Consider the following 72,089-nt stretch of genomic DNA (forward strand, 5'->3'; position numbering starts at 1 on the left):
GCTCTATCTATTCAAGTACCAAGAGGAAGGGAGTAGAGGAAGCTGTGATGCAGATTCTGTGATGTATTCATAAATCAGGAGTTTTAGAGCCTGCCATGGGCTCCATAATGAGGGTCATTATTCAGGCAGAGTGTCAAAACTACTATCAAAGGACCTTCTCAGAATCACAATCATTCTGTTTCTTGTTAAATAAGCAATGTAGTACACAAAAATGGCAAACAAGGAGCAGGTCAATTTGATACAGTATGAGGGCACCACGACTCTAGAGTAATTTACCCTCTGAGAATTGTGATGGCTGGTGAGATAAATTATATACATCCTCTGAAAAGATTAATGGTAATAAAAATCCCTGAAATAGCTTCAGGAAAAAAATACACCTGTACATAAGTAACTTCAGCAACCAAGTAGATATATTCTTAATACAATGTGATTAATTAGGAGGAGAACAAAACACATGTCACTATTTCAGCAGATACGATTACAGATAAAGGCATGTTTCACTTTTCAGAAAAATTGCTTCAATTAGCATATAGTAACTATGTTAAAGACCAATCTGTCAATCAAAGATCTTCAAATAGATTTTCTGAGAGTTTTTGTTACTGATTAATAATATTAGTCATTACCTGCCTACTTTACTACAGCCATAACTACAGTAATATTTAAAAATATTCCAAATATTCTCTGAGATATATTTTTGTATTCATCTGGGGGACAAAATGATATAATGAAATGAATGAGATTTATTCCTGCATGTTCTGGAGTTCATCATTTTATGTCAGTTTTCAAAAAATTAAGCACAATGGCCAAATTAAGAAAAAAAATAACTCAGGGCATCTACTTCTTGAATAAGAGGGAGAAGAAATTTTAGAAAGTGAAATTTTTATGTCAGAACTCTTATGCAATCAGAATGCTACCCTTCTTTTAAGATGATCATGCTTGAAAGAATGCTTAAGAACCAATATTTGTAAATAATATAATAAATAATGTTAAGGCCTAAATTATATTTCCCTGCACTGGCAGGGCACTGTCGTTTTCCTTTCCTTTCGTTACTAGTGTGAATTTATAAGGCTTTTAAGTCAATCATCCAAGACCAAAACAATTTTACAGCACAATTCTGTGTATGTGTAATAGAAATATGGCTTATTAAAATTTGCTGCCTGATAAATACAACAACCAACAATTACATGCTCAATAATACCTGGAATTGGCTCACAGAAAAGATAGAACGTTGTTATTTAATTATTCAATCTTTAAATAGTGTTTTCAGTCTATCCTGGATGGAAATGTACTTAAAATAACAGCTTTGTGACTTGGCAGTTAAATTTATCTTCATTGTCTGTCAGTTGGTTCAAAGTCAATATCCCTGCTTCCATCCAATTTTTCATTATCACCATCTTTTCCCCAATTTTTAAAGTTGGATGTCCCAGTAAAGTTAATTTAGCATTGGAAAAGGGGTCAAATCTTTTTTTATTAGACATCACATATATTTCATAACTTTCTCATTTACATAACTGTTTTCAGAAATACAAGAGTTCTAATGTATTTTGATCTTAATACTGTCCACCCAACTAAGAGTGATTTATATGTACATTCCAAAGATGCCAAAATTGGAAAATTAACATTAATTGTTAGCTTCTAGTATTTAATACTTGACAATAGGCATAGGAAAATATTGATGATATACTGGTAACTCCAAATCTGGAACACCAAAACTTCCCTCATTAATTGGCAGACGCATTTTCTCAATATTAATGCATATTCTCAGAATTGGAGAACTCTATTAACATTTTCTAAACAAAGAGTTTATTGTCTGAAAATATGTTCCAGATATAAGAAAAGGAATTTCTCTCAGAATATAAATTAATCTGGGAGTAATATTCATTTTGAGAGTGTGCACCTTTCCACAAAGAGTGAGGTTTAATGACTCCCATCTATCGTTATCACCAAACTCTTTTTCCTAAATTGGAGCATGGAATAATGACAGCATAAGCTTTAAACATATGTCAGTAGACAAAAACAATTCACATTTGAAAAATATAACCCAATTATTGTTTAAAAATTGCATATCTTATTTAATTTACTCTGTATGCACTCATAGCACAGAAACGTCCACATAATATACTTCCAAAATACATTAGTTAATAGATGTACTTCTGCTGCTATAATTAATAACTTGAAAATGTGTGTATCTCACATGCCCAATTTTTTGCTGAGAATCAAAATATTATAAAAATTCTACCTTATCCACATTTATTGTTTAAATAAATTTGAATTTGTAATATAATCAAAAGCAAATCAATTATATTATGGCATTTTTTATATCCATCTGTTTGGATATAACCATCTATTAAATTATGTTTGCATTTGAGAAAATGTTCTGTTATATGAATAGGTACTCAATTATTTAGATTATACATAAGAATAAACTGCAGTTGAAGAACTATCCTTGTAATATAGGACAATTACATTTTCTGCCACAGTTTACAAATTATTAAATCAATTTGGCCTATATTGCTAAATACTGCATCTTAACCTTCATCTATAAAAATTTCAACCAGCCATAGTTCACTGTAAATGCTAAAAAATGGTAGAAGAAAATAATTCTAGATTAACAAAAATATAGTTAAGTTACCATAACTGAAGACAATAGATTGAAAGTAATAACACGAAAGAGATACTTTTGATCATGGGTTGATCTTATATTTTCCTAATAATTTTTATTCCTAATAATTCATAATAATTTTTATTTAACAAAATAATGACCCTGGTGTAGAGGATGTCTTATTTGAATTGACTTATCACTGAATAATCAAATGTCCCATATTCTTGCCCAAAATAAGTTACGTGTTCTTCTGACTTATTAAATAATTAGGACAGATTTAAATAAGGAAATGCTCAAAGAAAATGAATAAAAATTATATTCTGTATGTTTGAATATCATATGAGTATGAATATATCATAAAGTGGTTAACTTGCACCAAAATAATAGCAATAGCACTTAGACTTAGTTACCGCTTCACAGTGCTTTTACAGACCTCTCTATGTGGTTACAGAGTCAGCATATTGCCCTCAACAATCTGGGTCCTCATTTTACCAACCTTGGAAGGATGGAAGGCTGAGTCAACCTTGAGCCAGTGAGACCCAAACTGCCAAACTGTTGCATAATACTCATATGTGTAAGTCTGATCAGAATTAGCCCCTGTAACATCTGCATCTTGTGGTTTTCTTTAAAATGGGAATTTATTTGTTGCTATATCTTTTATTTTATTTTCCCATAAAAAAGAGTGTTTTTTCTATAGCTACATTTTTAGTACTATTGGTTTCATGAAAATGAAAATCAGTATATTGTTTACTTTATATAAATTTTAACTTGCTAGTTAAAACCCAGTATTAAATAAGATGAATTCCATAGGAAGAAAACTTTCCAAATGCAAAAAGAATGTACAAGGCAATAGACACATCAGAAAGTACTTCTAGATAACTATGGTTCTAGAGAGCATAGCTAATTTTCAAATAAAAAATGTGCCAGAATTTAAGTACTATTAAGACAGAATGTGCCTGTCTTAATAGTACTTACCAGACATTAGGAATTCAAAGGAAAAATATTTAGGGGAAATACACAGGTCTATAGCACATCTCATGATTTCAGTGCCATACCATTTAGGGCTTTATTGGTAATAACCATCACCTTGAGATGCATCTGGAAACAAATTGGGAGCCAATGCAGCTCACAAAGTATGGATGTAAAATGTGCATAACAAGGCACACCCATAATTATAACCTGCTCTTCAAATAAGAGCTATGAGTCAATTGTGATTGCTTAAAGGTAGTGCATCTCTCCTATACAAATTCTACTCCTATAATATTCTGGCCATAGAAATTGAATTAATATGACTCAGAATCTCCATGTCTGAATCAAATGGCTGTCAGGTTATTTCTGGACTGCTTAAGAAGTTGCTACATTCTAAAACACTATTTAAGAAATAGTATAAAGGAAGATTTGACTTCAATATTATTGCTATTGCATTGTATCTAAACCCTTTGTTAAAATACAAAAATCTACCCTGAATTAATCTGGAATCAGAATCAGATGTGTTTTGATGATTCACTATAACTGGTGATACAACTAGACAACTTTAACTCTGGACTGTGTAATTTTACATATGCACTAACCACTTTGGAACTGATTTTAACAATAAAAATGGGTTAAATTCTAACCAGCTAGCTTTTCTGTTTTCACTCCAAATGGTTTGTGGTAGAGGGATTGTTCCCCTGTGAAATATAGGATAATGAGGCTGCAGCTAGTCCAGAATGCAGCTGCACGAGTAGTAACGGGAGCCACTCGTTGCTCCCATGTAACACCACTACTACGCAGTCTGCACTGGCTTCCTGTGGTCTTTCGGGTGCGCTTTAAGATTTTGGTTACCACCTTTAAAGCGCTCCAAGGCTTAGGGCCCGGGTACTATGGGACCGCCTGCTGTTACCTTATGCCTCCCACCGACCTGTACGCTCACACAGAGAGGGTCTTCTCAGGGTGCCGTCCGCCAAATAATGTCGGCTGGCGGCCCCCAGGGGTAGGGCCTTCTCTGTGGGAGCTCCTACACTTTGGAACGAACTTCCCCCTGGTTTACGCCAAGTGCCTGATCTTCGGACTTTTTGCCGTGAGCTGAAAATGCATTTATTTATCCAAGCAGGACTGGATTAAAAGTTTTACTTAATTTTAACTGGGGTTAGTTGTTAATTTTTAGGTAATGGGGTTTTATCATCTTAATTGTAATTTTAAATTTTGGCCTATTTAAATAAGTTTTTTAATTAATTTTTATTGTGTATGATTTCTGTATTTTTATCTGGCTGTAAACCGCCCTGAGTCCTTCGGGAGATATGGCGGTATAAAAATTTGATTAAATAAAATAAAAAATAAAATTAAATAAATGCACTAAAACTTAGGTAGCCCTAAGATAGTATGTATTTTGATATAATATTCTGAACAAGTTAAGACAATGACTTTTATGCAGTCTGAATATCATGCTTAAATAGGTCTGTTTATATGTGTATGATAAAGCTGTTTTGATTTACTAGGCTGATAATCTGAGTGTTTTCAACTCCAAATCTCCCAGAATACTGAGAATAAATTGATTAATGCTGCAAAATGTAATGCTATTTTCCAAAGACCACTACTGTACAGATGTAATGGTTCATCACACTTCTATGGCAGTCCTACCCATTTCATCTTAAAGCCCTCCCCATACTGATGCATATAAAATAAGACTATGCTCCATTATTTTCTACCCTACACATTTCTCATTCCTATAATAATGTAATGAAGACAAAGTTGAGGTAAGATAACTGATAAGAAACTGTAAAATAAGCCAGAAGTTTTAAGTTAAATCATAAAGAGCATACTTAACATAGCCAGTTCTCAGGTACCATTGTGTATATGGTCCATACAAATAAATTGTCATTTTTTATCAGTTATGTCATTTGAATACGTATTTACATTGATGTTTTACCATATCCTAAATTTAAATTAAAAAGTAGGTGGAATGATAGTGTGTTTCTCTGAAAATAAGCCCTATCTTGAAAATAACCCCTAGCTTGATTTTACACATATGCCCTATATAAGCCCTATCCCCAAAATAAGCCCTAGTTAAGTCCCTGCCCACCCCATTGCATGGGGTAAGGTGAGGCACACAGGTAAAAATCAAGCTAGGGTGGGGATGGGGGTGGGTGGGGATGGGTGGGTGATACCTGCCTCACCTTGCTGGCCCACTTCTGCAGCTGCTTTCCACTGCTTGTGCGCATCGCCCGCAGCCTCCGTTTTGCTGTCAGAGGCCTTCAGGAAAGGCCTCTGCAGCCGAGAAACCGGCTCCAGATCTGTGGTAAAATCCACTTTTTTTTACTACCGGTTCTGTGGGCGTGGCTTGGTGGGCATGGCAGGGGAAGGATACTGCAAAATCTCCATTCCCACCCCACTCCAGGGGAAGGATACTGCAAAATCCCCATTCCCTCCCCACTCTGGGGCTAGCCAGAGGTGGCATTTGCTGGTTCTCTGAACTACTCAAAAAAAAATTTTTTTATTTTATTTATTTTTGTCACAACAATATATGTATCATACAGAAAGGTTATATAGTATATAAAGGTATAAGCATATATATATATATATATATATAGGAAGAAGAAAAGAAAAACAATAGGACAGGAATAGGACAGGACACGTTTGTGCGCTTATGCATGCCCCTTATGGTCCTCTTAGGAATGGGGTGAGGTCAATAGTAGAAAGTTTTTGGTTAAAGCTTTTAGGATTATGAGAAGAGACCACACAGTCAGGTAAAGTATTCCAAGCATTGATGATTCTGTTACAGAAGTCATATTTTCTGCAATCTAGATTAAAGCGGTTGACATTAAGTTTAAATCTATTGGTTGCTCTTGTATTATTGCAATTAAAGCTGAAGTAGTCTTTGACAGGAAGGACATTACAATAGATGATTCTATGAGTTAAACTTAGGTCTTGTCAAAGGTGACAGAGTTCCAAGTTTTCCAAGCCCAGAATTTCAAGTCTAGTGGGATAAGGTATTTTGTTGTTTACAGAGGAATGGAGAACGCTTCTTGTAAAATATTTCTGGACACGTTCAATTGTATTGATGTCAGAGATATGGTGAGGGTTCCAAACAGGTGAGCTGTATTCTAGAATTGGTCTAGCAAATGTTTTATATGCTCTGGTTAGTAGTGTGGTGTTTTTGGAAAAGAAGCTACGCAAGATTAGGTTTACAACTCTTAGAGCCTTTTTTGCTATGTATTTGCAGTGGGCTTTGGCACTTAGATCATTTGACATGAAAACTCCAAGGTCTTTAACGGGATGGGGGTCATCTGTAAGGTAATGTCCATCAAGTGAGTACTTAGTGTTTGGGTTCTTTTTTCCTATGTGTAAGACTGAGCATTTGCTGGTTGAGATTTGGAGTTACCAAGGTGTAGACCAAGCGGTTAGATGATCAAGGTCTTTTTGAATGATAGATGTATTATCAGTGGTGTTAAATAGTTTGACATCATCAGCAAAGAGAACACAATTACTTGAGATATGGTCACAAAAATCATTAATGTATAGTATGAAGAGTGTTGGTCCAAGGACGCTGCCTTGAGGAACGCCAATCTTGACAGGAACAGGATTTGATAGAGCATTGCCAATTTTGACCACTTGTTGTCTGTTAGACAGAAAAGCAGATATCCATTTGTGAAGGGGTCCTGAAATGCCATAGGATTTTAGTTTTAGGAGAAGTTTATCGTGTACTACTGAGTCAAAAGCTTTGCAGAAGTCTATGTAGATTGCATCTATTGTTTGCCTTGATCAAGATTTGTAGTCCATAAGTTTTTACAGTGTAGAAGTTGTAAGTTGCATGATTTCCGCTAACAGTTCTCCGAACTACTCAAAATTTCCGCTACCGGTTCTTCAGAACCTGTCAGAACCTGCTGGATTTCACCCCTGCTTCAGAAAGAGACTTGTGGCGCTTCCAGACCTTCATTTTGCTATCAGAGGCACCGTCAAGATGGTGCCGACGAGGCCTGCCTCGGTGAAATGCTCTCTAATTGTTTTTTTATTTCTAATTGTTCTCTGTGACTCACTACGGATTTCCTACTCAAAAGACCATCTGCTAAAAATTAAGGAACATTTCTTTAAGGAGCAGCTTTCTTTGATCTCACCCCCGCCTGTCTTTACAAACACAGAGGAGATTCTAACACAGGAGGAGGCAATTCCCACGGAGCCATGGACTACTAAAAAAAACCCAAACGACGGAAGAGAAAGAAGAGAGATAAACGATCTGGGATCTTAATCAGGCTAAGAAATCGCATTAAAACTCCTCTGCCTTCAATTTTCCTAACAAATATACGCTCACTTGCAAATAAGATGGATGAAATACTCCTCTTAAACAAATACTATTCTGATTTTCGCAATTCAGCAGTCCTATGCTTCTCTGAAACCTGGTTAAATGAATCAATTGAAAATAGCAGCCTGAACATTCCAGGGTTTCAGAATAAAGAAAAGCTAAAAGAAGGTCAGAAGAAAACAAAACAGTCATAGGCCTTACAGGCCCCATTCTTCCATTGCATTTTTTTTTCTTTGTATTCAATGACAACCCATTAAGCTTCCTAAACAGAGACAATCTGTATATGGTTAAATATCCTGAAGATTCAAGATTCCTAATTTATACTTGAAACATTCCTGAGATACTCCATTTTCTAAGGATGAGCCCAAGTACAATAAAATTTAAAATTAAATATTTTTATTTAAATTTATTTTTATTTTAATTAATTATTTAAAATAAAATAAAAAAATAAAAATAAAATAAAAAATAAAATAAAAAGACTTGAAATCCTGGGTTTAGCAAATTTAGAACTCCACCGCTTTCAACAGGACCTGTGTTTAACTCATAGAATCATCTATTGCAATCTTCTTCCTTTGAAGACTTCTTCAGCTTCAATCACAACAATACAAGAGCAAACAATATATTTAAACTTAATGTTAACTGCTTCAATCTTAATTGCAGAAAATATGACTTCTGTAACAGAGTTTACATTTGGGGAAGTGTGTCTTCTTGAATCAATGCTGTTTTATTATTTGATCTGGTTGCTAAAAGTCACAAACTCAATACTCAAAGCTGACACTTATCAGGTATTATTTTGTGTGTACCAATGTTTTGTATTAGGCCAAATGACAATATTTCTCACTATCAGTAAATACAATTGAAGTGAAGTATTGTTATGAGTCTCATAGTGGTAGCATGCTAAAAGAGTGTACATTTAAACTCAAAAATCATATCAGATATCATTTGAGTACACATGTTTTCTAGTTACTTGCCTCATCAAAAAGAGTATAGAAAATGTAGCAGTAGAAATTTGAGGCAATGTGGTTCACATTGATAATCTGATTTTTATAACATAAAATTCAGACAGACTGTAATTCTAAACAGTTATGCAACAAAGCTACAGAAGATCCAAATCTGAGATCAAGAGAGTTGGAATCACCCTCTTTTCTATTATGGGCAACACTGAATGGTTTCATTGATCTATGTGTAATTATAACAGTATACAATTTTAGATAATAAGTTGACTCAAATTGATTCGCCAGTTGCGCCCCTTCCTTGACCGGGACTCCTTACGCACAGTCACTCACGCCCTCGTTACTTCCTGCCTGGACTATTGCAATGCTCTCTAAATGGGGCTCCCCTTGAAGAGCACCAGGAGGCTCCAGCTAGTCCAGAATGCGGCCGCACAGGTGATAGAGGGAGCACCGCATTGCTCCCATATAACACCCATCCTGCGCGGCCTGCACTGGCTGCCGGTAGCCTTCCGGGTGCAATTCAAGGTGTTGGTTACCACCTTTAAAGCGCTCCATGGCTTAGGATCAGGTTATCTACGAGACCGCCTTCTGCCACCAATAACCTCCCAACGACCTGTGCGCTCCCACAGAGCGGGCCTCCTCAGGGTGACATTAACCAAACAATGTTGGTTGGCAGGCCCCAGAGGGAGGGCCTTCTCTGTGGCAGCACCGGTCGTATGGAACGAGCTGCCTCCGGGGTTACGACAACTCCCCGACCTCAGGGCCTTCAAATGTGAACTGAAGACTCTACTATTTCATCGTGCGGGACTAGCCTAAAAAATATTTTATTGTAATTTTAAATGGGTTTTAAATCGGTCTTAGACCATTTTAATTGATTTGGCCATTAATATATTTGGTTTTAATTTGTTTTTTATTTATTCAAATTTATATACCGCCCTATCTCCCGAAGGACTCAGAAGATTTTTAAATATTGTTATTTATATTTGTATTTTAATACGCCCTGAGTCCTTCGGGAGAAGGGTGGTATAGAAATTAAATTATAAATAAATAAATAAAATAAAATAAATAAATAAAAATTATATCCATACTAAAATATGGAATGTATAGACTGCAGTCTAATAGAATGTGAACATGATATTCTGAAATTGGACTAAATGACTTTAAACATTTTCTTCTTCCTTACCAAATCAATATAACTCTACTGTTTGGCATGTTCCAGTTAAATAGGTTGTTTTTCAAGACTACTGCATTAATGTGCAAGAAAGCATCTTCTGTAATTGATTAATACTGCCTTTCTGTTTCCTAAAGGGAAACACTCACCTCTATAGATCTTTCTTCTGTGGGTCTTCATTTACTACTCTGATATAATCTAGTGCTGTGCTGTGTGGTACTGATGATGTTTTTGTCGATGTGAGGAATGCAGTTCAATTGTTGCGGAAATCATCTAAGAAACAAAGACTTTAATATGTACCATCTGTTTTACAAAAAAGCTCAATGTGGTAATGTATTTGCAGTACCAAAAGCAATATTTCTATGACATGAAGTGAACATATGTTGTCTTAGGGCCTTCAGGCTGACACTGAAAAAAAGAGAAAAGACAATACTTGAAGGCAAATATTGTCCCACTAGAAAGACTGCCAGAACCAATATGGTTCAGTCTATTGACATGTCTCTAGTGACCAACATTATAGAAAGACTTCCACATTTATGGGATGTTCATTTCTATGTGCCATTTTTCCCTGAGAGTTTTTTTTAATCATTGGAGTACAGTCTGCCCTAATCTTTCAGATCAACATATGTTGTCAGCTAAAGAACCATTACCCATTATTCTGTAACTATCCAATTTATAGAGGAATAAATCAACAAAGTTGACAGAAGGTTCTTGTACAATTAAAACCAAAGTTGGAGGAAAAAACCTGATAAAAACAGAAAATGGAAGCAGACCATTTAAGGCATGCTAGTAAAGCACATTAAAACAAATTACGACTGCTTAACATATTTAACGCAGTATTCAAATTAAAATGACACACTAACCTTAGTGCATAATGACATAATTATACCTAGCTTCAAATAAGACTTGAGAACTACATTTTTAAATGTAGGATGTCCTGAAAAGACAGAAGATTTTTTTTTTGTACACAACACCTTAGACATTTCTCCTACATGGATTTAAAAATAATGATATAGTAATGCAGCTTTTAGAGTATCTAGAAACAAAGAAAATGGAATTATGGTGCATATAAGAAGAAATCTCTTTAAAACAAACAGGTAGGAAAGTACCATTTTTAAAACATACTTGATTTCTTATTCGGTTTTCAGTTATACTGGTCAAAAGTAATTGCGGCAACCACTGAGCCACTAACAGGCGAGCACTAACACTGGAATATTTGCTTATTACAGGCAAAACAATCTTACACTAACATGTGTTGCCACTCTAACAGCACATGGTCGGAATACGTAGGTCAGAGTATCCAGCATGGGTTTACCTTAGAAGGTAAAAAAGACATCAATGAGAAAGAAAATACAAAACAAAACATAAATGACAGGGACATTCTATGAAAACAGATGCTCTGTTAAAGTCATACATGACGAACTCAGTTGTCAGTGATATATACATGAAAATGGAGTTAATCACTTTGTGACATTGAATTTATTCTCCCAGCCATGTTGCCTGGGCCTTAGGGTGCCCCACTCTCTCCAGCAAGTCCTTTCTCAAAAGAAATTTGTTAAGGCATTGTTTTAGGAGGGCATGATTCTCTCTGAACTACATATAACCAAACACCACAAAGCAAGAGAATAGCCACTCAGACCACTTTATTTTAAATTTATTAAAGTTTTATCCTGCCTATTTTCCTATACAGTTACTCAGGAAGCTATAAGAATGAATACTTACAAAATGCACAAACTGTCTTCCTGAAACAAGTTGAAGCAGCATTTCAGAAGGGGAAAATCTCTAAGGAAGGATAAGATGTACAAATGAAATAACCCACAGATGCAGAATGGCTGCTGTAGAATCTAATGGTTTATCTTCTGATACACAGAGTTGGAAAACAGAAGTTAGAGCTCCATGTGAGGGCAGTATATCCCTAAGAAGCTTTTGCATAGTTAGAAATAGTGTCATGTCACTGGTAAGAAAGAGTATTTTCCAAGACTTAACTTCTATGGATCGTTCTCAAGAAGCCATTTATTCTATAGCCATCCTGAATTTTCTGGAGTGGGCAACCTTAACAAATAGAATAAATGGAATAGGGTTTTCCAGTGTTTCAGATATTCATATTAACAGCTCCTTAATTCTGTTTCAAAAATCAGAATTACCAGGATTTGAACCTGGAAACTTAGATTTAAAATGTTTGAATGTTCAGATCTGATAAGTTATAGGTAAGGAGCGTCACTTTTTTCTAGTTGGAGGATAGGTAATAAACTATTTTTATCTTTAACCTATTCACAGGTATAGAACAGGTGGTAACTTGTGATTACAACTGTTATAACATATCCATGGCACTAAAAATCTTGCTAAACTTTCCTTGATAAAGATGATCAAGAAATATCATCAAAAACAAATCAAAAACAAACTTATCAATTTGTCAGCTTGTCAAGGCCCAGCGGTGTCTGTGGATCCAGATCCGAAGTGATTTGTATGCAGCATTCTCATTTTACAAAATGTACATATAAGGAAGATAAGTTTCAAATTAAAAACAACGGAGTTACTCACATTGGCTAAACATCTTGCATATAAGAACCAAAAGATGGTTTAAGAACATTTAACACAATTTTTTTTGCCTGTTAAGAGCTTGTTTCAGGAGGGTGAACACAGAACCTATCATGCATTTAAGCAGAAATTCTAATCTTGCAAAGAAGTCTGTAGAACTTACGACTCACTCTTCTAATTATTTATATCTACTGAAACTTCTGAAAGCAACCTGACATAACCATGCTGGCTAGGGTCCTTCCCCTCAACACACAAATAAACTAGCTATATATTAGATATACTCTGTCACACACATGGTATATATACAGTGTATGTATATGTGTGTGTGTGCATAAAGGTTTTCCCTGTGCAGTTGTTTCCAACTCTAGGAGGCAGTGCTCATTTCCGTTTCTTAACTGAGGGAGCCAGCATTGTTCTAAGAAATTTCTGTGATCATGTGGCCAGCATGACTATACACCAAGGCACACAGAACCTAAAATAGATTATGGATATAATTGTGTTGCAATTATAGGTACATGAAAATGAGTGAAAGATGTCAAAATTGTGTTATATAGCTAAAAGATCCCAAGATTTAAGCTGCAAGTATGGTAAGAGTTTTCTGTATCTATTTGCTGCCATTTAGCTCTCATCCAGAATTTTGCAGCTAGACCTGGCAATCCTACATCTAGTCTGTTAGCAAATGGTTATGCTATAGTAGCACAGCAGGGCAGAAGAACAACATAAAGACTTAACCATTCAGCAATGCTTTGAATACATCCACAGTTTATGGGCTGCACTTACTGAAATGAATTTTTATGCCAAGGCCATTATTATATCCACTGCCATTCAATCAGCTTTTGTCTTGATCTGAATCTTTCAACTGAGAAAACAACCAGGAATTCTTAGGAGCTATTTTTCTATTTCACTATATTTTTGTGCTTTATAGGATTACCGGCCCTCCTATTATAGTTCTTCTGTTAAAATCTAACTTTCCTTTGTCTCATGTCACCTCAAGAGAAAATCAGTAATCAGGAGTGTAATTGTGAAGGAAGAAATGACAAGCAAAACATATAGGAAGGTAAATTTAGCTGGAAATTTTTTTTACCTCTTCCCGTTGTCTACTTGGAAGAACCACAAAGCAAATTGGCATTTACATTATAATCATTATTTAAATTATTTTTATATGGCATTATATTTGTTTACCATCATAATTATAACTCAATATAGACAATCTCTATGCTGTTGCTCAGCCTTCTATAAGTAGCCCATACAATAAGCAGCAGTGGGTCAAACAGTGGTGACTAATAAGACTTACTCTGTGTTGGAGCCAACAAATCCTTTATCAGTACTTCAACCATTCTTCTTATGTGGCCTCATTGTTAAGATTATGCCTTTCATCTATGGGAACTAATCCCTTTCATATACAACTTTAGCAAGGAGCTTATAAAATGTGTATTAAAGCAGTATTGACTTGTCTAACAATAAAAAGTACAATTAAGCTTCCAACACTGAGCATTACTAATTTACATAAAAATCTCTCTAAGCCATTCTTTTTACTGCAGAATATAAGCAAAGGTTACATTCCATACCACGCACCAGTAATTTTTCTCTAAAATCAGGAGATAGTTATACCTCCGCAGTACTATTTTCATTGTGCACATTTTTCTCTTTTAATAAAATTCATTGATGAACGTATCAATAGAAAATAATATTAATGATCATTAGACAGAATGGCTAGTACAAAATGTTCTTTTTATAATATCACATAATGAAATAATTCAAGACTGTTTCTTATCGAGTATCACTGCCCCAAAAGAATCACACTAAAGGTCAGAACAGAGCCATAATTTTATTCTACCTTCCAATGGTAGTAGCTCATTTTCATAATGTACTATTTAAGCAAGAAGCTTATAAAAACCATAGAGGAGTGATAATGACCATTCTATGCCTGAAAATGCATAAATAGTTAGGCTTCTACCACTAAGCATTTCCACCTAAGAAGATTACCAAAGATCCTTTCTGCTATATGTCTAATTTCCATAAACCAAATAAGTGCTATTGTCTCTTCACACTCCATATACTATATTTTTTCTGAATATTTTTGCACCTAATGGTAATTGTATGTGTATGCATGTGTTCGCAGTAAAATAGATATAAAAACTATGCAGCTGGTTGTAAAAACATTCTAAATACATGACCCAGTTTCTCTTCAAGCCTTCTCTTTTTTTATTATTTCTTCAAATATCTCCTATCTCTGTAAATAAAAGGCTCTGTTTTAGCACTTATATACAGTTAGGGATATATTTTTTTAAAAATAACCTTAAGATAAAAATGGTTTAAGTGCTGCATAGTGTTTATTGCCCACTATTTTTCTTCTAAAATGGCACAAAATTTTATCCCAAATGATAAAAGAGCAGTATCTCTTTACCAGAGTAACACAAGTTGACATTGCTCTAGGGCATGTCACACAGTGTAACATAGCACAATGTGCTTCACTTTAGCCAATAGCCTTCTATCCCTCTTGAAACATTGCTTTACAGAAGTTAGGATGATACAGATTGTATTGCCAATATCAATAATAACCTCCTGCTTTTAAAAACCATTTGCATTACTGTATTCCCCCATAACACCAGCATCATGTCCATTTTGATTATACTGTGATGGAACAATGGTTTGTACATTTCCTGCCCCAAAAATCTTCTTTCCACATAGTGGTAGGTCATTTTCTCCTTTTGAAAATGGAAAGCCTAACTTTCCATTAATCTTGCTCGAGAAAGATATTTGGGTCTTTGTTATTTTTTAAAGGAAATAATATTACATCTTATTAAACAAATGGTGGGGTGGGGAAAAATTATCTGCTGCAGTTTCAAGAGTGACACATAACAGATGCTTCAGTCACTATCTGGGTGCCAGCTGACGTTCCTACTGGTCAGTGGCACATTCCAGCATGTTTCCTGGAATTTGTAATAGCAAAAGTAACTAACGTGGAAGACTTATGAAATAGACCAAATGATTTCCAAAGAAAAAATGCATAGATCTGAGAAGAGTGTACCATATTGTCTGATACAGTGTGAGGGAAAGTTAGTATACAGGAAGAAGGACAAAGAAAAGCACAAAGACAAAAGAATAGAAAAAAAAGTGAGAGGAATAATTCTGATAGATAAAACAATTAAGGTAAAATCCTAATCAGTGAAACAGAAGGACAGAGACCAATAAAGTATTTATCATAACTTTTGCAATTGGAACATTATTTAAGCAACTTAGAATCAACCTACAGTATGTGTTAATATGTAGCATGAAATGATGTACTTTTGCAAAAGTAATTATAACAATAAGGAATGGTTATGTTGGGTATTACAGTCAGAAGGAAAACTTTTTTTCTCCCTCTTTAGAGATGGTCTTTCTTGGAAATTGTCAGCTACTTGCTTAGTGATAAGGTTTAACAACAATAACAACAACAACAACTGCCAAGGTGTTAATTGCCTTTTTTGGAGGAAATATCACGAAAGAAATTAACACCTAAGCAGCGCCTGTAATATGATACTCAGCTGGAATAATTGATTGGACTCAGCTAGAACTTGATAATTTGGATCAAAAGACAAGAAAACTAATGACAATGCACCATGCTCTGCACCCAAAAAGTGATATTGATCAATTGTACTTGCCCAGATCTCAGGGTGGCAGAGGACTCTTACAGGTGAAACAAACTGTGGGAGAGGAAAAAGACACCTTAAATGATTACATTAAAAAAAGCAAAAGAGCCTCTACTGAAGGTGGTGAATAATGGAAACCTCTTGAAAACAGTGAGATTGAAAGCAGAATATTGAAAGGAAACAACTGAGAATCGAGGTTCTAACTGGAAAAAGAAACCTATGCACAGTCAATACCTGAAGGACGTTGAAGGAAAGCTACGAAGCTAACATGGAGATGGTTGAGACAGAGGTGCTGAAGAAAAAAAATTGAAGGCTTTGTTTTGGCTGCCCAAGAACAAGCCCTGCAGACCATGAAAACAAAAATTTAACATGTCAGTAACAGCAAATGCCACTTATTCCATGAGTAAGGTGAAACAGTGGATCACTTTATCAGTGGCAACAGAAAAATCTCAGAAACTAATTATCTACAATGTCATGGTTGAGTTGCCAAAATCATACCTCAAAAGCATTGGCAGAGGTCTGGGTTCAAATGCAGCAAAAATTACTGGGAACATCAAATTGACAAAGTGCAATACCAGGTGATGCACAAATTGAAGAGAAACAACTAGAAAAAATAACTAAATACCACTGTCTACAAATTGATGTTGAGCAATTGTGGAGGAAGAAATCAATGGTTGTGCCAATAGTAATAGGAGCCCTTGGTGCAATATCCAAAGGGCTGCCTAGACACTTGGACATTTTGAACTTACCAGACCTGAATATTTTGACTTTGTAAAAAGCCACCTTACTTGGAACTGCTATATACTCAGATTTACTTTAACAGTTCTTAGGTCCTTGGTTAGGATTGAACTGTTAAGTTTTTACCAGTCCCATACTATGAATCAAACTGAAGATTAAATTGTAAATAATAATAAAGTTTCCACTAATGTCACGATTCAGTTTTTATTTTCCAGGCAATACTCCACATTTCATGATTCTTGATAGACACTTAATCCTCATTAAATGACTCTTCAAGGGCTTTCTCTCTTGATTTATGTGTCATATTTCACTTTTTCTCTAATTTTTGCAAATTATTTCAGCACACCTAATTCTAACTCTTCAAAATACTCACGTTGGTTTCACTTTGTTTCATCTTGAAGACATTAATAGTAAATGTAATAATTTCCATCCATCAATATATTAATCTCTAAAAAGCCTTCTGAGTCTCATTAAGAAACTGGCCAATATAAAGTACAGTCCAAAATGTGGATTTCATATGTCCAGATAGGTAATCTACCTATATAAATGAAAACATTTGTTTATTTCAAATCATCACAGCATCAAGATGATACCAACTGGAATATTGGTTTTTGAAGACCACAAACTAACCTATAATGGAAGCAAAATGACAAATACAGGCACCACAAATTACTAAAGGATCATTTTATCAACTGCATACTTCTGAGCCCTACCCCATGATAATCACAGATTAATTTTAAAATACCTTGGGAATTAATTGCAAATAGAAATGACAATGATATGGCAAATTTTGAACTTTTAGAATTTCTTCATACTGTTAGAACCCAGTTGTGGAAAGTAATGAGTGCCATACTATCTTAAGCAATATGAAGAATTGTTGGCTCAGGACACTGGCTTGCTTTACACTGCATTGTTTGTCTAGTTCATCAATCTGAGATACAGTGATAAAAGTTTTACTTATTTCTTCTGCTATTGCCAGATATCATTCATTTTTACAGTGGCATCAACGCTTCCTTAGAAGAATAATTGAGTTAAAATAGTTTACATAAAGAAACATAGTTGCCAAGGTGAATTTTTTTTTTATTTACACAGTATAAGTTTACAGGCTATTCACTTTCTTGAAACGAAGTGAAGCAGAATGTTTATAGATAACAGAAACAAATAATTGGTTCTGGTCTGCATGGCTAGAATCCATCATATTTGTATGTAAATGTTACTTGCTGAAAAGTAGATATAAAACATAAATACTTGTGTCTGTGATAATTTTCTTGATCATTAATAACTGTCATTTATTCTGAGATTATACTGTCTCATAAGAAAGACTAATTATTTTATTTGCAAAACATGGACAGCTTCTCCTAACAACTTTCAAAAAATCCTGCTGTTTGCTTGGCACTTCTTCCAGTTTGGAAAGTAGACAAACACAAATGTATTGGGCAGTTTTTCTATTATAGCCAAGACTAATGAAAAATTAGCGTAGCTACAAAAGTCCAAGGTTTTAACCTAGATAAATGTGCAAAAGATATATATTTATTACAAATGTATAAAGGTGGCAAGAGGGTTATACTGTTCAAAATCATTTTTGTTTCAAAAGACTCTACATTGCACATATTTTATCATCTCAAACATCCAGAATCAACTGTGGGATGCTAACAATGATCCTAATAAGAACAAATTAAATTAAATAATTTTAAAATGCAGATTAAGGTTACCCCTATTCTTATATTGAAGAATGTGCTGAGAATTTGCAATTGATATTTTTTCTCTGAATAATTAAAGTTTAGTGGTGGAAATAAAATGGTCCCTATGTTGGTTTCTATATTAAAATGATACAGTTCCATATTTTTGGCATTTCTCCCAGTTGAGGGGCTTTTTTTGTTCATTCAGCAGATAGGCTTCTAGTTCATAAGGTTCGTTTCCTATCTATCCCTCTGCCTTCCTCTGCTTCCACAAATTAAAAGACTTGTTGCTGTCTTTAGATTGTTTTTTTTTAAAGTCAAATCTCCCTTGAATTGATTTTGATTGCTTGTGGATTTGTTTGTTTGTTCATGTGTTTGTTTGGCTGCAATACCAAAGAGTTTTGCGACTGCCTTCTTCCAGAATGTTTTTCAACATCCCAGTCTGGTTTATAACTCTGGGGCTTCTCATGATTTGCCATCCAATACTAACCCTGTTTAACATTTTTTACATAACTAAAATTGATTTGGAATTTGCTCATTTTTTTAGGTAAGGATGTCATGCCTTTCTCTGGTTTGCTCTGGAGAGGCAGGCAAGATCAAGGTAACTTCATTTTTCATTTTTGCCATATTCAAAATTAAGAAAATAATGGTAGTCCAGACACCAAGCACAACAATGAATACTATCTCTATCTTTATCATAATGTTACATTAATAGAACTTTGCAAATTTGAAAATATCTTCCCATCCCCTACCTTTATTCTTTCAAAAACCAGGGAGGGTCCCCTCTGAGATATTTCCCCCACTCCTTCTTTTTCAGACTCAAATTTCATTTATCAGAGAACTGTCTAGGCTGGGGCTCCTCCTCCTGCCTCCCAAAGTAATTCCCAAAACTATTACAGAGAATGAGAGTGGAGGTTCGTTCTCCAAGCTTCTCTCACAGAGAAGGTCTCCTCAGGGTGCTGTCCGCCAAACAGTGTCGGCTGGCGGCCCCCAGGAGTAGGGCCTTCTCTGTAGGGGCAGTGACGCTCTGGAACGAACTTCCCCCTGGCCTGCGTCAAGTGCCTGATCTTCGGACCTTCCGTTGTGAGCTCAAAACATATTTATTCATTAAAGCGGGACTGGCATAATTAGTGATGAATTTTAATTGGGTATTCTTAATATTTTTAAATTTTTAAATCTAAATTTTAATAATCAGCCTTTAAAATTTGCTATTTTTAAATGTTGTTTTAAATTGTATATATTTTGTTTTTATTTTGGCTGTACACCGCCCTGAGTCCTTCGGGAGAAGGGCGGTATAAAAATTTAATAAATAAATAAATAAATAAATAAGCTTGTGGGTTGGTTTCCAAAAGTTTCGTTACCAGGCTAAGTAACACCTTCAGCGGAATTTAGGGAATATCAGTGTTGGTGTTCTTCCACTTATAAGGGCTTCATGTGGTCAGGTAAGTTCATGACAGGTGAGGGTCTTCTGATGGGACTTGTGATGGGGAGGTCACATTAGGTGAGGGTCATTGGGAGGTGAAGTGCTGGTTGTGGGGTTGTGGGCAGGCTGAAAGTTGGTGCTGTCACCGAGAATTGTGATTTGAATTCTCAGGTTTCATAGGCTGGTTGTAGAATGATGTGTTTGTTGATGGATTTTCTTGTGGAGTGCCAGGCTTCAATAAACTTGGCCGATGTTTCTTATATTTCTCCAATCAAATTGGCGCTATTCAGTGTCAGTGTGGATAGAGATTAGGGATTTGAGATAATGATATTTTACTGCCAGCTGGTGTTTGTGGATCCTGGTTTCAATTGATGTAATGTTTGTCCCTTTGTAGAATGGGTTGCAATTGTTGCAGTTGATTTTGTAAAAAGAAACATTATTTCTTTTATCTTTCTGTATCTTGTCTCTGGTTCTGGATAATTCCTGGTGGAGTGTGGCTGTGAGTTTGTGGGTTATTGTTATTCCTAGAGGTTGGAGAATTCTGGCTGATATACCTGACACCTTTGGGGGTGGTAGGGTTAGTTTTTACATGGTGATTGACTGTGAGGTTCATTGTGCTTTGGGTACTGTGTGTCAGAATACAAAGTTTTTTGGATAGCCATTGTGGAGAAATACATCAAGCAGCTGTTTCTCTTCCACTTTTCGTAGTGCTGTGGTGCTGCAGTATGACCTGGCCTTTCTGAAGAGGGTTTGGAGGCAGCTTCTTTTATGTACGGTGGGGTGGTTGCTTCCAAAGCTGAGGATCTGGTCCATGTGAGTGGATTTGCAGTAGACATTGGTTTCCAATTCTGTTGTCTAGTCGCCATATGTCGATGTCAAGTCTTTTGCCTGTTTCCTGTTCACATGTGAATTAGATCCCAGGGAATATGTTATTGTGTAGGTGGCGTGTTTCTTCAATTTGGGAGTGTTTGATGATGATGAAGTTGTTGTCGACATAGTGTGTCCAAACCGTTGGTTGCATAATAGGGCCCTGTATTTGAGTAGTTGCATGACTGCTTCTGTTATTAGGCTGTATGGGTGATCCCATTGTGGTGCCTTGAACTTGAAGAATTTCCATTGAACTTGAAGTATGTGTTGAGGCATAGATCCAGAAGTTTCATGATGGATTCTGTGGACATGCAGTGTTCTGTGGTAGAGTCATCTTTGTGGGTATGGTGTTTAATAAGTAGGTGGTACTTGTTTTGTTTTGTGAAGTTGATATCAACTGAGGTGAAGACTGCGGTGACATTGAAGGAGACTATGATTTCTTCCTTGTTGATGAGTTGGAGAAATTGTTCTGAGGAGTTTACTGAGTGGGTTGAGTCATTGACCAGATGCTGAGTTTCCTCTGCAGGATTTTTGCTAGTTTGTATATTGGAGGTCCAGGTAGAGACACAATTGGGCATAAGGGGATCCCATTGTGGGAAGTCCATAGAACCTGGGTGTAGATTTAACAGATTAACAGATTTGGAAGGCACCTAATAGGTCATCTAGTCCAACCCTGTGGTCAAGCAGGAGACCCTATACCATTTCAGACAAATGGCAGTCCAATCTTTTCTTGAAAGTCTCAAGTGATGAAGCTCCCACAACTTCCAAAGGCAAGCTGTTCCATTGGTTGATTGTTCTCACTGTCACAAAGTTCCTCCTCATTTCTAGGTTGAATCTGTCCTTGGTCAGTTTCCATCCATTATTCCTTGACTGACCTTCAGGTGCTTTGGAAAACAGCTTGACCCCTTCCTCTCTGTGGCAGCCCCTCAAGTATTGGAAGACAGCTATCATGTTCCATATACCAGTTCATGTAACCATTCTTCATATGTTTTATTCTCCAGTCCCCTAATCATCCTGGTTGCTCTCCTCTGCATTTTTTCTAGAGTCTCAACATCTTTTTTATAGTGTGGTGACCAAAACTCAGTAAGCTCAAACTGCCCAAGGAGCTGCTGATTCAGTTCTACAGAGGAATTATTGAGTCTGTCATTTGCACCTCTATAACTGTCTGGTTCGGTTCTGCAACCCAACAAGAAAAACACAGACTTCAGAGGATAATTAGAACTGCAGAAAAAAATAATTGCTACCAACCTGCCTTCCATTGAGGACCTGTATACTGCACGAATCAAGAAGAGGGCCGTGAAAATATTCGCAGATCACTCGCATCCTGGACATAAACTGTTTCAACTCCTACCCTCAAAACGACGCTATAGAGCACTGCACACCAGAACAACTAGACACAAGAATAGTTTTTTCCCGAAGGCCATCACTCTGCTAAACAAATAATTCCCTCAACACTGTCAGACTATTTACTGAATCTGCACTACTATTAATCGTTTCATAGTTCCCATCACCGATCTCTTTCCACTTATGACTGTATGACTATAACTTGTTGCTGGCAATCCTTATGATTTATATTGATATATTGACCATCAATTGTGTTGTAAATGTTGTACCTTGATGAACGTAACTTTTCTTTTATGTACACTGAGAGCATATGCACCAAGACAAATTCCTTGTGTGTCCAATCACACTTGGCCAATAATAATTCTATTCTATTCTATTCTATTCTATTCTATTCTATTCTATTCTATTCTATTCTATTCTATTCTACTAATTTAGTCATTATGTTGAAGAATGAGATAAGGATGGTTTGGCATGATCTGTTTTTAACAAACCTATGCTGGCTGCTAGTTACTACTTTACTCATTTCTAGGTATTGGCAGATCTGTTTTTTTATTATCTTTTCCAGTATCTTCCCTGGTATTGATGTTAGGCTGATTGGTCTGTAGTTTCCTGGTTCTGTTCTTTTAGAGGAGTCCTGTGGTTGCATGTGCTTTCTCTCTAATGGTGTTAGTTATTTTGATTTTTCCTTTTGTTCTCTAGCTGTTTTGTCAGATCATTGTGGATTATTTGGTAGGTGTGGGTGTTTTTGTATTTGCCAGTATAGTCAGTTTTGTTCATGACCATAGTCAGTTTTGTCTGCCAGTAGGATGCTGCTGCTTTTGTCTTGTTTTAGTTTCTTTAATACTCTCTTCTCCTTTTGGCTGAGTGTTTTGTTGTGTCTGTTGCATTGTATGTTGTGGATGATTCTTTGCTTGATGTCTTCTTATGTTTCATGGTCCACGTGGTTCATTTTTAGAATTCATTTGGATTTGAGGTTTTTTTTTATTATTATTATTTTTATTTTTATTTACATTTATATCCCGCCCTTCTCTGAAGACTCAGGGCGGCTTACAGTGTGTAAGGCAATAGTCTCATTCTATTTGTATATTTACAAAGTCAACTTATTGCCCCCCCAACAATCTGGGTCCTCAGGTTGGCTAGGAATTCAATAGGGTCAGCATCTTTGTGGCTGAAATTGAGGCTGTGGGTGAGACAAGGTCTTTGTGTCATCTGATAGAGTCTGCTAGATAGATTTCTGATCCATGGTTCTGAGTTGTCGTCTTGTGGTTTTGGGGTGATGGTATTGAGTTTCTCCTGTAGTAAGCACATTTTTGGGTTTGCATTTTTGGGTTTGTCAAACCTGAGCTGCATGTTGGGTTTTGTTGGCAATTCTGTGGAGTATGTATTCTAAGGTGTCTGTGAGGTCCTGTCCTGGACTTGAGGCATGCAGTTTTTTTGTTCATAAATAATTCATTGGGATTTTTCCAGGTGGTTGTGGACATTGGTGATCATGAATCAAAACATTTTGTGTTTTTTTTGGAAGGATAATTTCCATGCTTGTGGGTGGTTGATCGGTGGTCGTATGTTTTTTTGGGTTGTTTGTTTATAATGGTAATCATGGAAGAACTGTAGTTGTTTGTGGGTCAACAATCATTTCTTGGTGAAAGTCTTCCAGTGGCAGGCAAGTCTGAGCATTGCACGCTGATGTAAATTTGCAATAGTGGCCAATATCTGTAGTTTGGATGTAAGATGAGAGTGGAGATTCATTCTCTAAGCTTGTAGGTTGGTTTCCTAATGCTTCATTACCAGGCTAGGTAACATCTTCAGTGGAATTTAGGGAATGTCATTGTTGGTGTTCTTCTCCTTATAAGTGCTTCATGTAGTCAGTAGGTCTTGTGATAGGAGGCTCATGTCAGTTGAAGGTTTAGTGATAGGTTTTGTGGGTCACATCAGGTGAGGCTCTTGTGATAAGTCTTGTGATGGGTCTTGTGATGGGGAGGTCGTATCAGGTGAGGGTTATTGGGAGGTGAAGTGTTGGTTGGTGTTGTTGCTGATTGGTTGTGTGGTTTATTTGAATTCTCAGGAGTTCCTACACTGGTTGTAGTCAGTGTATATGTTGATGGAATTGCTTGTGGAGTGCCAAACTAAGAAAAGCAGAAGAGAAGCAGCTGCTTGATGTCTTTCTGCACTATGGCTATCCAAAAATCTTTGTATTCCAACACACAGCACCCAAACCACAATATACCACACAGCCAACCACCATGCAAAACTAAATGACAGCCAGAATTTTCTAACCCTTAGGAATAACAATGTTCCACAAACCCATAGCCACACTCCACCAGGAATTATCCAACACTTCCAAAGACAAGATACAGAAGGATGAAAGTTATTAACACCATCTCAAATCAGGACATTTAAGTAACTCCATAGTTTTTGTTTAAACTTACTAAATTAGCTTTGCTTAATATGATAAATGTTTATAGATTCTTCTAATTACAGGTCTAGTTTAAAGCTAAGACAGCTCTGTAAATACTGTTCTTTTTCATAGAATTTCTAGCATTTTCTTGTAATAGTTTCCATAATGAGTTTTTTCAGTGCAACCATTTATCATGTTCTTAAAATATATAAACTACTGAGTATAAAGACAAATGCTTAAACTTAGTCTAACCTGAGGCTTTCTGAGGCAAACAGTTCCCAGTAAATCAAGTGAAACAGAAAGCCTGCTGGATTTTATTTCAAAGCCACAGAAATTTGTTATTATCTTTTAACAAAAAGCATTTATTTCAATACAGTGATGTTGAATAGACCAGGATTTTTCAAACTTTTTCAGGTCATGGAAACTCTTTAAAAACAAAAATCTGAGAAACCCTAATCAAGATGCAAAGCTCTTGTGACAGAAAAAAAAAACATTTTTAAAAAATATTAGTCTTTTATGGAAGATTCTTGACAACTTTCTTTATTTTTCCTCCCTTTTTAATATAAATAATGCAATCTGGTAAATTAAAAAAAGTGAGATACATTTCATCAAGTTCTTACAGAACCCTAAGGTTTTATGGAACACAGATTGAAATAGCCTGGAATTCAGCAGCACAACATTTTGTCTGGAATAAATTTATACTTCTGATCTCAATATTATATATCTCAAATAACATGTACAGTATAGCAGTGAACTGTATTTATGGTTGCAGCTGGACATTAAGTCCCACAAATGGTAACCTGTCAACCCCACTGTTTAGATCAGATCAGACCAGACCAGACCAGACCAGACTACACCAGAGCAGAATATTAAGTCCAAAGGTAGACCAGAACTATACTTTATTGAGACTGACTATAATAACAGACTCTCGGGCTTCCGGTGGCACCACTTTCCTCGCCGGGCGCCTAATCAAGGCGCTCCGCAATGAAATCTCGTAAAAGCTGGCGAAACAGTGAAAATCAGCTGTTTGCCGGCTTCAACTTCTCTCCCTGGGAGAAAGGGAGAGGATAGAGTGGCGGGAGAGTGGTAGATCTCCCCAGGGGCTTGGCTTTGTGAAGCAGAGCCCCGGAGGGTTGAGTCCCACTGAAACCCTGCTGAGCTCCGAACTTCAGCGCGCTCCTGCAGATGCAGGAAAAGAAGAAAGTGTCCATCTCTGCCCAATTGATTTTTTCTATGGATTTCAACATGCAGACAGAATAAACGTAAGTGAACAATTATTGGATCGCAAGTATTTTTGACTTCCTGACTTCTACCCTTTAAAAAGTGAAAACATTTTTTTTTTGCCTTAACTGACTGTTTAAAATGGTGTCTGAGAGGAAGTGAAAGTGAAGTGGAAGCTGGCTGTGTAACTAAGAAACGTTATTTGTGGATTGCAATGAATTGAGCTCTCCTATACTTAAAGGGGAAAAGAAAAGTTTTAAAGTTAAATTTTGTGACTTTAAAAATTGAAATGGCTACTAAACCACCTAAGACTGCTGGTAGAAGAGGATCTGCAGTAGCTTTGGAAGATATGCTTAAAGAGCAAGGGAAAATGTTTGAAGAGAGGTTTAAGGAGTTGATGAAAAATAATGAAAAGAGAAGAGAAGAAATGAAAGAGAATAATAAAAAAAATAAGAGAAGATATTTCAATGGCTTTTCAAGATTTGGCAAAAAGACTGGAGGGGTTGGAGGAGGAGGTGCAAGAAATTGCCCAGTCAAACCAGCAACTAGAAAATAAAATGGGAGGAATGCAAATAAAATTGGACAAAAATGAAGATCAAGTGGTGGTGATGCAGTATAGGATGATGGAAGGAGCACTGAGAATTAGGGGTTTACAAGAGGAAAAAGGTGAAGATTTAAAAAAAAAATTATCAGAAGCCTTGGCTGAATTTATTGAATTTGATCCACAAGAGGTTGCTTATCAAATTGATAAAATATACAGAGTTAATTCCTGGATTGCTAGGCAGAAGAAACTCCCTAGAGACATTGTGGTTTACTTTGTGAAAAGAACAATGAGAAATCATATCTTGCAAGTTGCATATCAGAAAAAGCTGAAAATAGGAGATCAGGAGTTGAAGGTTTTGAAAGAGACTTTATATTTTTTACACAAGAACTTAAAATGTACCAGATTCAATTTAGATGGGAAGTTTCAGTTGTATTTAACAGTGTATTATCAAGGAAGAAGATATTGTATTGATACTGTGCTTAAGGCCAAAGATTTTCTTTCTACTGTGTTGAAAGTTGAAACAGAAGTAATAGAAAAAAGAATACAAGAGAGTCAAATGAGTGTGGAAGCTGGTTTATTTTATTTATTTATTTATTTTGTCACAACATCATACAAAAAGATTATATAGTATATACACATATAAACATATATAGGAAGAAGAAAAGAAAAACAATAGGACAGGAACGGTAGGCACGTTTGTGCGCTTATGCACGCCCCTTATGGTCCTCTTAGGAATGGGGTGAGGTCAATAGTAGAAAGTTTTTGTTTAAAGCTATTAGGATTATGGGAAGAGACCACAGAGTCAGGTAAAGTATTCCAAGCACTGATGATTCTGTTGCAGAAGTCATATTTTCTGCAATCTAGATTAAAGCGGTTTACATTAAGTTTAAATCTATTGGTTGCCCTTGTATTATTGCAATTAAAGCTGAAGTAGTCTTTGACAGGAAGGACATTACAATAGATGATTCTGTGAGTTAAACTTAGGTCTTGTCGGCGACGGAGTTCCAAGTTTTCTAAGCCTAGGATTTCAAGTCTGGTGGGATAAGGTATTTTGTTGTTTTCAGAGGAATGGAGAACTCTTCTTGTAAAATATTTCTGGACACGTTCAATTGTATTGATGTCAGAGATGTGGTGAGGGTTCCAAACAGGTGAGCTGTATTCTAGAATTGGTCTAGCAAATGTTTTATATGCTCTGGTTAGTAGTGTGGTGTTTTGGAAAAGAAGCTACATAAAATTAGGTTTACAACTCTTAGAGCTTTTTTTGCTATGTAGTTGCAGTGGGCTTTGGCACTTAGATCATTTGACATGAAAACTCCAAGGTCTTTAATGGGATGGGGGTCGTCTGTAAGGTAATGTCCATCTAGTATGTACTTAGTTTTAGAGTTCTTTTTTCCTATATGTAAGACTGAGCATTTGCTGGTTGAAATTTGGAGCTGCCAATTTTTAGACCAAGCGGTTAGATGGTCAAGGTCGTTTTGAATGATAGAAGTGTTGTCTGTGGTGTTAAATAGTTTGACATCGTCAGCAAAGAGAACACAATTACTTGAGATATGGTCACAAAGATCATTAATGTATAGAATAAAGAGTGTTGGTCCAAGGATAGCCGGGTGTGAATCCCTCTGTGTGAGGTGGGGTCATAGATGTCAGATGGGCTTACTGGTCGCGTACCTGGCTCCTTGCTGCGTGACAGCTGCCCTGCCCGAGCTCCTAGAGGTGCTTGCCGGGGTGGCGGTGGAGACCCCCAGACTTTTAGTCATGGGGGACTTTAACCTGCCATCTACCGGCTTGTCATCGACGGTAGCTCGGGAGTTCTTGGCCTCCATGACGGCCTTGGACCTGACTCAAGTAGTGGATGGCCCCACTCACATCGGGGGTGGCACACTGGACCTGATTTTTGTCTCTGGTCAGTGGTTGAGAGATCTGGACTTAAAGGAAATAGTCATTGAACCTTTGTCATGGTCAGATCACTCTCTCCTTCGCCTGGACTTTCTGACCGCTACCCAACACCGCAGGGAGACGGAACCATTACGTTGGTACCGTCCCAGGCGCCTGATGGACCCTGAGAGGTTCCGGACGGAGCTTGGGCCATTTCCTGAGGGTCTGGCTCACGGCACGGCCGAGGAACTAGCTGCAGCCTGGGAACGGGCTGCGGTTGGGGCTTTAGACCGTGTCGTGCCTTTGCGGCCTCTGACCCGGCGTAGATCCCAACCGGCTCCTTGGTTCTCCGAGGAGCTGAGGGGGATGAAACGCCGGAGAAGACGCCTAGAGAGCTCCTGGAGGTCCAGCCGTTCAGAGGCTGATCGGACACTAGTTAGATCCTATACTAGGACCTACCTAGTGGCACTGAGGGAAGCGAGGCGTTCTCGCCTCCTCCTCATTGCATCGGCAGATAACCGCCCAGCTGCCCTGTTTGGTGACCCGCTCCTCCTTCACCAGGGGAGGGGGATGACCCGTTGCAGGGACGTGCTGAGGAGTTTAACGGTTATCTATACGATAAAATCGTTCAGCTGAAGGACGGCTTGGACCAAGATTGTAGTGATTCGGACGGGATGTCTGAGGGCGGTCCTGGTGATGTTGTGTGGGATGAGTTTGACCCTGTGACTCCCGAGGACATGGACAGGTTGCTGGGTAGACTGAATGCCACCACATGTTTACTGGACCCGTGCCCTCCTGGCTGGTGCTGGCCACTCAGGAGGTGACACGAGGCTGGCTCCAGGGATTACGAGTGCTTCCTTGTTGGAGGAGTCTTTCCGGCCGCCTTGAAAGAGGCGGTGGTGAGGCCCTCCTCAAGAAGCCTTCCTGACCCGCTGTTTTAGGTAATTATCGTCCAGTCTCCAACCCGCTCATGCGAAGGTTGTAGAGAGTATGGTGGCATATCAGTTCCCCCTGCACTTGGAGGAAACTGTCTATCTGGACCCGTTCCAGTCCGGCTTCCGGCCCGGTTACAGCACTGAGACGGCTTTGGTCGCGTTGGTGGACGATCTCTGGAGGGCCAGGGATAGGGGTTGTTCTTCTGCCCTGGTCCTATTAGACCTCTCAGCGGCTTTCGATACCATCGACCATGGTATCCTGCTGCGCCGGCTGGGGGGATTGGGAGTGGGAGGCACCGTTTATCGGTGGTTCTCCTCCTATCTCTCCGACCGGTCGCAGACGGTGTTGACGGGGGGGCAGAGGTCGACCCCGCGGCGCCTCACTTGTGGGGTACCGCAGGGGTCGATTCTCTCGCCCCTTCTGTTCAACATCTATATGAAGCCGCTGGGTGAGATCATCAGTGGCTTCGGTGTGAGGTACCAGCTGTACGCTGATGACACCCAGCTGTACTTTTCCACACCGGGCCACCCCAATGAAGCTATCGAAGTGCTGTCCCGGTGTTTGGAAGCCGTACGGGTCTGGATGGGGAGAAACAGGCTCAAGCTCAATCCCTCCAAGACGGAGTGGCTGTGGATGCCGGCATCCCGGTACAGTCAGCTGAGTCCGCGACTGACTGTCGGGAGCGAGTCACTGGCCCCGATGGAGAGGGTGCGCAATTTGGGCGTTCTCCTGGATGAGCGGCTGTCTTTTGAAGACCACCTGACGGCCGTCTCCAGGAGAGCTTTTCACCAGGTTCGCCTGGTGCGCCAGTTCGCCTTTCTGACCGGGATGCCTGTGCACAGTCACTCACGCCCTTGTGACGCCTCGCCTGGATTACTGCAATGCTCTCTACATGGGGCTCCCTTGAGGGGCATCCGGAGGCTACAGTTAGTCCAGAATGCAGCTGCGGGTGATTGAGGAGCCCTCGTGGCTCCCGAGTGACACCTATCCTGCGCAGGCTGCACTGGCTACCTGTGGCCTTCCGGTGCGCTTCAAGGTGCTGGTGAACGTCTTTAAAGCGCTCCATGGCATAGGGCGGGTTACTTACGGGACCGCCTGCTGCTACCGAATACCTCTCACCGACCCGTGCGCTCTCACAGAGGGACTCCTCAGGGTGCCGTCGGCGACAGTGTCGTCTGGCGACACCCAGGGAAGGGCCTTCTCTGTGGGGCTCCGCCTCTGGAACGAACTCCCCAGGACTCCGTCAACTTCCGGACCTCCAGACCTTTCGCATGAGCTTAAAACTCATCTATTCATCTGCGCTGGACTGGGTTAGTTTTTAGTTTATGGGTTTTTTATGGGTTTTAGTTCTTAATTTTAATTCTGGCCAATTTAATAAGGTTTTTAAATTGTATTTTAATTGTATTTATTGTGTATTTTTTACTTGGCTGTGAACCGCCCTGAGTCCTACAGGAGAAGGGCGGTATACAAATTTAATAAATAAATAAATAAATAAATAAGGACGCTGCCTTGAGGAACGCCACTCTTGACAGGAACAGGATTTGATAAAGCATTGCCAATTTTGACCACTTATTTATTTATTTTATTTATTTATTTATTTATTTATTTGTCATAACAATATATACAAGCGTTACATAAAAGGTTATAAATATATGAACGTATATATGAGGAGAAATGAGGTACTAAAAACGTGTATATACATAGGGAAAGAAACAGTAGGACAGGAACGGTAGGCACGTTTGTGCTCTTATGCACGCCCCTTTAGAGTCCTCTTAGGAAAGTGGTGAGGTCAACCGTGGACAGTTTTTGAGTGAAACCTTTGGGGTTATGAGAAGAAACCACAGAGTCAGGTAATGCATTCCAAGTATATACAATTCTGTTACAGAAATCGTGTTTTCTGCAATCTAAACTGGAACGGTTGACATTGAGTTTGAATCTGTTTGTAGCTCTTGTGATATTGTTATTGAAACTAAAAAGTCATTGACAGGAAGGACATTACAACGGATGATTTTATATGCTAAACCCAGATCCAGTCAAGGCGAAGTCCCAAGTTTTCTAGACCCAAGATATCAAGTCTGGTGGAATAAGGTATTTTATTAGTTTCAGAGGAATGGAGAATTCTTCTCGTAAAATACCTTTGGACACGCTCAACTGTGTTGATGTCAGATATATGGTAAGGGTTCCAGACAGGAGAGCAGTAATCAAGAATTGGCCTAACAAATGTTTTATATGCTCTGGTCAGTAGCGTGGTGTTTTTTGAAAAGAAGCTACGTAAAATTAAGTTGACAACTCTTAGAGCCTTCTTAGCTATGTAGTTGCAGTGGGCTTTGGAACTTAAATCGTTAGATGTAAAAACTCCAAGGTCTTTGACAGGGTGGGGTCATCTGAGGCAATGTCCATCAAGCATGTACTTTGTGATTGGGTTCTTTCTTCCAATGTGCAAGACTGAGCATTTACTGGTTGAAATTTGTAGTTGCCAAATTTTAGACCAGGCAGATAGATGATCAAGGTCCTTTTGAATTGTGGATGCATTGTCAGTGGTGTTGAAAAGTTTGACATCATCAGCAAAGAGAACACAGTTACTTGAGATATCAATACAAAGATCATTTATGTATATTATAAAGAGAGTAGGTCCAAGAACGCTGCCTTGAGGAACACCACTCTTGACAGGAACAGGATTTGAAAGAGCATTACCAATTTTAACTATTTGTTGTCTGTTTGACAAAAAAGCAGATATCCAGTGGTGTAAGGGTCCTGAAATGCCATAGGATTTTAATTTTAGGAGAAGTTTATCATGTACTACTGAGTCAAAAGCTTTGCAGAAGTCTATGTATATTGCATCTATTGATTTACCTAGATCAAGATTAGTAGTCCATAGGTTTTTACAGTAGAGAAGTTGTAGATTGCATGATAATTTTTCCTGAAGCCAAATTGTTTATTTGAGAGAAGGTTGTGCATTTCTAAGTGTAAGGTAATGGATTGGTTGATGATGGATTCCATAACCTTGCAGGCACCGCAACATAGGGAGATAGGTCTATAATTATCAACTAAGCTGGGGTCGCCTTTTTTGAAAACTGGAATGACTGTGGCTAGCGACCAGAGACTGGGAAGGGAACTGGTTCTAAAGGCTATATTAAAGATTATACTTAGGGGTTCTGCTAGATTACTAGAGAGTTTTTTAAAAAAGTAAGCACAAAGACCATCAGGTCCAATGGATAGAGATGGCTTCAATTTACTTAGAGCTATACCAACATTTTCTTCTGTAAAATCAACAATTGTTAAGTTGTCATGCTCATTGATTGTACAAATTTGGAATGTTGGATGAGTGCCATCACTGTTGACAAAAACTGATGCAAAGAATTTATTAAAGAGGTTTGCTCTAGATTCTTCATCATTGTATTCATTGCCATCAGGATCTTTTAGAGGTGGCATGCGTCTAGAGTTTTAAGCTTGTTGTTGACAAAATTATAGAAGGCACGACTGAATTTGTGCAGAAGATCCTCTTCTTGTTTGGTGTGGTAATTTGTGCATTCAGTTTTATTTGGTTGCATATAGTTCTGTAGCGTTTTTAAAATTAGCTACATAGCCCTTTTGTTTCTTTTCCAGAGGATCTTTTTAGATTGAAGCTTTTTATTGATATGGGTAGTTTGCTTTTCCTAATCTTGATGGTAGTTAGTGGTACATATAGTTCGATGACTCTGTTGATTTCGGTAGAAAACTCTATAGTGGTCTTCAGCAGTTATACAGGTTGAGAACAGATTTTGCCAGTCTAGAAATGAAAGATCATTGTTTATAGAGTCATAATTGGCTTTTTTGAAGTTGTAAATGGGAATGCTATTGATATGATGGTTTAAGTCACAACGTATATTAAGATGGAAGTCAATCATGCAATGATCACTGTTGGAAAAGGGTTCTCTTATTTGTAGTCCATAAATGGTATTGTTATTGTTGCAGAAGATGAGGTCAAGGCAGTTGTTTAGTCTTGTATTATTGGTTACAAGTTGTTCAAGACCTAGGTTAGTAACAGCGTTGTATATTGTTGTGTGGATTGGATCAGTTGTACTTTCGTTAGTTATCCAGTTGATGAGAGGTAAATTTAGGTCACCCAGGTAAATTTAGGTCACTTGTTGTCTGTTAGACAGAAAAGCAGATATCCATTTGTGGAGGGGTCCTGAGATGCCATAGGATGTTAGTTTAAGGAGAAGTTTATCATGTACTACTGAGTCAAAAGCTTTGCAGAAGTCTATGTAGATTGCATCTATTGATTTGCCTTGATCTAGATTTGAAGTCCATATGTTTTTGCAGTGGAGAAGTTGTAAGTTACATGATAACTTTTTCCTGAAACCAAATTGTTTGTTGGAGAGTAGGTTGTTAGTTTCTAAGTGTGAGGTAATGGATTGATTGATGATAGATTCCATGACTTTGCAGGTGACGCAGCAAAGGGAGATCGGTCTGTAGTTTTCGACTAAGCTGGGGTCTCCTTTTTTGAAGATGGGGATGACTGTGGCTAGTGACCAAAGTTTGGGAAGAGAACTGGTAGTGAAAGCTTTATCAAAGATAATACTTAGGGGTTCAGCTATATTAATGGAAAGTTTTTTTAAGAAATATGCACATAGACCATCAGGTCCAATAGAAAGCGATGGTTTTAAGTTGTGAAGAGCTTTACCAACGTTGTCTTCTGTGAAATCTATATGAGTTAAATCATCATAGTCATTGCTGGTTCGTTTGTGGAATGTTGGATATGTGTTATCGGAGTTAACAAAAACTGAGCCAAAGAAAATGTTGAAGAGGTTTGCTTTGACTGTTTCGTCATTGCATTCTTTGTTGTTAGAATCTTTTAGTGGTGGGATGGATCTTGAATCTTTAAGTTTACTGTTGACAAAATTATAAAAGGCACGATTGGAATTTGTGCGTAGAAGGTTTTCTTCTTGCTTGGTGTGGTAATTTGTGCATTCAGTTTTTATTTGGTTGCATATGTTTCTGTAACGGTTTCTGAAGTTTGTAACATAGCCTTTTTTGTTTCTTTTCCAGAGGGATTTTTTTTTTGATTGAAGCTTTTTTATTGATATGGGTAGTTTGTTTTTCTTGGACATGGTAGTCATTCTTGGTACATATAATTTAATGACTCTATTGATTGTTAACCACCCTGAGTCCCTAGGGAGATAGGGCGGTATAAAAATACGAAAAATAAATAAATAAATAAATAAATAAATAAATAAATAAATAAAATGGAGATCTCTATGAACTGTGCCGGGCACGAGCCTCTCCAACCACGCTGTACGGCTGGTACACCCTGGCAGTGGAGATGGAAATCGAACTAGTGAAAGACCGTGGCAGAAGACAGCGCACTGGAAGACCATACCCTGCCCATTCTCCTGGAGGCCCTTCTAGGGACGCTCCTAGACCGGAGGGAGGGAGACAACGTTCAACTGCATGCTACAGATGCGGGAAAGAAGGCCACCGAGCAGCCGACTGTCGGGTGAAGCTGGTGCCAAGCACGACCTCTGGTGGTGAAAAGGAACCAGTGAAACCAGCTGCTAAGGCGCGAAAGCCGGCAAAGGTGGGAGAGGGCATCGCCCATCAGGGAGGGTTGCGAAGCGTCGACCAAAACTGATGACAGCATAACCACGTCAGAGTCCGATGAAGACCTTCTGGTGAGTTGGACATGGGGTCCCTTGGACATTCCAGTCAAACTGCATGTACCCTCTTCGGGTGATAAGGGGGAAATGTTAGCACTACTAGATTCTGGATGTACTAGGTGCATGATCAGTCCCGAACTAGTAGAGAAAATGGAACTAAAACTGAGAACCCTAAGTAGGCCCATAGCGTTTGCCCAGTTGGATGGCTCTGTGGCAGGGGGAGGACCCACCCATTTCGTAACAGAACCCATAGAAATGATAATGGGAGACCATTGCGAGATCCTAAATTTCATAGTAGCCCCAGGGATGGACCAACCCCTGTTGCTAGGGTTGTCATGGCTGCGGAAGTGGAACCCCCATATTAACTGGAGGACGGGAGTCTTACATTTCCGCTCTAGAACACTAAAGCGGGAGAAAAGAGAAACCAAGGAGGGATCTACCGTGGCCATGTTCCAAGATACGATGGGGGCAATGATCGAACGGATAGACGGGGAGGAGAGGATACCCAAGGAATACTGGGACTTGCGAGAAGTCTTTAGTGAGAAAGCATCAGATGTTCTACCTCCCCATAGGCCTATTGACTGTGCTATAGACATCCTTCCAGGGGTAAAGCTTCCAAAACCAAAAGCTTACCCCATGACTCAAAAGGAATCGGGGGAGCTACGTAAATTCATAGACAAAAACTTAGAGCGGGGATTTATCCAACCGGCTAGGCCTCGTGTGGCTGCACCAGTGATGTTCCGAGAAAAGAAAGATGGCTCTTTTTGTCTGATAGTTGACTATAGAAACCTTAACGCGGTGTGCACCGAAAACGTATACCCCATGCCGCTCATGAAAGATATGTTAGCACATCTAGCGAAAGGAAAGTTCTTCACCAAATTGGACCTACGAGAGGCTTACTACAGAGTTCGTATAAAGGAGGGGGATGAATGGAAAACTGCTTTCAACTGTCCGCTAGGATGTTTCCAGTTTCGAGTACTGCCCTTTGGACTGCAGGGGGCGCCCGCAGTTTTCATGCAACTGATAAATGAAATACTCCATCAGCATTTGTTTAAAGGGGTTCTTGTCTACCTTGACGACATAATTATCTATACAGAAACAACGGAAGAACATATTAAACTAGTAAGAGCTGTTCTCAAAAAATTATTATCTGCAGAACTGTATTGCAAGCTATCCAAATGTGATTTCCATCAAACAAAAATAGACTACTTAGGGTACCGCATTTCGGTGGATGGATTAGAAATGGACCCAGAGAAAGTGAAAGCTGTCTTGGAATGGGCCCCCCCACGCACACGCAAACAGCTGCAAAGTTTTTTGGGATTTGCGAATTTTTATCGTCAATTTATCCCCTCCTTTGCTCAAATTGCTTTGCCAATCACCAACCTCTTAAAAACTAAAGGAGATACAAAACCCAAACCATCATTACCTCTCGAATGGACAATGGAATGCTAAGCAGCATTTGAAAAATTGAAACGACTGTTTGCCGTTGAACCTATTTTAAAACACCCCGACATGGATGTTCCTTTTGTGATACAAGCGGATGCCAGTGATGTAGCAGTCGGAGCCGTTTTACTCCAAAACAATGCTGATGGTAAACTACAACCTTGTGCTTTCACTTCTCGAAAATTGACTGAAACTGAAAGACGGTGGGCTATTTGGGAAAAAGAAGCATTTGCAGTTCATTGGGCTCTTCGCACATGGAGACAATTCTTGGAAGGTTCGAATCATCCTTTTGAAGTTTGGACTGATCACAAAAATTTAGAAGCCCTAAAAACTCCTAGAAAACTTTCACCTAAACAAGCCCGTTGGGCTCAATATTTTAACCGCTTTAATTTCACCTTACATTACATTCCTGGGGGGAAAACTTTTTAGCAGATGCTCTCTCACGTTTGCCCCAATACAATGGCACTCGCTCCGAGGTGGTTCGTCCAATACTTCCCATTCAGCAGTTAGCAGCTCCGGCTATAACTCGAAGCCACACCAAAGCCGAAACATCGCTCCCAGATGAACTAACCAAGTTGTTTAAAGAAGCTTTAAACTCCGATGACTGGTACTTAGCGCATTCCCATGAATGCACGCTCCGTGATGGACTGGCTTGGATTGGAGCGAAACTATATGTTCCTCTGTCACTCAGAGAAACCATCCTACAACGATGCCATGATGCCAAAATGGCAGGACATTTTGGATTTGTGAAAACCTTGCATCTTCTTAAAAGACAATTTTGGTGGCCAAGTCTTAAAAAAGACATTCAATCATATATAGCAAGTTGCCCTGTTTGCACATCATCTAAAAGGCCTCCAGGAAAACCTCCTGGCCTACTTCAAACAGTAGCCAGGCCGGGAGCCCCATGGAAAGAAATATCCATGGATTTCATAGTGGAGCTACCTGAAAGTTCAGGCAATACTGTGATATGGGTGGTCACTGACCTTTTCTCCAAACAAGTCCATTTTATTCCATGTTCAAAAATACCCTCCTCAAAGACTCTAGCGAAGCTGTTTGTACAACACATTTATAGACTCCACGGAGTTCCTGAACGCATTATCTCAGATCGAGGAGTTCAATTCACTTCTCAATTTTGGAAAGAATTTTTGCGACTGATTGGCTCCGCCCAAGGATTAAGCTCCTCCCATCATCCCCAGACTAATGGAAGTTGTGAACGCTCAAACTCTGTACTAGAACAATATCTATGGTGTTATGTTAACTACCAACAAGACAATTGGGCAGACCTACTACCTTTTGCTGAAGTAGCCTACAACAACTCAATTCATAGTAGCACGGGATTTACTCCTTTTAAAATAGCTTCAGGCCAAGATTTTGTTCCTATCTCTGAACTTCCAAACGAAGAAACCACTGTTTCCTCTTTGTCAGAATGGATAGATCAAATACAAAGCACATGGAAGATGACTCGCAAGGCGATCGACGACGCTCACCGTGCACATAAAAAACAAGCTGATAAAAAAAGATCCCCTGAGAACAAATACCAAGTGGGAGATAAAGTTTATCTCTCCACCAAATATTTACAAACTACTCAGAAATCTAAGAAACTGGGACCTAAATATGTGGGGCCTTTTCCCATAGTGAAAATCATCAACCCCGTGACTGTACAGCTAGAATTACCAAAAACATTTAGGAAAATTCACCCCGTTTTCCATGTAAGCTTGCTGAAACCAGAACACACTTCTACTTTCCGTGCAAACCATACACCCCCGCCTATACCAATTCTCATAGAGGGCGAACAACATTTTGAAATAAAAGAGATATTGGATTCAAGAAAACATAGAAATAAAATTCAATATCTCATTGCTTGGAAGCACTTCCCTTTGTCCCAAGCTGAATGGGTGAACAAAGAAGATGTTCGTGCTTCGGAAAAGATAGCACAATTCTATAAAAAATATTCTGACAAACCCTAACTTTTCTTTTTTCTTTCTAGGACTGACGTCCTTGTTGCAGGAGGGCCGAATGTCAGCCTCCACTCCAAACTTCATATCTCTTTGTACTCCTTATATTCAGTTGTTAGATAGAATGGGATTGTATTTCAGTTGTTAGATAGAATGGGATTGTATTTCTAATGTAAATAGCTATTAGATTCAAGTTAAGAAGAGAGGGGCCTTTAAGAGTGTTGGTCTGACATAATTAAGGTGGGAGGAGAGATTAATGTTTGAATTCTACAGGAATGTTTGAGCACGAACACTAACGGACATTGCATTCCTGATTTGATTGACAACCAGAGACCTGCGGAAGAAGATTACCCCGGGACCCCGGGAAGGAGCTGGCATTGGACCAGACCTGATGACCTTTGGGAAAGAGGAGGGAGGAATAGGGTGATACAGATTGTCAGCCATATTCTGTCTCAGATTCAGCTTAAGCACTGCTGCTATCCAGATTGTAATTAGTAAAAGTACTTTTCTTTATTTGCAAATGAAGTCAAGGTGTATTCTTTCCTAGTTATAGTCAGAGGCAGCTTGACAGCTTTTTTTATTCATTTATTTTTCACATTTTTGAACTACCTATCTCCCTTCCCTATAAAAAAGCATACAGAAAATTAAAATTTAGAATTTAAAAGGAGGGGACCATGATTAAAAATTAGTTCAAAAAGCAAAGGGAGGGTTCTCAGGTACCAGCTAGCTCCATGATGGCAAACCTATGGCACATGTGCCAGAGGTGGCACCCAGAGCCCTTTCAGCTGGCATGCGCACTGTCACCCCAGGTCAGATCTCCATGGCGTTTCTTTCATGAGCTTCTGTTTCCCTGCAAACGATGAAACAGAAGCTCACAAAAGAAAAAGATCTTACCTTTTGCCGCGCTGCCAGTGTGGGAATGCCCTGCCTCCCGTCAGCCAGCGGTCTTCAGGTCTCTGCCGAGTATGCAAGCATGTCTGTGCATGTCTACATGCCTGTCTGTGTACAAGTCTGTTTATGCGCGCTTTTGCGCACACATGCATCTTTCAATTTGGACATGTGCACTCATGCAGTTTGGGCATTCGGTGTCTAAAAGGTTCACCATCACTGAGCTAGCCCCTGGCTGTGTGCTTCTCTGAGCTCTCCATGCAAGGCTTCAGAGCTATGTTTCAATCCCTTTCTGAAAGGTCTGCTTTATCTTCAAGGAGAGGATAGTCCATAGGGCAGGAGCAATTGCAGAGATAAGGCTCTCTTCCTAGACCTCTCTAGTTGAAATTCTTTAACTGAAGGAGTCTGCAACATACCTCCCCTGTCTGACTGGGTGGGATGGGCCAATGTAATTGGAATGCTATTAATACTGTAGACATATGATTTTATGCAATTAGCTTGATTTTTTTAAAAAAGTAAAACACACATTCATATCAAATAGAATTCAGAACCAAGTTTGCAGTTGTTGTGGTTCTTTATACTTTTTTTTATGTGTTGCAACAAATATTGATACACTCAAGTTTATTGATTAAGCAAACAGTCCACAAAAAATTTAAACTCAATATAATAAGTTGTTCTTGCATAAATTTGTGTTTCATGTTTGTCATCAGAGAGACACCCAATCCCAAATATACTGCTTTCAGTGACCCAAATGTAGTTAACAATCTATGGACTTTAACTCTATACATTTCCAGAAGATTGCACATTTGAAAAGTAATTTATTTAATTACTTAATGTATCCACTTAAATATTTTTTTTTAATTTAAAAGCCTGAAAAGAAGGAGAAATATCAGTGATAAAACGTGTAAGGTTCTAAAGATAAAATGATGCTTTCCTTCCTAACCAAAAATGGCTAGTTCAAATACACATTTTTTAAAAAATGAAATTTGAGTTATGTTTATGGTTGAAGTCACAGTCAAAACTAAAAACCAGACTAACTGCTGCAAGAGAACCACTTTGATGCGATGGTTAGGGCACCAGGCTACAAACTGGGACACCATGAGTTCTGGTCCTGCCTTAGGCTGTCACCCATACAAATAATTAAAAGTGATAAGAGTTCACTCTACTATGTTTGGCTGGCTCTTAATATATCTCTGTATAAAATTAGTATACGCTGTATACTAATACTTCAGGGACAAGTTTGTAAGACGTAGATTGCTTGTGGTTACTTTCATCTCTTGTTCTCAATTGACTTACTGAAAATTAAAGCAGACCATCTGCTCAATGGAAACAACTCTCTTGTAGGTTAATGTATCTATATCAGAGAAACTTACATCCAGTTTTAACAACAGAAGAGCTGAATTCACATAATATGCTAAGATAAAAGCTGGCATTTGCACAACTCATTGAAGTACTATAAAATGTATCCAATTCCATTTTAGCTTAGTTTAGCTGCTTATAACATTTGTAGATGTCATCTCCAAATCCAAACAGGTGTTGAAGATGAATAAAGAAGCCTATCTTTATAGCTACATTCAAAGAAGCTGAAATAACCCTGAACAGAAGAAGGAAAGAAGGGAATGTGGAGGAGAAAGGCAAAACCATCTTAAATTTTATTGACAATGTTTGGATTAATGGCAGCAAGTTTGGCATACAAAAAAGAAAAAATTACCATAGTGTCACAAAATAAAATATGCACAATGACAGTGACTTACACAGAACACCGAGCTTATAGAAAAGGCATTGGTCCAGATAAATAACTTCTTTATTTATGTCAGAAATTTTTTAAATGCTGCATTTAATTTTAATATCATGATGAGAACTGTGTCTCATGTTTGACAGGCCTCATTACACCAAGGCATATAGAGAGTTTGCACTATTTAACAATTTTTATCAATCATTTAACAACGGGCAATGAAGGCAGAGCACAAAGACAAAAGCACAAGTGATGGAAATGCAAGGGGATAATCTACTAGTAAAATTTCAGCTTTTATGGCTTGCTCCTACCTGCCACTTAGCTGAGGCAGCATCTCATGGACTCCTGAGAAGGGCAGTGCTGTTAGAATGACAGAAAAGTGGTGCTCTTTTTCTATACTCAATCTATACCTTATACTCAAAAAATACAGTGGGAAGTTCTTCTGAGGATACGTGGGTAGAACTGCATACTGTTACTTTTTAGAATGAACTGCTTTCCCCAAGACATAGCCCTTCTGCCAATGTGAAGAGACCCAAATGGTAAAGAAAAGAACCCCAGAAAGGAGAAATAAAAGTCATGCCACTGTTTCTAAGGAAAGCTGCACCATTTAACTTACCCAGCATGAAGTCTTCCAGTATGTCCCAGTTTCTGGTGGGGTGATAATAGGAAGTGTGATAAGTGATAGGATATCAAGTTGAGAATAACTGATTCAGCCAATTCAGTTGATGCACTAATTGGTTAAAGGCATGCAGGTCTCCTGAAAATTGGTGATGAATTGGGTTATATGATTTCTAAACATTTCAATTATTTTTAATACAAGCAATGACAGCTGCATAGGAAATGATAATTTGGAAGAAATACTTATTTTCATGGGTGATATCCATGCTTTGTCTTAAAGCAAAGAATAATTCCTGTTACAACTATTGTTGGCCCTCATTTTTTAATTTTTAATTTTATTTTTTAAATTTTTTTAAAAAAATATATTACCAACAGATAATATATAGTGATCATATTGTGAAGAAGAAAAAAATAGTGATTAAAATAAATGTGACAAAAACTCTAAATAACAAAAAGGAATCCATATAATAGCTCTAATTAATTATTTAAAGTTAATTCAATTTAAGCATATTGTCAGGTGTGCCTCTGTTCAAAACTCAAGAAAGAAAAATCCCAACTCCATGTTTGTAGAGAAAGGTACTTTTACTGAGTATGGACTGAATGCAATGAAAGGAAAGCAAAGTCTGAGGCAATAGGTGCGGAAATTATATATTGAAAGCGCCCCCAAATTCATCCCCCCAAGGACCTAAGTTGAATGTCCAATCCACATCTCCCCAAGGTGTTATGTGAGGTGCTTCTTCAGATGGCCCCATCTATCTGGTATGCTGGAATGGTTGATCTTGAGTGCTATCATCACTCCCTGCAGCTGCTACGAAGAAAATGCAAATTTTCCTCCCTTTCACGAGACATCTCCACCAGCTAACATTCCCCCTCCCAAATCCCTAAATTATCTCCTCCCTCCCATTACTATGGCAGCTGAAAGCAAGCAAGCATTATAGAGGCTGACATTCGGCCCTCCTACAGAAGGGACTTTAGTCCTAGAGAAAACAAAAGAAGAGAGACAGAGTAGATAACCCCCAACTAGGTGAAAAACAAAACATAAGCATACATATAAAACCCAACAATTAAGGGTATTTACTGTGAAATAACTGTAAAAGTTTTGGAGCTCTGACATCCTGCTTATTCACCCATTCAGACTGAGAGGAAGGGAAATGTTTCCAAGCCACCAAGTACTCTACACTACTTCTATGTTTTCTAGAATCAAGGATTTCTTTGACCTCAAAATGTTGCTCTCCTTAAATGAGGATAGGAACTGGAGGGGGTGGGGTTGGTCCGGACGAATCGAGAAGGTATGTTTTAGCAAACTAACATGGAACACTGGGTGGATTCTCCAGAGAGTTTTTGGTAGCTCTAACTGTACTGTGACCGGATTTACAATTTACAAAACAGGAAAAGGACCTACATATTTAGGTCAGACTTTTTTCGACTTTTGGGTAGTTTGTAAGTACTTAGTGGAGAGGAAAACCCGATCCCCCCACTTGGTAATCCTTTGGCATGGCCCTTTTCTTATCAGCCTGTTTCTTATGGGCTCTGTGAGCCTCGCCCAATGCCTTATGAGTTACAGGCCAGGTAACCTGAAGCTGTTCGATCCAGTCTACCAAGGAAGGTATCTGAGGTTTTTCCTGTGGTAATTCTGGGATAGGCACAAAATCCTGACCCGAAACCACCTTGAATGGTGTAAATTCAGTAGTACTGTGTATGGAGTTATTATAGGCCACCTCTGCAAACGACAGTAAGTCTGTCAGTTATCTTGCTGGTAATTTACATAACCACCTGAGTTATTATTCTAATACCGAGTTAGGTCTTTCACAAGCCCCATTCGTCTGAGGATGGTGGGCAGAGCCTAGCAACCTCAGGAACTCCCTCCAGAAATGGGAGGTGAACTGAACTAGCCATGTATGTCTCTATGTCCTCTTGGTCACTGTCTTGGTCAGACATTCTTTGCTCAGCCCCCATGGTAGAGTTTTCTCTGGGATGCCTGTTAAATCAGACTTTGGTTAATGTCAGGTGTGCCTCTGTTCAAAACTCAAGAAAGAAAAATCCCAACTCCATGTTTGTAGAGAAAGGTACTTTTACTGAGTATGGACTGAATGCAATGAAAGGAAAGCAAAGTCTGAGGCAATAGGTGAGGAAATTACGTATTGAAAGCATTCCCAAATCCCTCCCCAAGGACCCAAGTTGAATGTCCAATCCACATCTCCCCTCTGTGTCATGTGAGCTGCTTCTTCAAATGGTCCCATCTATCTGGTATGCCGGAACGGTTGACCTTGAATACTATCAGCACTTCCTGCAGCTGCTACAAAGGCAGTGAGAGTTTTCCTCCCTTTCATGAGACATCTCCACCAGCTCATTTCCCCTTCCTAAATCCCTAAATTACCTCCCCCCTCCCGTTACTATGGCAGCCAAAAGCAAGCAAGCATCATAGAGGCTGACACATATCATTAAATCTAGACCCCATAGCAACTTATTGTATTATCTTAGTATTTTTATAACATAGAGAGTATGTTTCTTCCCAATTATGTAAAATTATCTTCTTTGTTTTGTCCCAGATTCAATACACCTAAAGCTGTTCATGAAATTCCATGTTTTAGGAAGATAGGTCAATTTCATAAAAATTGTGTGAAATCCTTAGCTACTTGCTTTCCAAAATTGTGTTAAATTTATGAAGATTAATTCAATTGATTAATTGACCAGTACTTTCCAATAATCAACCAAACCCCTCATTGTTATTTAGGTGACAGTGTTCTATGTAGCACTTCTAAAGCATAGAAATATATATGCATTCTATCCTTTAGTTTGATTTAATGAAAGCAGCTCCACCCATTTTCAAATAAGTTTGTGTAAATATATGTAAGGTTACTTCTCTTCCAATTGCATTTTTTTAACAACTGTAAGGAAGATGAACAAGCGGTGATTTTAAGAAAAAGGGTATCTGGACATTCTGGCCTAACTGAGAGTGTAAATAGAGCACAAATGAAGGCACAAATGAAGGCAAATATATCTATCCCAGGATAATATTGCAGGATCCAATCTGGGTCTGTCACTGGGACCAGAAGTTTAGTCTTCCGAGTTTTCAAACTAATGCTGAAGCTGATCCTCAGGTATCCTCTCTCTTGCAGAATATCTAACATTAACAGAATGACATTTTCTGTTAGGGAGAAATTGACAGCTCCAGTGCAATCTGAAAGCTCGGAGGATCAAACCTCTGGTCCCAGTGACCAACCCAGTTTGGATACTACAGTACAACATTGTCTTAACTAGATGTTAAGTATAAATAAAGTATATTTTCATTTGTATCGTGAACAGAAAGCAAAGTAATATAAAATTACAACATTGCTACAGTTGGCCAAGGAATTAAATGATGTCCCATTGGCAGGAGCATTTTTGAATTGATTTAGGTGGGAATCCTCCAATTAATTGACTATGAATCATTTTTAACAGGGCATAAATGTATCCATAGAAGTAACCCCATGGTTGGTTGGTTAAAACCCCAACCAAAAAGGATATCTTTCAATTCTCATCTATTCATAAAATATATTCCTGATCTAAAAGAACAAAAAAAAGTTAAGGATCTTAACCAATCATAATGCTTGAAAAACCTGCCCAAATGTGAATGTTCAAAGTTTCCCTCCAAAACAGTTGGAGTTAATAGTGTGGGTCATCTAAAGATTAGTTTCACTTTAGCAGGGCTTAACAGAACTATATACATTCAATACATAACATTAATACTGGAGTCAAATTCTATATGGCTGACTGAAGTACAGTTTCACCCTTGAAAGCTTTTTTAAAAATAAATTATGTAGGGAAAAATCTCTTTTATGGCTTGCTGTGCTTACATCTATTATCTATAAACTAATAAAAACTGTAAACAATCTATTATCAAGGCAGAATAAATGATGTTAATTAACTGGAGGCACTGAGGAACCTGTTTTTACACATTTGGTAAAATTTAGTTCACAAATTTAGGTAACATCAAGCTATAAAAGGGGAGCTGTTTGACATGACTTCATAAAGTCACATTTCTGCCAGATTCCATGTTGCTTGCAAACACTGCTAAATTCCAAGGACCTTGAGTTGCCACAAGCTAAGTGGAAGAGATTCCTTTTGTAGAGAGATGCAAGAGATTTATTTTATCCTCTGAAAAGTAGGCCCAACTATATTCCCCCCCCAGTGTTTTGTAGTCACTTTACAAAAGTGTAGTCATTTTATATGCATCAGTGCCTAATGGGCTACTGATGCTCAGGAAATCTAGAACTTACTACCATCCAGATAGCCAGAATGAATTGTACATTTAGACATAAGACACAATGGGAATAAATGTGGCTAACTGGTACAATGTTATTTACTTGTTCTATCCTTACAGACTACCCTGTTCTCCTAGTGAGTATTTCCATGCCTAGAAATGTCTAGAAACAATTTAATTGTTCTTAATCTAACAATTTAACCAACATACCACACTCATTGGCTGATATGACAATGGACATTGTGACACCATTTTTACAACTGTTGTAAGTTCCTTTATGCATTTTCAACTACTTTAGGTTAGTTTTTTGGGATTTGGAATCCCATCTCATAGTTGGTAGCAACTATGAGACCAGATCTTTCAATTATAATTCTAGTTCCTTATTTTACTTAATATGTGTCTTTGGGCAAGTCATCTAACCTGCCTTTTCTTTACTGCATCTATTAAACACTTACCTATCGAAGGGAATGCTATGAGGCATAATTAACTAATGCTAATGCATTGTGAGATTCCTGATGAAAGAAGCTATAGAAGTGCAAATTGTTTCATTATCATTTGAGACCTACATGAATTACTCTCTTAGTCAGCCATGTTTGGAAGCCAGTGATATTTTTAAAGAGACTTCTATCAACTCTCATAACCAGTCTATAATACACAAAATCTAGTGAAGAATAAAATGATTTTGTGTAAGCAATAACAAACCACTAGGTAATAATTTTTCAAAATGTTACATGTGGATTCTAAGTACATACTGCTTATTGACTTAAATAGAAGTCATGCAGTTAAAAGCTTGTACAATCCTATGAAAATGCCTCCTTAAGAGTTTTGTCAATAACCATAAGTAAAAAAATAGAATACATACATTTTGACTCAAAGTATATAAACATTGTGTTTATGACAGCTGGGTACTTAGTTTTCACAGCCAATAACCATTTCTCTGCTATACTGTAATTGACTTTTGATTGTATACTGTTATGTTAATATATTTGTGATGGTTATATTGTGTTACTGAAATCATGCTGTGCAAAACAGCTGTATCATAAAGTACTGTAATAACATTTCCTAGACCATAAACTATAATACATATTATTGATTTTTATGTGGCAGATTTGCATTTTTCCGGATGTAGTTGAAATAATCAAAGTACATGGATTATTAGACGGGAAGCCCCAGTTAATTTTATGTAGCAATGTAATAATAAAAACTGATTTAATTTTGTAGACAGAGAAAAAAGCATGTTTGACATTTTAAAGTATCTTTGAAGTTACATACAGAATTTAGAAACGGCTGCCATTTATAATTATTAATGATATTGATATTATTCATTGGCATGACCTGACAGGCAGGCATATTCTGTACCTGCAGGTGCATATGGGGCATCCAACAGCTTCTACCCACAAAATGTATTGCTTAGAAACAATGAACCATAGCTTGATTAGGAATATAAGGGCAATATTTTCAGGCACTCAATTGTGCAATCACATGCAATACCTTTTTTCCCCAAAAATAAGACCTACCAAAAACAAGCCCTAGCCTGATTTTAAGCATGCCTCTAATATAAGCCCTACCCCAAAAACAAGTCCTGGTGAAGATTATAATCAGCCCTGGGAGCATGGCCAGTACCGGAGGCGGCAAGGGTGCAGGGGCAAATGGTGTCTGGCAGCAGCTGCAGCCTCCAGTGAGTTGATTACCTGTCCAAGCAGCAGGCGGAGGCAGAGGTGTGGGGGGGAGGCCATCCAGACACACCGTACAGGCCACAGGCAAGCTGAAAGAGACAAAGACGAGCCTCCTGTGACTACTCATCCACTCCATCCCACTGTCTATTGGTTTGCTTTAGTTTATTGAATCTGTACCTTGCTGTGGTGAAAATTTCCAAGCTGTACAATTCAATGATAGTTAAAACATAACCATTAAAGTATCAACATAACTGACAAGAAAAATGAAAATAAATAAAAATATAAAATAAATAACAGTGGAGCAATACAGTAAATTGTCCTCTAAAATAATTTGGTTTTATTAATTTCCTGAAAGCCAACAGAAATTGAGCAAGATATGCTGATATGCTACCAAACAGTTCCTATATTTTATACACAATAAAAGTTGACATTCACAATCATCATTCTTGAACCCTTTTAGAAGAAGCTAGCTAATATAAATAGATTTTGATAAGTATTTTCAGAATGGTAAAAATTCTGGCATGATAATTGGTTGAAGTCCATTATTGGACAATCGTGACTTGATAGTCAAACTGAACTCAGAAATTCTCATAATGGCTTACAATAATTGTTAATTAATTGTAAAATCATTATGTAAATTTCAGAGTTCCAACTGTCTAATGTCCTCATCTTTCCTAAGCCATATGTCAAAAATAATCAGTTCTAATAAGATGTTCTGATATAACAAATCTCTTTTATACAATTTATAGTAAAATATCCAGAATTCCTACATAAATAGATGTTTTGATAAATTGAGCTGCAGAACACAGCTACTGTATATCAGTAAACAAGTACAAGTAAGTGAATATATAGATTCAAGAAACCAAGAAGTTCATGGAATAAAAATAGAGCGTAGTAAGTAGAACTGAATCAGATAAGGTAACACAATGTCACAATATTAAATGAATGTAAATGCAAGATAAGGGCAAAGTTTCTACAGCAAATCAGTACTTTTGAAGACCCTTGAACTAAGGCTGGAACTAGCAGAGGAATATAGATTGTAGATTAAATTATAGTTTTTAACATTAGCAATAAATAATAGTTTCTCTCAACTTTGTTTTTACTTACCTGTCAAGCAACCAAGTTCCTTATAAGCTATTCTTACTTATTCGGGTTTTGAGAAATGATTTGCTGAATTGTATCATTTAATGACTAACACCATGTGTTTCCAGACATGATTTATACTGCATAATATCTCAGATTTTTACAAAATTTCATACATTACCCTCCATTCTCCTATTGTCCTCCACAACTCTACCTATTCACATTAAATCTCCTATCATTTCTATTTCTAGACTATATCTGATAAGAAAATTATTTAATTAATTCACAAAGCAACTGATAGAATTAGGACATTGCTATCTGGAAGCAGTGTTTCTTTAATCAGAATGTTCAAATTTTGACACCTGTTTTTTCTGATCTGAACTAATCATAGGAAATATTTGGTACAGAAAATTCTATCTGTTGTGATCTCTCCATTTCCAAAGGATATGGGCCTTTACTTTTCTATTTTGTGATAGTGAATAAAAACAATATTATGATTTGAAATGGGGAAAGAGTTCCAGTTGAAGAATACTTTCTCTTAAAGCTTCATTCAAATGATCCTTGATAAAGAAAACTTTTGCTCATCAACTAAGCACAGCTTGCATCTCCTCACTTTATATTTGCCACCATAAGCGTATTACTTATCTTTCTAATTCAATAGTTTCTTATCATAATGAGACTTGCCTCTTTTTATTTTTCTTGTGTCTTTTAGAACAAATATCTCTTTTTTTTCAAATGTGGAAATAGCTGAAACACATAAAAGGACCTAGGATCCTTTCCCTAGATAGCTAATTTTGACGTGCCATAATAGATATCACATTTCAAACATGTTTTTAATATCTTATTTGAAAATAGTCATTGTTCAAATTAAATGCCAAAACAAAAGTTATTTTCTCTTTAAGTTCTTTAAAACAGCAGCATAGACAGAAAAGTATTACACATAGAAAATGAATGTTGCATCCATCAAATTGGAAAGATAATAGAAATATGCAAATCTTTCAGTATGAATCCCAGCAGAAATATCTTCTATATTTCAATTGATGCACAGACAGCATGCAAAAGGCCTCAATATAAGCAAACTGGTTCTTCAAGAAGTTACCACTACCCAACCTTCTAGCAGAGATTTTTAGAGGAATGCTTGATTTGCAACATGAGGTGCTTGCATTGCTCTATTAGATACATATAAATTCCAATAATTATATAGTGGCCACAAATATATTCTGTGAAAAAGCTGTCCCAAGATATTTGATTGGTAATTGAATTTTATTTCAATGCAGCCAATGTCCTCCATTCTAACTGAGGACTAATTTATGGAGTGTCATGAAAAAATTCATGGCACACAAAACTCTATTTGCTAACATTCTGCCACACATTCAAGCAACTGCAATTGGTTTGCGTCTCACTTTCCAAAATAGTAGAGCCAGCCAATTAAACTGTAAAAGAAATGACATTTGGATGAGTTGTACCTCTATATGAGTATTACTAAATCATCTATAAGAGGCACTAAGACTCCAACTTGTAAGAATTGCATGCAAAAACAAGTTTGGCGGAAACAAACTTGTAAAGCTGCAAACATCACATATAACATTTCAGAATAATCTCCCACAGAATGATGCAAAAGACAAGAGAGGTTGTAGCCAATTACAATCTGAGATGGACCTGTTAGTAGGAAAGGAGACTAGAATGAGCAGTAATACTTTGCAAGATGCATCAAACCTGAAGTCAAGATGTTTGTTATTTATTTGCACAAGCCGATCATTCTTTTTATTTGAAAACTACTCGCTCCAGCAAGGTGAGCGGCTGGATGTGACAAGGAGTGTCTGGGAAGGGAAGGGTGAGGTGAGGTGGGGCCAGGGGTGGCAAGGAGAAGCTGGGTGAGGTGTCCCTTGATGTGAGTGACATCAAGTTGGCCATACACACCCAGTCGCATGACTACCCAGCTATGCCTACCCAGCTGGTCATTAGGGCAGAGAACCGGTGGTTAAATTATTTGAATCCCACCACTGGATACACATATACTGCCTTCTACTCAGTAGCTCAAAGCACCATATATAATGATTCCTTCTGATGTTCTGCAATCCTATGAATTAGTTTCAGCTAAGAAACAGCGAACAGTCCTAAATTACACCCTGCTCCTAATCCAGCTCACTCATGCAAATTTCAATTATTTTACAAAAGCAAAGACAACTCATGGGTCTCAGAAGACATCATCTGTTTTATTTCTGTTTAAGGTATAATGTAATATTATTCCTTAAATTGTGAATGCCTATAGTTATTAGATACTAAAATACAACAGAGTGATAGTATCACAAGATTTAGTGCATTAATTGTATAAAATGGCTACAATGGATTATTCATCAGTGCTGCTGCACAGAATCTAGCTACCCAGGCTCTTGACTATGATCCTTTCATCGTTATCTTCAGCACTGAAGATAAACAGTATCAGAATGGCCAAGACAAAATTATTTTTTAGATTAGTATCAATAATCAAGAATATCCAGTTTATCCTTCAAATAGCTAAAATAATTATTGTAATTATATGCTTTTACTGAATTTCAGAATCAATGAGTTTCTTAAGAAATAAATGATGCTGCAAATAGCAAAAACCACTTTGTTCGCCACAAACTTTAATTTATTTGTACAGGTAGTTAAATTAAGCACAAATGCTTATATTTTTATTATTACTAGTACAGTTCCGATATGAATTTATATCTTCGGTTAAACTAAAAAAAGCATACATACCAAATTTGAAACACATAGTTAAATTGCAAACATCTGACTTACAAAGCATGGAAATTGCTTCTGCCTAAGATTTGTGTTTGTTTTAAAGAGACACCTAGATTGCTAATAGATAATAGATACCAAGGGATAATACGAACTGAGTAGAGGCGGAGTCACTCATAATGAAAAATGAACCTTTTCAGACATAAGTTCTTACTTTTTCCTATTTTGCAATTTCTTACATTAGGTGACAACACTAAAAGCAGAAAATAATTTACTCTGCTTGATGCCCGTTTTTAAATCTCTTTAAAAAAACAATTCAGACATAGCTAACATTTAACATAGAACAAACTGTCTTGACATTGCAATACCATTTCTAAGGTAGGTTATCAAGGTCTAAGAAAATAGAATAGAATAGAATAGAATAGAATAGAATAGAATAGAATAGAATAGAATAGAATAGAATAGAATAGAATAGAATAGAATAGAATAGAATTTTTTTATTGGCCAAGTGTGATTGGACACACAAGGAATTTGTCTTGGTGCATATGCTCTCAGTGTACATAAAAGAAAAGATACCTTCATCAAGGTACAACATTTACAACACAATTGATGGTCAATATATCAATATAAATCATAAGGATTGCCAGCAACAAAGTTACAGTTATACAGTCATAAGTGGAAAGAGATTGGTGATGGGAACTATGAGAAGATTAATAGTAGTGTAGATTTAGTAAATAGTTTGACAGTGTTGAGGGAATTATTTGTTTAGCAGAGTGATGGCCTTTGGGAAAAAATTGTTCTTGTGTCTAGTTGTTCTGTTGTGCAGTGCTCTATAGCGTCATTTTGAGGGTAGGAGTTGAAACAGTTTATGTCCAGGATGTGAGGGATCTGTAAATATTTTCACAGCCCTCTTCTTGATTCGTGCAGTATACAGGTCCTCAGTGGAAGGCAGGCTGGTAGAAAACAGAATAGAGAATGACTTCCTCCTTTAAAAAAACCTCAAATAGCAATAAAATAGAGAAAGGGGGAGAAAAGAGTTTGGCAGCTGAAAGAGAATTTTATCTTAATGGGGAGAACAGAAGGAAACCAAACAAAGAATGGCTAAAAAGGAAAAAAAAGAAGTTATGAATTTATACTTATAGATTTCAGGAAAATGAAAAGGAAAGACTGACTGATGCTTTCCTTCATTAAAGCAATTAGAGGAATTGTGAAAGGAATTATAAAATATGTCAATCAATGTTCCAAATGTGTTTTTTTAAGAGGCAACTGGACTTTCTGCATTTTTTTAAAAAAAGATCTTTCTGTTCTCATCCAAAAAGCTTCTTCAGCTCTGACTGGATGATGGGAAATGGAAGGATTTATACTCTTTGCAGACAGCTGATCATTTGTATTCTTTTAGCAAGTTGTTAAGGCCACCTGGAGATTTATCCTCAGGGTCAACTGAGTGGTGGAAATGAATGTGGAGCATTTTTGGAATTGTTGCAAGGACTGTGTTGTAGACTGGATATAGATGATGTCATATCCCTCCCCCTCTGTTGAGAGAGGGCTGTTCAATTTTGACATAGATGGCCTCTTTTATACCTCTTTCAAACCAGTGGTCCTCTCTGTCCAAAATGTGGACGTCGTTGTCTTCAAAAGAATGGTCTTTGTCTTTTAAATGCACACGGACTGCTAAATCTAGTTCTGATGGGGTTTTTTCTCCTACATTGTACCATGAGTTTATGAAGTAGTTGTTTTGTTTCCTCAATGTACAGATCTGCTTTGTACTAGATCTACCATATTGCTTAGTTTGTGTCTGGGTGTTTTATCCTTGGGGTGGACAAATTTCTGCCTTAGTGTATTCTTGGGTTTGAAGTGTGCATGTATGTTGTATTTGCTGAAGACCTTCCAGAGCTTTCCCAATAATCCTGCAATGTATGCAATGACAACACTGCTTCATTTATTGTTCTCTTTGTTGTCTGTTATGGAGGAGCTCCTGTAGGATCTTTTTTGAAATCTGATAAAGGACTACTTGGGATAGCCACGCGTTCTATGTGCTTCCTTGATGTGTTTTAGTTCTTTTTCTTTCCCATCTTTGCTGGTAGGAAGGCCTTCAGCTCAGTGGTGTAGTGTTCTGATGATCCCCATTTTGGGCTCCATTGGGTGGTGGGAATCAAAATGTGAATATTGATCTCTCTGTGTGAGTTTTTTGTGAACTTCAATGCTAAGGCTTCTGTCTTCCTTTACGTGTACTGCACAGTCCAGGAAGGCTAGACTATTTTCCTTAATATCTTCCCATGTGAATTTGATGTATCTGTCCACAGACTTGATATGTTTGGTGAATACTTCCAATTCCTGTGTATTGATCTTAACCCAAGTATTGTCCACATGCCTATACCAGTGACAGAGATAATCCTCCAGGTGGCCTTAATAACTGGCTAAAATAATGCAAATGACCAGCTGTCTGCAAGGAGTATAAATCCTTTCATTCCCCACCATCCAGTCAGAGCTGAAGAAGCTTCTTGGATGAGAAGTGAAATGTTTTCAAAGAAAAACCAGAAAGTCCAGTTACCTCTTGAAAAAGCACCTTTGGGACAACCATGACCTGGATGACTGAGAATCTCCTTAGACAGATGTCAATGAATGCACAAGGGTCAGAAGATCCAAGGTCCCTTCACACAAGGGCTGAATCCTTTGCTCTGAAGCTGAGTCAAGTAGCTACTATATGTCAGCTAGACTCCACTTTCAGGGCAATGCTGCAGATACTGTGCAGTTTTTCAGCATTGCTTCTGGAGTTTCCCACTTCTGCCTCCTTCTTCCTCCTGAGACTTTCCCCTTCCTTTCAGATAAGGCGTCATCCACCTCAGTTTTTTTGAGGACCCAGCTTTGCTGCTTCCCAATTAATTTTTTTTAAAAATGGCTTCCTTTTCACTATGAAGAGAAAACTTGGTAAGGGAAAATAAGAATGGGATGGGGAACTTTTATCTTCTTTGCATTATTTCATTGTCTACCTGGATAGTATATTAGCTATTATAGGCAAGCAAAGGGAAGAGTAATGTGGCTGCAAATGTGGAGTTCTCTGTTCCATTTTGGAACAGGATTTGGTCCCATCATTTATTATTTCATTTCAGTTTATCACACTATTACTGTAATAGGATGCCATTGTAATCCTAATTCATTACATCATTTCAGCCATGCTCTGAATCAGTCAGGACCATAGAACTAAACCACTTATACTACTGCCAGCTGAGTGGTCTAGAACTATTACATACTCTGGCACAGCATTGTTAGAGCCAAGGTGGCACAATGGTTAGAGTGCAGCACTACAGGCTACGTCAGCTGACTGCTAGCTGCAGTTTGGCAGTTCAAATCTCACCAGCTCCAGGTTGACTCAGCCTTCCATCCTTCTGAGGTTGGTAAAATGAGGACCCAGATTGTTGGGGGCAATATGCTGACTCCGTAAAACTACTTAGAGCGGGCTGTAAAAGCACTATGAAGCGGTATATAAGTCTAAGTGCTATTGCTATTGCTATTGTAACCAGCTGTTTAGAAGGTAACAACAGAACAAATAAATTTGAAAACAGGTCTGCATCAGCTTGAAATGGCCCTTAGATTCTGCTGTCATCCTGCCAAAGGATGAACTAAGGATGACATGAAAGCCACTTCATGATGATAGGTTGGAAAAATATTTTTCCATGGCATTTGTATGCTGATTAGGGAAGTGAAATTAGAAATTAGAAATTTACATGCACCCTTCTCTTATATAATCTCTTTTGGGGATATCATCATCCTTCTCCTCCTTATTCTTGTCAAAATTTGTAAATTTGTACTTTTGTGCATTACCTATCTGAGCTTGAACTAGTTTTCTGACTTTGTACAACTCTTGTTACACTTCCCAAGTATGGCCTTATCAACCTGCTTTTTATATAAGACCAAAGTACAAATCCAGAACAGTCACCTTCAGGTTTCTACACAGAAATAAGAAAAAATGAAGATGAATAAGCCAATTTTGTTAACTTCTGCTGTCCTGATATCAAGGGTCTAGTTAAAGGTAAAGGTAAAGATTCCCCTCGCACATACGTGCTAGTCGTTCCCGACTCTAGGGGGCGGTGCTCATCTCCGTATCAAAGCTGAAGAGCCAGCACTGTCCGAAGACGTCTCCGTGGTCATGTGGCTGGCATGACTCAATGCCAAAGGTGTACAGAACGCTGTTACCTTTCCACCAAAGGTGGTCCCTATTTTTTCTACTTGCATTTTTTATGTGCTTTCGAACTGCTAGGTTGGCAGAAGCTGGGGCAAGTAACGAGAGCTCACCCTGTTACACTACAGCACTAGAAATTCGAACTGTTGAACTGCCGACCTTTCGATCGACAAGCTCAGCATCTTTCGCCCCTGAGCCAGGGTCAAGTTAGTCCCCCTGAAAGTTCCTATATCTATTGGGAAAGATGAAGAGAGCTGAGCCCTATATCTCATTTATCCTTCCTACAGGTCTTTAAATGCTGGGGAAGAAAAACATAGTGAACAAGTTAACCACACATCTGTTGATCTTTGCTTAATGTGGACAAAGCTTTCTATAGGATTCCCAACTGCATCATTACTGTCTATGCAGTTCTTATATATGCATGGGCATCAGACTGCAATAGCAGTTCTAATAAAAGCCATGTATTAATACAGTTTCTGCACTCAGTTGTCTTAGATTATAACTATGTGAATTGAGTTCATGCCCTAAACAAAGCTACTAATAATTAGTTCTTTTTAATTATAATTTTTTTATTATAATTTTATTTTTCAGTCATAAGATTAAAATCTAAAATTAAAAAAGACAAAACAAAACTGAAGAAAAACATTAAAAAGAAATGTGAGTTTTAAACAAAGAAACAACAAAAACATATTATCCCCGTTAGCTGAACATCGACAAATCAATTGCAACAGTAATAGCTTCTCCCATTGCAAAGCAGGTCTAAAATTTATAAATTTATTCATCTATATATAAAAGAAAAATAGTTAAGAGAACCAACAGTAAAATTAAAATTCAAAGCAACTCATAAAAAGTCTACATGGTTGTTTATTTACTACAAATCACCCTAATCATTATCTCTGAGTCCAGGGTTAAATACTTTTTTTTGGTTCTTAAACCTTTCCTTAAGTTTTTAATTGGAAACTTTATCAACAATTGCATCTCATTTTCAAAGTTCATAAGTCTATAAGTTCATAAGTCTATAATAAAAATATCTTTGCAAAATACCTTGTCAAATAATTTTCCTTGAAAACACAACATTCCTTTTGCCCAGAAAGTCCAGTCCATCATTCATCTTATCAATTATCTCAGGATTTTTGAGAAAAGAATACTAATAGAAATTGAAAAATCTTTTCTGACAAAACACACAACTTATTCACATCTGACAACAAGTCAAATTCCAGTTCCTCAAACTGCAAATCATGTTCAACTGTTATTGGTCACTTGTATTGTTTTTTAAAAAAGGCAATCCTAACCAATATGATACTGTTTTTTTAAGTCATTATCAACATCATCAAAAATGGCAAGAAAGCCTCAAAGGTGATAGAAAGTCACATTTTAAGATTTTGCAGATCCACTAGCTGTGACATCCCCTAAAAATACAACACTCAGCTACATGGCATGGTCTTTTTGATAGCCATTTAATCTTGGAGAGTGGGTCATCTATTTTCATATAACCACTTTTAAACACTTACATAAAATCAGCAAAGTAAAGGGAGAAGGTAGATTCTATTTCACTAAATATCAAGGAGTCTACTTTCCTTGCAATGTTTACTTATAGAGTGGTTTTGAATTTATGTTTTTTATTGTGGGAAGGTGGCAATATACCAGCTGAAATTCTCTAGATCGCTATTTTACCAACATCATCAGAGTCATCATGTGAGATGGTCTGCTATATAAATGTGATAAATCAATACAATAATTTCCAGCTCTGTTTCAGTCAGCAGAACATGATCTACATTTATGAACTGAATCCTCCTTTGTATATTCAAAAAGGACTCATTGTGAATCATTACATTCATGTGATTCTAGCCTAAAACTGATCTAATGAAATAGCCCTCTGCTAAATGCCAGAAGCAGTTATCACTTGATCATTGCTAGGGAAAACACAATAGCTTTTGAGCAAATACTACAAAATAGTTTTCAGGCATTTAAATCAAATAATAAGAAAACAAAACATATTATCCCGTTAGCTGAACATCGACAAATCAATTGCAACAGTAATAGCTTCTCCCATTGCAAAGCAGGTCTAAAATTTATAAATTTATTCATCTATATATAAAAGAAAAATAGTTAAGAGAACCAACAGTAAAATTAAAATTCAAAGCAACTCATAAAAAGTCTACATGGTTGTTTATTTACTACAAATCACCCTAATCATTATCTCTGAGTCCAGGGTTAAATACTTTTTTTTGGTTCTTAAACCTTTCCTTAAGTTTTTAATTGGAAACTTTATCAACAATTGCATCTCATTTTCAAAGTTCATAAGTCTATAAGTTCATAAGTCTATAATAAAAATATCTTTGCAAAATACCTTGTCAAATAATTTTCCTTGAAAACACAACATTCCTTTTGCCCAGAAAGTCCAGTCCATCATTCATCTTATCAATTATCTCAGGATTTTTGAGAAAAGAATACTAATAGAAATTGAAAAATCTTTTCTGACAAAACACACAACTTATTCACATCTGACAACAAGTCAAATTCCAGTTCCTCAAACTGCAAATCATGTTCAACTGTTATTGGTCACTTGTATTGTTTTTTAAAAAAGGCAATCCTAACCAATATGATACTGTTTTTTTAAGTCATTATCAACATCATCAAAAATGGCAAGAAAGCCTCAAAGGTGATAGAAAGTCACATTTTAAGATTTTGCAGATCCACTAGCTGTGACATCCCCTAAAAATACAACACTCAGCTACATGGCATGGTCTTTTTGATAGCCATTTAATCTTGGAGAGTGGGTCATCTATTTTCATATAACCACTTTTAAACACTTACATAAAATCAGCAAAGTAAAGGGAGAAGGTAGATTCTATTTCACTAAATATCAAGGAGTCTACTTTCCTTGCAATGTTTACTTATAGAGTGGTTTTGAATTTATGTTTTTTATTGTGGGAAGGTGGCAATATACCAGCTGAAATTCTCTAGATCGCTATTTTACCAACATCATCAGAGTCATCATGTGAGATGGTCTGCTATATAAATGTGATAAATCAATACAATAATTTCCAGCTCTGTTTCAGTCAGCAGAACATGATCTACATTTATGAACTGAATCCTCCTTTGTATATTCAAAAAGGACTCATTGTGAATCATTACATTCATGTGATTCTAGCCTAAAACTGATCTAATGAAATAGCCCTCTGCTAAATGCCAGAAGCAGTTATCACTTGATCATTGCTAGGGAAAACACAATAGCTTTTGAGCAAATACTACAAAATAGTTTTCAGGCATTTAAATCAAATAATAAGAAAACAAAACATACCACAGAAATCATTATGCTGGTAATAGTTGATTCCCACCGTGCTTGATATAGCTTGCACTAGAGACTTAAGATTAGCCACAGCTTGTTTTTTGCATGATCAAATTACAGCTTTCTTGCTTCATGATAGATTCCAAATCTCACCCAATGACACTATATGTAGCACCTATATTTCACAATGGAATGGCAAACCAGCATACATATAGATATGACCTGTATGTGAGACAGGTTTCATCCTTTTGTTCTATTTATATTTTAATTCCAATTTCATCAATTGTTATTTTTTGTTTATTTAATGTAAGAGTGGAAACTCAGGGAAACGATCTAAGTGCCAGAGTCCACTGTAACAGCATTGCCAAAAAGGCATTGAAAGTTGTTAACCTAAACTTGCATAGATTCTTTTCTAGTAATATTGTACTACTAACTAGAGCATATAAGACGTTTGCTAGACCAATTCTCGAATACAGCTCATCTGTCTGGAACAACGCACTGCATATCGGACATTAATACAATGGAGAGAGTCCAGAGATATTTTACAAGAAGAGTCCTTCATTCCTCTACCCACAATAGAAGACCTTATGCCAGACTTCAAATTTTGGCCTTAGACAACTTAGAACTGTGCTGACTTTGGTCTGCCCTAAGCGTACTACATAAAATTATTTGCCATAGTGTCCTACCTGTCAATTACTACTTCAGCTTCAATCACAACAATACACGAGCAAATAATAGATACAAACTCAAGATAAACTGCTCCAAAATCTATTACAGAAAATATTACTTCAGTAACAGAATGGTCAATGCCTGGAATGGCACTACCTGACTTTGTGGTTTCTTCCCCAAACCCCCAAAACTTTAATCTTAGACTGTCTACTGTTGACCTCACCCTACTCCTACGAAGTCTTTATGTGGCGTGCATAAGCGCTCCAGTGTGTCTACCATCCCTGTCCTAATGTTTCCTTTTATTTGTATCCATCTCATGTATTCATAATTATATCTATACTTATATCTATTATATAATACATGCTTGATGAAATAAATAAATAAAATAAAGAAATAAAGAATAAAAACAGTGGGCTATATTTAAGCCCTAAATCCCTTATTTGTGTCACACTGAGCAACCCAAGATCATAGTGAATCAGAAACTAAAGGAAACAAGCATATGACTCAGGGGTGAAATGCTACTGGTTCAGGTTGGTTCGTCCGAACCAGTAGTAACAAATATGACTTGTTCGCCAAACCAATAGTAAAAATGTTTTAAAAAGTAAAAAAAAAGTTCCGACGATGGTGCAGCACAGCTGATCATCTGAACTTTTTTTAAAACTTTTTTTTAGCATTGTTTTACTACCCATTTGGGCAATAGGTAGTAAAGAAGGCTTTAAAAAGGTTTAAAAAAAGGTTCCAACAATCATCTGTGACAATCAGCTGTGCATGCGATCCTCAGAACTTTTTTTTTTTACTTTTAAAGCCTTGTTTACTACCTATTGGGGGAAGTCAGTTTTTGCTCCCAGGGGGCTTCCCTGAAGCATTCTAGGCCAAAACGGGGGTGGGTGGGTGAGTGGGAGGTTTGTTTTTGCTTCCAGGAGGCTTCTGTAATGTATTTGAATTTTAGGAGGGAAATTTGGGCGGGAAAATGCACGTTGCTGATTGGCTGATGCCTCAGCCAAAATACTATTTAAAGAGGGGTTTTTGCCTGTTGGCTTTTGCTGGGATCACAATAAACCAAAGAGCTGTTGTCACTTGTATCGTCTCCTGCCTCTTCATTGCCCGAACTTAACATTGGCGATGAGGATGGGATATTGAAGGCAGTGAGACTAGGAAAAGAGCTGAAGGAGCAACGTAATTTCAAACCCAGCCAGTATCAAGAACGGATACATAGCGATGTCTAGCTATACGCCGCCAGTGCCATTCGACCCAGCCAAGGAGAAATGGGGCTCGTTTCGAGTGTTTCCTCGAAGCTAACAAACTGCAAGGAGTATCGGATAATCGGAAGCGCGCTTACTTCCTGAGCCACTGTGGGCCAGAAGTCTTCGATACCACCGAATCACTGTCGGAACCAACGCCGGTACAGTCGGTGCCATGGCAAACGCTACAGACAACGCTACGAGCACACTATGCGCCGGTGCCATCAAAGTTTGTACAACGGTTCGAGTTGAGGCAAAGAGTTCAGCGAGAGGGCGAATCGATAAGCATGCACATGGCCACATTAAGGAAAGCCGCAAACCACTGTGAATATAGAGACTTGGAGGACTCTTTATTAGAACAACTCATTTGTGGGGTCAGGGACATCCGACTACAGAGGCGGCTGCTGTCGAAAAGCAACCTAACCCTGGCAATAGCCCTGGATGAGGCCAGGGCACACGAGATGTCCACCAAAGCGGCGGAAACCTTACAAAAGCCGAACACGCCGAATGCCGCGACGAAAGCAACGCCAGTCCACAGCGAAGAAATCCAGGCCGAATCGGACGGTGAGGAAGAGGAAGAGGTTTTCCACACCGGGAGGCCGGAGAGAGGCGACCGGAACGAGTGCGTGAGTTGTGGAGGCCAACACCAATGACAGAATTGCAGGTTCAAAGACGCGATTTGTCGGCGGTGTGAAAAGAAAGGACACATAGCTCAGGCCTGTCGAGCCTCGCAACCTTCCCGCCAAAGATTCAAACCGGCCAATCAACAGGGCGCCGGTTCAGCGAAGCGGCCAGGGATTGGCCAGTTCAAAAAAGGCGCAAAGTCGAATCACACCACTGTGCGAGTGGGCCACACATCGACACGACTAGAAAAGAAAATATTCACTAAGACCTACATCGAAGGAGTGCAGTGTAAAATGGAGGTGGATACCGGCTCATCAATCACGATTATGTCCTGGGACACGGTCGCACGGGACCTGCCAGAAGTCGCGAAATGACAGCTGCAACCCCAAAAGCTGAGAGCGCAAGACTACCAGAGAAACCGGATCCCCGTTAAAGGAGCCACAACGGTCAGAGTAAGATATGGACAATTCAAGAAAACCCTGCCGATCACCATCATTGATGGAAACCTGCCCAGTTTACTGGGACTGGACTGGTTTCGAGTCCTAGGAATGGGCATAACCGGGTTCCACAGCAATGGAGTCAACCTGAAGGACGAATTGTTGAAGGAATTCGAGGACGTTTTTCAAGACAGCCTGGGCAAGTACGTGGGGACCCCCATTTCATTCAATTTGGACCCCCAGGTGGCTTCCATTAGATTAAAAGCTAGGAGGGTCCCGTTCGCCCTCAAACTCAAGATTGACAGGGAACTAGATAAATTAGTAAGCCAGGGAATACTAGTCCCCGTCGACCATGCAAAATGGGAGACACCAATAGTGACCCCAGTCAAACCAGACGGATCAGTCCGGATTTGCGCTGACTATAAGGCAACGCTTAACAAAGCATTGCAAAAGAGTGCTTACCCCGTTCCGTAGTGCAACATTTGTTGCACTCGTTAGGGCAGGGACAGATCTTTGCCAAACTCGATCTGGCTCAAGCCTACCAACAATTACCGGTTGACAACAGAACGGCCGAAGCGCAGATGATTGTCACACATCGGGGCGCTTTTAAATGCACTCGACTTCAGTTCGAAGTTAGTGTAGCCCCCGGGTTATTCCAAAACCTAATGGAACGACTCCTACAGGGTCTACCGGGAGTAGTTCCATATTTCGACGATGTACTGGTATCAGCAGAAAACTTGGAAGAATTAGGGGTCAAATTGTGGAAGGTTTTGGGCATTTTCAGGTTTTTTTTGTTTTTTTTTACATTTATATCCCGCCCTTCTCCGAAGACTCAGGGTGGCTTACAGTGTATAAGGCAATAGTCTCATTCTATTTGTATATTTACAAAGTCAACTTATTGCCCCCCCAACAATCTGGGTCCTGCGGGGCTTAAGGTTAAACTCAACAAATGCCAGATAGGAGTTGAATCTGTAGAATTCTTGGGTTACCAGATAGATAAGGAAGGCATCCACCCAACTGAGAGCTAAGTGCAAGCCTTTGGAAAGGCTCCAACCCCAAAAAACAAAACAGAATTACAAGCATTTTGGGGGCTTGTAAACTTCTATGCAGTATTTTTAAAAAATAAGGCAACGGTAGCCGAACCGCTACATAAACTGCTAGCGAAAAAAGCTGTTTGGACTTGGGGCAGGGTTGAGGCTAAGGCATTTGAAGGCGTTAAGAATCTCTTGTCCAGCGATAGCCTTCTAATTCAGTACAATGGGACGTTGCCACTAGTACTAGTTTGTGATGCATCACCCTACGGGGTAGGGGCTGTCCTCAGCCACAGGTTATCGAATGGTTCAGAAGCCCCTATCGCATATTTTTCCCGCACGATGTCCGCAGCAGAAAGGAACTATAGCCAACTGGACCGGGAAGCCCTGGCTATAGTTTCTGGGGTTAAAAAATTCCACGAGTACCTGTTTGGGTGGCAATTTGAAATAGTCACAGACCACAGACCTTTATTGGGACTCTTGGCAGGGGACCGTCCAACACCGGTTGCATTATCACCCAGGTTGATCCGTTGGACTATTTTCCTGGCAGCATATTCGTACAAACTGTCTCACCGACCGGGCAAGGACTTAGGACATGCGGACACTTTAAGTAGATGCCCGTTGCCAGAGACTATTGAAGACCCGACCCCAGGGATGCCCGTCTTGTTAATTGACTTTTTGGACTCTGGCCCAGTCACATCTACGGAAGTGACTAGGGCATCTTACAAAGACATTGTCGTAAGAACTGTGATTGATTGGGTGCAGAGGGGATGGCCCGCTGCACCGGGGGATCGTTTCAAAGAGTTTACAAAAAAGCATTCGGAACTGTCGGTACAAGGGGGTTGTCTGTTATGGGGGGATAGAGTGGTTATTCCGGACAAATTACGAGGGCATGTGTTGGAACTATTGCATGTGGGCCACCCGCGGATTGTGAGGATGAAAAGCCTAGTGAGAAGTTATGTGTGGTGGCCACAAATGGATAAAGACATTAGCGACCGGGTAGGGAAATGCCAAGCATGTCAAGAATCAAGGCCACTACCCCCAACAGCCCCCATAAGGGATTCGGAGAAACCCCAGGGTCCTTGGTCCAGGATCCACATAGATTTTTCCGGGCTGATCCATGGGCAAACCTTCTTAATTGTGGTAGATGCCTACTCGAAGTGGTTAGAAATTTTACTCATGAAAACCACAACAGCGGAAGCTGTAATCACAGTCTTGAGGCATCTATTTGTGACACACAGGTTGCCCGACACTCTAGTGTCCGATAATGGCCCACAATTCACAGCCACCCAGTTTGAGGGGTACTTGGCAGAAGAGGGCATCCGACATGTCCTGTCGGCGCCTTTTCCACCCGGCGACAAACAAACTTGCAGAACGTTTTGTACGCAGTGCCAAGGAAGCGCTATCTAGAATTAGTCCAGGAGATTGGCAATCCAAAATTGATACCTTCCTGGCAGTCCAACATAGAACTCCCTGTGTGACCACCGGCCGCAGCCCATCGGAGTTATTAATGGGTAGAAGACTCCGGTGCCCCTTAGATCGGTTAAACCCAACATACTCCCCTAATGGGTACCAAAGCATAAAGGGAAGAACCAGAACAATGACAACAGGTGACTCGGTATGGGCACATAACTATAGTGAGGGCTCAGCGTGGCTAAAGGGAACAATTGTAGGAGTGAGGGGCCCAAAGTCATACATAGTGGACATGGGGGACGGCCGAGTGTGGAGACGCCACATAGATCAATTACGAAAAAGAATACAAAACAATCCAGAAACCAAACAGCCAGACCCTGACTACACAATATTTGAATCAACAGCTAACTCAACCCCGAGGCGATCGGAGGACTTAGCTGAGTCTGAAGAAGTCCAGCGACGCCAACCGGCTCCTCCGGAGGACAGCAAGGACAACTCTGCCAATAATCCAGGACCGGATGGCCCAGAGGAGGAGCTGGGAGGAACAAACAGTCCCTCCGACCAGCTCGACTCACTCCCAGGGAATGAATTGCGCAGGTCAGAAAGAGTTAGGAGACGCCCTGTCTACCTGCGTGACTATGTGGAAAAATAACATGCAAATGTTATGCAAAAAATATGTAAATATGGTAAAATGTGTTCTGGGAGGGGAAGAGTGTAATGTATTTGAATTTCAGGAGGAAAATTTGGTCGGGAAAATGCACATTGCTGATTGGCTGATGCCTCAGCCAAAATACTATTTAAAGAGGGTTTTTTGCCTGTTGGCTTTTATTGGGATCACAATAAACCAAAGAGCTGTTGTCACTTGTATCGTCTCCTGCCTCTTCATTGCCCGAACTTAACAGCTTCCCTGAGGCCTGCTATGCCAAAATCGGGGGGCGGATACTGCGAAAGAAAGAAAGAAAGAAAGAAAAAAAGAAAGAAAGAAAGAAGGAAGGAAGGAAGGAAGGAAGGAAGGAAGGAAGGAAGGAAGGAAGGAAGGAAGGAAGGAAGAAGGAAGAGAGAGAACAAAAGAAAGGAAAGGAAAGGGAGGGAGGGAGGGAGGGAAAAAGGAGAGTAAGGAAGGACCACAAACCTGGCACTAGACGCAGCTTCAGAGGATACCTTGAAAGAGAACAGCAATCAATCCAGGGCTGGAAGGGATCTGGATGTCATCTAGTCCAACCCCCTGCTCCAGCAGGACATTGTTAAAGTGAGTTTCTGTCTTTTGACAGCCCCCAGTCACATGACTACATAGCAACGCCCACCCAGTCACATGACCCCACCAAACCATGCCCACCAAGCCAATCCCACAGAACCGGTAAGAAAATTTTTTAGATTTCACCACTGATATGACTCTTTAATAATCTAACAACTACAGGTAGACCTCAATTTATGTTGTGACCCAGGCCCAAGTAGGTAGTAGGAAACTCAGTCAGTGTAAAAACAAACAAACTTTATTAGAACAGCTGAGAATTAATTCATTCTCAGTGTAGTCCAACTAAATTAAAGCAAATTCCTCCCAACACAATTTCTCAGTCCTATCACCAACCTTGGTCCAATTAGGCAAACTGCCAAAGGCCTTTCTTGGCAAAAGTTCAGAAGATATCAATACAAAACAAATGCAACAAGACAAAGCTATCAACGTTTTCCAGCAAAGAGCCCAAACGCCGTTGCTGGTCTTTTAAGCCTTATGGGAGGGGCCAATCATCTCTTGGCCCTAGTCCCGAGTCATCCTCTTTGCTTGAGCTGCTCTTGGCTTTTGGCAGCTCTTCTCATGTGTGATTAGGAACAGGCTCCTTCTGTCCCTCTGCCTCACTGCTGTCAGTCTCTTGAGGCTCTGGAGTCCGCACCTCACTCCCCGATGGCCCTGGCCCCACCTCTGCCTCCGACACAGCACCCTCATCCGGGCCTTCCCCAGCCTCCAGGACTGGCCCATGTTCTTCCTCAGCCTCATCGCTGTCTGATTTCGTTGCCAGCTCCGCATGCTGCTGGCGGACCACAACAACTTACAACCACAACTGGGACTAGAATCCTGGTTGCTTGTAAGCTAGATATCACATGTTCAATGACCACAGTTGTGGCACTCCTAGTAGCAATTGTTAAATGATCTCATGGGCTGCTAAGTGGATGGATTCCCAAGTAAGGAGTGAATGTGCCTCATGGGGTTAGGGAGACCCTGGGAGATCCAGCACAAGCCATGAAAGAGTTACTTTCTGTTCAGGACCCGAAAATCCTCCTGCCAACTCCAAGCAGGATTTTCAGCCCCTGAGCAGAGAGACATTCATGCATTCCCCACCCCACCTGAACCACTTCAAACGCCTTATCTTTCTGCGCTGCTTCTGCACTAAGGGGATGAAAATCCTTCCTGGGTTTTGGCTTTCTTTCATGTATGGAGACTGGCTGAAAGAGATCTCTGCCAAAGAATTTCAGTTCCATGCCTTCTTGGATTTTGACAGGGAGTTCATTCAACCAGCCCCAGAGACAAAAGAGAGACCTATTAGCGACCTAAAGCGACCTAAAGTGACCTTTATTATCTCATGTGACAGGGTTTTTCCCCCCCTAAAAAGGCAGAAAAAATGATGGAAAGCTTCTACAAGAAGAACCATGTAGTGCAGTGTAGTGGTTAGAATGCAGGCTAATTCTGCCAACTGTCAGCAGTTCCAATCTCACCAGCTCAAGGTTGACTTAGCCTTCCATCCTTCTGAGGTCGATAAAATGATGACCCAGATTGTTGGGTGAAATATGCTGACTCTATAAACTGCTTAGAGAGGGCTGTAAAGCACTGTGAAGTGGTATATAAGTCTAAGTGCTATTACTATTGCTAATATGCTTAAGTAGAGCCTTACAATCTAGTTATTTGGTTTGATGCCATTTCAAAATTAAATGAAAACAAGGAAGGGAATCTCAGTAAGAACAGTTTAATTTGCTTGTAAAAATTAGCCACAGGCAATGATTTTTTTTAAAAGAAAAGAAAAGAAAAGAAAAGAAAAGAAAAAGAAAAAAAATTGGCCATAAATGCAAAGGAACCAAACCAGCAAAATCTTTCAAAACAAATGCTCTTGTGACAATTAATACCACCTGGGAATCTGGCTCACTTAATTGTGTCACATTCTACAAATAAAGTTTAATCTGGAAAAAATTCAGCAGATACACACCATAATTCAGCACATATCATTCCTTGGAGGATATAACCTCACTCCAGGGTAAAATATTCTACCATCTGCTTTATTATTTCAAACTGTGATATGGTATCTTGATTTGTTAACTATATATTCTTATTCTATGCTATTGAGAACTAGCTTGTTGCTACTAAGCAGTTTCAACTTTTCATCAACATTCCATCTTTTTTTCTGCCCATAGTACTTAATCATTCAGATTTGTTATTCTCTTTTTTGGCTGATAGAGGGGCAAAATAGTACTATTAAACAGCAACAGCAAATAGAATATTTTTAGAGATTTTATTTATTTTCTTATTTATGACATTATACAGCCTCTGTTAACAATGCACTCTAACCAATTAGAAGTTAGGGAAAAAAATCATATTATCTATATTGAGACACCAAAGTTAAGATCAACATTAACTAACTAAAATCAGCACAAAGCATAATTTTACTGGCTACCTTAGTTGGATTTAACTGTGGCAATCAAGCTACAAGTCCTCATTCAGTTAAGCAGTTCATGAGTTAGTTATGTCCTTATGTACTTTCTTATATCCATTACACAGGATTTGTGTTTTCAATGGATAAAGTGAGGAAAATATCATGTACATAGGAATTTTCACAGAAAAAGGGGAGTACATAGAGATATAAAGACATATATAAATAATAAGCCAACAAGCATGTTAAGTTCGGGAAGTAACGAGGCTGGAGACCAGGGTAGTGACAACAGCTCTTTAATATATGGTGAACCCAGCAACCAGGCTGGGGAAAAACCTCTCCTTATATACAGTTCTACGGTGACTTTAACCAATCAGCAACGTGCTTGTTTCCCGCCAAAACCATTTAAAGATACATTACACTCCTTCCCCCCAGAAAACACTTTACCCATATTTACATTATATTTACATATTATTTTTCAACGTAATCACGCAAATAGACTGGGCGTCTCCTGACTCTTTCGGACCTGCGCAGTACATTCCCTGGGAGTGGGTCGAGCTGACCGGAGGGGCTGTTTGCTCCTCTCAGCTCTTTCTCTAGGCCATCCGGCCCTGGATTATTAGCAGAGTCGTCCCTGCTGTTTTCTACTGGAACCTGTGGGCGTCGCTGGACCTCCGGAATTTCAGCTAAGTCCTGCGAGTTCTCCGGGTTTGAGTCAGCTGTGGAATCAAACATTGTGTAGTCAGGGCCCGTTTCTATTGATTCAGATTGTTCAGCTATGCGTTTTCGTATTTGATCTATGTGGCGCCTCCATACTCGGCCGTCCCTTAATTCTACTAAGTATGATTTGGAACCTGTTCTGTTTAGGATTTGTCCTGCTATCCAGGTTGGGCCTTCACCATAGTTGTGTGCCCACACTCGGTCGCCTATGTCCATTTCTCTTGTTTTTCCTATTTCCCCCTTGTAACCCTCCGGCGTATAGTTTGGATGTAGCGGTCTAGGGGCACCTGAGCTTTCGGCCCATTAACAATTCGGCTGGGCTTCTGCCGGTTGTGACACAGGGGGTTCTGTGTTGGACTGCCAGGAAAATATCTATTTTTGTTTGCCAGTCGCCTGGCTTAAGTCTGGACAATGCCTCTTTAGCGCTCCGGACGGAACGCTCTGCAAGGCCATTCGTCGCAGGGTGGAAAGGCGCCGAGAGGGCATGTCGGATGCCCTCCTCTGCCAAGTATTCTTCAAATTGGGTTGCCGTGAATTGTGGACCGTTATCGGACACTAGCGTGTCGGGCAACCCATGGGTTACAAATAGGTGCCTTAGGACTGAGATCACGGCCTCGGCTGTCATGGATCTCATGAGAATGATTTCCAGCCATTTGGAATAGGCGTCTACTACGACCAGGAAGGTTTGGCCGTGGAAGGGGCCGGCAAAATCAATGTGTATTCTAGACCAGGGGCCCTGGGGTTTCTCCCATTCCCGAACCGGGGCCGTTGGGGGTAGCGGTCTGACTCCTGGCAGGCCTGGCATTTCCCTACCCTTTCAGCAATTTCTGAGTCCATTAAGGCCACCACACATAGCTTCTCGCTAAACCCTTCATCCTAACGATCCCTGGGTGACCCTCGTGGAGGCCCACCACCCTTTTCCTCAATTTTTCTGGGATCACCACTCTATCCCCCCATAGCAGGCACCCCCCTTGAGCCGACAGTTCCCCACGTTTTTTTACAAATTCCTTAAAACGCTCGCCCGGCGCAGCGGGCCACCCTCTTTGTACCCAACCGAGTACAGTTCTCAAAGTAATGTTCCGGTATGATGCCCGAGCCACCTCCTTAGATGTGACTGGGCCAGAGTCCAGAGAGTCAATTAACAGTATGGGCATCCCCGGAGTGGGGTCTTCGATCGCTCCTGGTAGTGGGCATCTACTTAATGCGTCCGCATGCCCCACCTCTTTTCCCGGCCGATGCTGCAGTTTGTAGGAATAGGCGGCTAAGAAGATAGTCCATCGGGTCAGTCGTGGCGACAGTGCCACAGGCGTTGGTGATCGCCAGCCAGTATCCCTAACAGTGGTCTATGATCTGTCACAATTTCAAAGTCTCTACCAAAACGTACTCGTGAAACTTTTTTAACCCTGACACAATAGCTAGCGCTTCCTTATCCAACTGGCTATAGTTCCTCTCTGTCGAGGACATCGTTCTGGAGTAGAAGGCTATTGGGGCTTCTGTGCCATTTGAAACCTGTGGCTGAGCACAGCCCCACCCGTAAGGGAAGCATCGCAGACTAATACCAATGGCAATGAGCTATGATACTGAACCAGTAAGCTATCGCTCGAGTAGGTTTTTACTGCTTGAAAGCCCTAGATTCCGACTTTCCCCAAGACCAAGCAGTATTCTTTCCCAGTAACTTATGTAGCGGCTCGGCAACGGTTGCCTTATTTTTAAAAAGACCGCGTAAAATTCACTAGACCCAGGAATGCCTGTAGCTCTGTTTTGTTTTGGGCGCTGGAGCCTTTCGTATTGCCTGACCTTGCTTTCAGTGGGGTGAATTCCTCCTTGTCTATTCTGTAGCCCAAGAAATCTACGGATTCTACCCCTATCTGGCATTTGTTCACTTTAACCTTTAGACCGGCTGACGGAAAATGCCCAGAACTTTTCTCAAACGCTCCCCAATTCTTCTAAATTTTCGCTGATACCAATACATCATCGAAATAGGGACTACCCCGGAGCCCTTGCAGAAGTCGCTCCATTAAATTTTGAATAGACCAGGTGCCACACTCACCCCAAACTGTAACCGGGTACACTTGAAAGCACCTCTGTGAGTCACAATCGTCTGGGCTTCGCTGTGTTGGCGTCTACGGGTAGTTGTTGATAGGCTTGAGCCAAATCTAACTTGGCAAAGACGTGTCCTTGCCCCAGCGAGTGCAGCAAATGTTGCACCACGGGGACCGGGTAAGCGCTTTTCTGCAAGGCTTTGTTTAACGTCGCCTTGTAGTCAGCGCAGATTCTAACTGACCCATCTGGTTTTACTGGGGTGACGATTGGCGTCTCCCACTTTGCGTGATCGACTGGCACCAGAATCCCCTGACTGATGAGCTTGTCTATCTCCTTGTCAATCTTAGGTTTAAGGGCAAAAGGGACTCTCCTTGCCTTTAACCTAATGGGGGCTACCTGGGGGTCTAAATTGAAGGAAATAGGGGTCCCCTTGTACTTGCCCAGGCAGTCCTTGAAGACATCTTCGAACTCGTTCATGAGTGTGTCTTTTAGGTTAAAGTCACTTCTGTAGATGCCAGTCACTCCCATGCCCAATGCACGGAACCAGTCTAGCCCCAACAGACTTGGCAGTGTCCCTTCGACTATCGTGATGGGCAGGGTCTTCTTGTGTGGTCCGTACTCGACGCGGACGGAGGTGGTCCCTCGAACAGGGATGCGATTCCCTTGGTAGTCGTGCACTCGTAGCCGTTGTGTTTGCAGTTTGCGTTTGGCGATTCTCGGCAAAGCTTTTGCAAAAGTGTCCCAGGACATGATTGTGATCGCTGACCCGGTGTCCACTTCTAGTCGGCACGGCACTCCTTCGATTTTTGGTTTAGTGAAAATTTTCTTCTCGACGCGGGTTGCTGCACGGCCTATGATCATGGTCGTTCGATTTGAGTTCGCGCCCTTTTTGTTTTGACCAATCGCGGGTCGCCTTGCCGATCCTGCGCTCTGATTGGTTGGTTTGAATTTTCGGCGGGAAGGTTGGGGTGCTCGACAGACTTGAGCCAGGTGCCCCTTCTTCTCGCACCGCCGACATGTAGCGTCCTTGAACTTGCATCGTTGACGCTGGTGTTGCCCTCCGCAACTTCCGCATTCATCCCGGTCTTCTTTTCCCCTTCTCTTGGTGAGGCAAACTCCTTCCTCATCCTCGCCGTCTGACTCGGGCTGGATCTCTTCACTATGGACCGGGGTTGACTTCGCGCTTGTACTCGCCGTTGGCGAGAGTGGCTTCTGCAGGGTTTCCGCCGCTTGGGTGGACATCTCATGAGCTCTGGCTTCGTCCAGAGCGTTTGCCAGCGTTAGATTGCTTTTTGATAGCAGCCGCCTCCGCAAACGCATGTCTCTGACCCCACGGATGAGTTGTTCTAAAAGCTCCTCATCCAAGTCTCGGTACCCACAGTCCTTGGAGGCTTTTCGCAGGGCGGCCATGTAATCGCTGATGGATTCGCCTTCTTGCTGTCTGCGCTCCCCAAATTCAAAACGCCGTACGTATTTGGACAGTGTTGGCGCGAAATGGTTCTTCAATAGATTTTGCAGAGTTTGCCACGGTACTGATTGTACCGGCGTTGGCTCTGCCAGGGCTTCCGCAATGTCGATGACCTCAGGACCGCAGTGGCTCAGGA

Source organism: Ahaetulla prasina, chromosome 7 (assembly GCF_028640845.1).
Source record: "Ahaetulla prasina isolate Xishuangbanna chromosome 7, ASM2864084v1, whole genome shotgun sequence".
In the NCBI taxonomy this organism is placed as follows: domain Eukaryota; kingdom Metazoa; phylum Chordata; class Lepidosauria; order Squamata; family Colubridae; genus Ahaetulla; species Ahaetulla prasina.